We start from the raw sequence: 58,638 nt of genomic DNA, 5'->3' as shown, positions 1-58,638 counted from the left end.
GTGAGTTCAGTAAAGATAGTTTCAGTCGTTAAGTGTCTACTTCATTTCTATTTGACTTTCATAATTGCTAATGAGCTGCCGTAAAGTGTCAGTCTAGCCAGCGTGTCTGTATACAAGTCCCAGAGGAAAACGTTTTTGCACATGCGCAACAGGAAGTACTACATTCGGACGGTCTCTTGTGTTATCTGATATGACTATAGTGTGACCTATTTAAGTGCACATGTCCGTGAAGTAGATTGTTCTCGCATACGAAAGACGGTAATGAGAATTAAAAATGTATTGAAAAGATAAGGTTTCATCCTTGGTGAGTGGAAAAACAAATACAAGTTAGTTGGATTTTGTAATACTTTTAATATAAGTTCTAGACTTGTTTATCGTACATCCAGACGAATTGTCCTATTTTGACGGGTACCCGGGTACACATTTTTTTTGAACCCGGTTACATCCCCAAGCCGACCCGTAACCGGGTACTCGTAACAACCCTAATCAAAACAAACGTTTTTATTTGTGATACTTTTAATTAGATGTTTGTTTACAAGTCAATCAGATTCTGTCCGTGTCCGACAGTGCAATGTTTTTGTTTCCTTTCCAACTAACACTATGATGGGTTACGGCTGACGACAATATCGTAGATGTAAGTTTTTTTTACGATATCGTCGTCTCTTCTCTACAATCGTGATATATCGCGATGCCGATATATGATAACAGCTCTACATATATGTAGTTGTCGTAAATTATCTGTATGAAGAAACTGAAGCCATGTATTGTTTTAGAAAATGACTATGTCATATAATGACCGGCATCGACCGATCATTGACCATATAATTTGATTCTTGACGTAACCGGAAGAGATCAGCCGTATGTAGGTTAGTGCAGACGAGAACATCCCCAAGAACATTCACGCTACTAACTAACACTAACTTAACTACGTTTATAAGCGGTAACAATGTCAAGATTGTTGTAATCCATTCCTTTTAAACGTATGATTCTTTCTTTTGTGATAACATTCACATTAACAATCAATATTGGTCGGTTTTAACGAATACTAGGCATATATACGGAGGTTCCACTGTATATAACGAAACATAAAAATATACATATAACTTCAATGTGTTTACATTCATTTTCAGGCAAGTGGTTAGAAGAATTAAAATTTGTATTGATGTGAACATTATTAGAAGATATATATAGTGCATAAGACAAAAACAAACATTTTGTATATAAATGTATTACTAACAAATTCCTGGAAATTAATTGTTAATAAAAGATATAACCTAATGAGGGAAATGATGTGTAGACAATGACCACAACTTTTTCAGAGCACACCAGTCATTCTGAACACATGTACAGTCCTACTATCCAGCACATCCCCGACTCGGCTTCGGGCTCTAAGTTGACGAATGAGCGAAAAGGTAGGGCCCTTCATCAAATCAAAATGCGGAAAAGGGCAGGTTTTGAGAAGTGCGAATTGGAAATCAGATTATTTTTTACATATGTTTTTATCAAAAGGAAACTCTGCATTACCGTTGAGTAGATAATTTTCAAATTCATTGTGATTTCTTTCAGAGGAAGAAAAAACAGATAATTTAAAAAAAGGGAGATAACTGCATGATCAGATTCAAGTTGAAAATGGGAGAGAATGTTGCATGTTTAAATGAGGATGCCATTTGTTTAAAAAACAAAACTTTGTCAACATCAGCAAGTTGATTATTTTTCTTTTAAACTTTTTTTGATATCAAACAAATTTAAGAAATGAAATTAATTAATTGAATAAAACATTCAACGTCACAGAGTCTGTGCACATATAACAAAGGAAGTTTTTCTCATAGAAAAAATGTAATAAATGATGAGAAACAAATAAGATTCAGATTCCTGGTAACAATGCCTGATTTAGAGAGAAACAACCATACATAAAAGATAAACTGAAATATTGCTTTTTAAAGTGTTTGCAGATATACATATATACTTTGCATGGTACAGTAAATTGGAAGCATATTTTATGATAGCAAATAAATTTTAAACAAGTTTCTCTATTTTTTTTTGTTTAATTTTCTTTTCCCTTTAATATATATTAATCTAACATTATATATTATATCTAGAATCTTTTAATCTTTTGCTTGTAATGCCATTTTGCACTTTTTCTTTGCATTTAAATATAATTCATTTTTAAAATCCAGAGTATTATCATGACTGAAGAATTTTTTTTTAATTTCTGAAATTTTCTTGTTTATCATTAGTGATAGTATCATTTAAGGTCCCAGTTAATGTTTATGTTGAAACAATGTATAATTTATATATGTTTGTCTGGTATCTAGAGGCTACCTATAAGATTTGTGAAATTTTACTTAAATTATTGTGTTATTACCTCCCTTAGTTTTTGTGGATGTAAAAGTGTTGTGGGCTTTGAAGTAATGTATCTTATTATGTTGAAAAACTCAGAATTTAAAAAATCTTTCATTTTGGTTTCCCAATTTGCTTACTGCTCTCAAACCTTGTCCTTTATGTTGCATTGAAACATGTCTAATTAGCACGCTGTTTAATTTTCTATAAATGTTTCAGTTCCCGTACATGATGGTAAACAAGAAAATTTCTAATTATAGATATCATTTTGTCATTTTGTTTTATTAACATTGGCACTGAATGTTAGATAAACAGCTGCACTTATACTTATCTTTGATGCATAAATTGTTTCATTTTAATGCTTGAATATATTTGGATATATATGAATACACATGGAATATTTCTCTTTAAAGGAATTATGCTGTTCAACTTAAATTGAATATTTTGAAATATCAACTGCAAATGTAAACTTCTGGAAAATCAACAGAAACATTTTACTATTTGGTATATAATAAAAGAGATCGAAGGTAAACAATATTAATACTTAAAAGATTGTTCGATTGATTTAAAAAAAAACAAACAAACAAAAAAAAACCAAAAATATGCATAGATTTTCCATTTGGAGGTTCAGGACTCTCAGGAAAAAAATGGTAAAAAAACATGAATACTATTTGGATTTCTTATAAAATATGTATTTTGAAAATATATATGCCCACTGATAGTATACGTAGTGGATAGATAAAGCATGTTCCTGTTGTAAGCCGCAGCATACATAAATTACATATACATATCTGTATGTTGTAATGTATATATACATGTATATATGTACATTGGATTCCCATATTAAGTTAGATTATACTCTGTTGATGTTGTACAAAACCTTTGCTTTCTTTTCTCGCCCCATAAAGGTGTGGATCAAAAAGACTATGATCTCTAATACAGACAATTTGAGACTAGGGTCGATATATATAGCCGACTGAAGTTAATGACTAAATTATCTACCCTCAAGGATGAATTATCTACCTTTGAATGGATTATCTGCCCTTGATTATATTTTATATATTGTTTTTCTATACAGCCCAGATCGAGGTGATCCCTTGTAAGGTCTGTGGTGACAAGTCGTCAGGAGTTCACTATGGTGTTATCACCTGTGAAGGTTGTAAGGTAAGTTAATGGAGAAAACCAGTTTAAATTGTAATTTAATTAATGATTTGTAAATTACAATACAAAAGACTGTATATAGCTTGTGAATTTATTACCATAATAAATCTTATTAAAATTAGACTTGTAATTCCACTCCACTATGATGCACTACGATATGCTCCAATACAAGATCTAACAACTCCACGCCCAGGGTCACCTCGTGCAGCATGACCCCTATGGTTACTTGGTTAGCGAAATCAGTTTGTCGCCTACGAAATCTTCAATGTGATTGATTGATTTTGTATAAATGGCTAAGATATTTCCTGAATCATTGAGCATGGCTGTGGAGCAGAATTACAAGTCTAATTTCAATTAGATGGCATAATGATCAATTCTTGAATGTACAGTATAACTTGTCAGAACCACTCCTTGTCTAATCTGCATCCCTTACATCTATTCTGACATAATATGGGGGTTTGAAATCCCAAAATGATGGAAGTTAAGTACAATTTACCATCGATTATTTCCATCTTCTGGTGATTACGACTTTACATAAACCATGTCAAGAGATCAATTCACAATCACATGACTAATTGGTGTATTTAACCCTCGTGTACCACATCGTTTTGGATCTCGAAACCAACGTATTGTATGGAATTTTCATTTTTCTTGATAGTAATTCAGACCAGTATATAGATCAGACTTTACATGATCATGAGTCCATGAGCAAATCTGCTGGTCCCAGTGACTTCCAGGAGACAAGTTACACCATAAAATATCTCTAGGTTAGAGAGAGAAATAATTTATAACCTAGGTCCTAATAAGTAATTGACCCAGCTAAACTGCTGTTGAAACAGGACATTGCACAAACGAAATTCACTGGGAGACTTAGCTTATCTTTAGTAACCATGGAATTATAGGTAAGATCTTATCTTTAGTAACCATGGAATTATAGGTAAGATCAAATGTTTGGTTTTCAGGGATTTTTCAGACGAAGTCAAGCTGGTCCAGTGAATTACCAGTGTCCTCGTAACAAAAACTGTGTGATAGACCGAGTGAATAGGAACAGATGCCAGTACTGTCGTCTACAGAAATGTATCGCCCTAGGCATGTCTAGAGATGGTAAGTCGACTCTGCTTCCTAGCTGAAAAGATTTCCGATCAAGGGGAAATACTCTGTCACAGTTTATATTCAACGGAATCTAACATATGTACTACAACTGGTATATGTAGAATATACTATGTATATATACAGTGTTAAAAACAATTTCAGATTTTAATAGCAACTATCATGTTAGTTTCACTATTTTAGTTTTTAAACACAAGTAAAGATTGCTCGCTATCAGTATAACCTGATGGGTGTGCATCAGTATAGCCCCAGTATCTCACCCGTCCTACATCTATAGGAAGTCTATCTGCTTGTCTCGATGTATTGTAATAAATTTTAGATTTACATATATGGTTAAAACAACTTAAAGCTTGTGATTGCATGTATAAAACATTACTGGTACTTTTCCTAAGAATATGGTCTATACAATGTATATAGTTACCCTACTTGATGGTAGGATTTGGATCGACAGATACAGAATTCAACCGCAACACGAAAATACTGCAACCTCCCAAAATGTATCGATAAACATTCATAAATACAACACATTGCAAGCACAAGGGATCAACTGAGGTCGACCTGAAGTGACCTTAGCTGTTAAAGATGTCATAATCCATCCCTATACAATGTAGCTAGATACGTGAACCATTTTGTTTAAAGTAAATGTCAACGACCTTGTAGTATTTATCTCAATTTAATGACAACAACTGTATGCTTGTATCTTTATTGACTGAATTGGGTAATTCTGATAAAGAGAATGTAGGCCATGTTTACATAAAATGATAAAATACAAGTAATGTATGTGCTGTATAACCAGTATTTATCTGATCTCTCATTGTGTTGATGCCCTATCTAGACCTGTTATAGTTCTTATCACTCAATCACTCCGCAACTTTTTATCACACCTTTTTCTCTTGTGAATATTTATAACTCATCCAAGAAGACAATAAAAAATTAAATCTGTCATCTCCCACATATAAGTGTGTGGTATCAACTAAAGTTGTAACTGGCCAACTCCTTTGGGACCTGGACAGTGGGGTCATAAGGGGGACAGTTTTACTTAATTGCTACTGTATATGATGCAATAAGCTCCCCCCCCCCATTTGAGGCTCATTTTCATTAGCCACAAGTTAAATTGCAGACTTAAAAAATATATCAATTGAGTTAGTTTCCTTATTTCTTTCTTTTTCTAATTGATTTATTGAACTATGGTTCTATTACCCTTTAAGTGACTCTTTTTTCAATTTTTAAGCACCTTGGGCGCTTATTTGGTCAACTATAGTGTTAATGACTTATCTGAAATTTGTTAAAAGGTATACATTTACAGTATGTTTAAAGCTTTCTCAGTTAGGGTGTTTAAAATCAGAATGGCATTTGGGTTTAACAGACAGTAATCAAATTGAAATACATTTACTCTATTGAACAGATTATAAAATAGGGACATTTCTGTTACCATATTCGACCCAATAAGCACGCCCCATGTCCCTCTAAGCACCCCTCCCTCTTTTTGATGCCTCAACTTCAATTGCCCAGCCATATTCAAAGACCGAAACTACACAAAACTGTATGGATTGGTAATGATATCGTCTTATTAGCACCTTTTCATTTTTTCAACTTTTTAAATACCCTCAGCGCTTATGTGGCAGAATACAGTATATATGTGCAGGAACTTTCATCATATTTATTGACTTACCATTCAGCTACCTCCAGACTCTCTAGGCTTCTTGTTAAACATGTCTGCAAAGTTAGAATAAAGAGTTCAAGTACTGTATACAACATGTACCAGGTTCATGTACTGTATACAACATGTACCAGGTTCATGTACTGTATACAACATGTACCAGGTTCAGTGTTCATGTACTGTATACAACATGTACCAGGTTCATGTACTGTATACAACATGTACCAGGTTCATGTACTGTATACAACATGTACCAGGTTCATGTACTGTATACAACATGTACTAGGTTCATGTACTGTATACAACATGTACCAGGTTCATGTACTGTATACAACATGTACCAGGTTCATGTACTGTATACAACATGTACTAGGTTTCATGTACTGTATACAACATGTACCAGGTTCATGTACTGTATACAACATGTACCAGGTTCATGTACTGTATACAACATGTACCAGGTTCATGTACTGTATACAACATGTACCAGGTTCATGTACTGTATACAACATGTACCAGGTTCATGTACTGTATACAACATGTACCAGGTTCATGTACTGTATACAACATGTACTAGGTTCATGTACTGTATACAACATGTACCAGGTTCATGTACTGTATACAACATGTACCAGGTTCATGTGGTGACCGTTCATGTACTGTATACAACATGTACCAGGTTCATGTACTGTATACAACATGTACCAGGTTCATGTACTGTATACAACATGTACCAGGTTCATGTACTGTATACAACATGTACCAGGTTCATGTACTGTATACAACATGTACCAGGTTCATGTACTGTATACAACATGTACCAGGTTCATGTACTGTATACAACATGTACCAGGTTCATGTACTGTATACAACATGTACCAGGTTCATGTACTGTATACAACATGTACCAGGTTCATGTACTGTATACAACATGTACCAGGTTCATGTACTGTATACAACATGTACTAGGTTCATGTACTGTATACAACATGTACCAGGTTCATGTACTGTATACAACATGTACCAGGTTCATGTACTGTATACAACATGTACCAGGTTCATGTGGTGACCGTTCATGTACTGTATACAACATGTACCAGGTTCATGTACTGTATACAACATGTACCAGGTTCATGTTACTGTATACAAACATTTACCAGGTTCATGTACTGTATACAACATGTACTAGGTTCATGTACTGTATACAACATGTACCAGGTTCATGTACTGTATACAACATGTACCAGGTTCATGTACTGTATACAACATGTACAGGTTCATGTATGTATACAACATGTACCAGGTTCATGTACTGTATACAACATGTACCAGGTTCATGTACTGTATACAACATGTACCAGGTTCATGTGGTGACCGTATACATGTACTGGTTACATGTACCAGGTTCATGTACTGTATACAACATGTACCAGGTTCATGTACTGTATACAACATGTACCAGGTTCATGTACTGTATACAACATGTACCAGGTTCATGTACTGTATACAACATGTACCAGGTTCATGTACTGTATACAACATGTACCAGTTCTTGTACTGTATACAACATGTACCAGGTTCATGTACTGTATACAACATGTACTAGGTTCATGTACTGTATACAACATGTACCAGGTTCATGTGGTTCCATTCATGTACTGTATACAACATGTACCAGGTTCATGTACTGTATACAACATGTACCAGGTTCATGTACTGTATACAACATGTATCAGGTTCATGTACTGTATTATACAACATGTACCAGGTTTCATGTACTGTATACAACATGTACCAGGTTCATGTACTGTATACAACATGTACCAGGTTCATGTACTGTATACAACATGTACCAGGTTCATGTACTGTATACATGTACCAGGTTCATTGTACTGTACATACAACATGTACCAGGTTCATGTACTGTATACACATGTACCAGGTTCATGTACTGTATACAACATGTACCAGGTTCATGTACTGTATACAACATTGTACCAGGTTCATGTACTGTATACAACATGTACCAGGTTCATGTACTGTATACAACATGTACCAGGTTCATGTACTGTATACAACATGTACCAGGTTCATGTACTGTATACAACATGTACCAGGTTCATGTGGTGACCGTTCATGTACTGTATACAACATGTACCAGGTTCATGTACTGTATACAACATGTACCAGGTTCATGTACTGTATACAACATGTACCAGGTTCATGTACTGTATACAACATGTACTAGGTTCATGTACTGTATACAACATGTACCAGGTTCATGTACTGTATACAACATGTACCAGGTTCATGTACTGTATACAACATGTACCAGGTTCATGTACTGTATACAACATGTACCAGGTTCATGTACTGTATACAACATGTACCAGGTTCATGTACTGTATACAACATGTACCAGGTTCATGTACTGTATACAACATGTACTAGGTTCATGTACTGTATACAACATGTACCAGGTTCATGTACTGTATACAACATGTACTAGGTTCATGTACTGTATACAACATGTACCAGGTTCATGTACTGTATACAACATGTACCAGGTTCATGTACTGTATACAACATGTACCAGGTTCATGTACTGTATACAACATGTACTAGGTTCATGTACTGTATACAACATGTACCAGGTTCATGTACTGTATACAACATGTACCAGGTTCATGTACTGTATACAACATGTACCAGGTTCATGTACTGTATACAACATGTACCAGGTTCATGTACAACATGTACCAGGTTCATGTACCAGGTTCATGTGGTGACCGTTCATGTACTGTATACAACATGTACCAGGTTCATGTACTGTATACAACATGTACCAGGTTCATGTACTGTATACAACATGTACCAGGTTCATGTACTGTATACAACATGTACCAGGTTCATGTACTGTATACAACATGTACTAGGTTCATGTACTGTATACAACATGTACCAGGTTCATGTACTGTATACAACATGTACCAGGTTCATGTACTGTATACAACATGTACCAGGTTCATGTACTGTATACAACATGTACCAGTTTCATGTACTGTATACAACATGTACCAGGTTCATGGTACTGTATACAACATGTACCAGGTTATTGTACTGTATACAACATGTACCAGGTTCATGTACTGTATACAACATGTACCAGGTTCATGTACTGTATACAACATGTTAACTACCAGTTACATGTACTGTATACAACATGTACCAGGTTCATGTGGTGACCATTCATGTACTGTATACAACATGTAACCAGGTTCATGTACTGTATACAAACATGTAGAAACATCAGGTTCATGTAATGATACAATCATGTAACTAGGTTTTCATGTACTGTATACAACATGTACCAGGTTCATGTACTGTATACACCAATGAAAACATTTTTGATTTTTGAGAAAAGTATATACAACATGTCAAAGGTTCAAATGTAGATGTTTATCAAAACGGAAGACATTGATACATACATTAATTTAAAGGTTAATGTAGGTATGATTTTAATGTGTTCATGATATAAAATGCAATAGATACTAGCATTCTTGAAGATATTATTTAAAAAATCAAAAAAGGGATCTATAGCAAAGCATGATCACTTCAGGTTCTTAGTTATAAAAAATGTGATCGAGACATAATCGTTGACTTTCATATCTTAGTTTATAAAAAATTGTGATCCGAGACATAATCGTTGACTTTCATATCTTAGTTATAAAAAATAGTGATCGAGACATAATCGTTTGACTTTCATATCTTAGTTATAAAAATTGTGATCGAGACATAATCGTTGACTTTTCATATGTCTTAGTTATAAAAAATTGTGATCGAGACATAATCGTTGTACTTTCATATCTTAGTAATAAAAAATTGTGATCGAGACATAATCGTTGACTTTCATATCTTAGTTATAAAAAATGTGATCGAGACATAAACCAAGTTGACTTTCATATCGATTAGTTATTAAAAAATTGTGATCTTGTCTTGCTGATAACAGACTACAATATCTCGATCAAGTGCATTGATTATAAGTTGGTATAATATATCTACCCAAAAAAGGTAAATAATGTATACAAAAAAGATAGATGATATCTACAAAAAAAACCTGTAAATATTAAATAATATCCACAAAAAAACTGATATCTGTTTTTCAATAATTAGTGTGTAATCTTGTGTATATTTAGGTATAATTAACACAAAAAATAACAGAAAATAGATTTTTTTTTTTACTTTTAATGCATGACCAATCAGTCCTTCATTCACTATAGGATATAGTGCCACGAAATTTTTTCGGGATGCAATTAAATACTTTTTATATTTTTATCGTGAGGCAAAATTAGAAACTCAAACTTTTCAGTGGTGGTAATGGTGTAAAGTAAGTAACTTTTAGAACTGAAGAAAAATACTTAATCGTCTGCTTCTGTTTTTGACAGTGAAAAAATATCATTAGTCAGCGGTGGAGCGTCTTTAGCTTGTTCCCACTGACTTCAAGTTAACAATATAGTGTAATCTATGTACATGATGAATATCAAAGTTGCTTTGTTATACAATTTAATCTTTTTATTCTACATTTCAGCTGTCAAGTTTGGTCGAATGTCTAAAAAGCAAAGAGAAAAAGTAGAAGATGAGGCCAACTTTGTAAAACAGAACAGAATAAACGGCTATGGCCCTGCTTCTCCAACACAGCTCATACCCTCGCCAAATAATAACAATCAATTTACTGGGTACGTACATAGTACAGTCAAGTTCGACACCCTCGCCAAATAATAACAATCAATGTACTGAGTACATACATAATACAGTCAAGTTCTCATACCCTCGCCAAATAATAACAATCAATTTACTGGGTACATACATAATAAGCCAAGTTCTCATACCCTCGCCAAATAATAACAATCAATTTACTGGGTATATACGTAATACAGTCAAGTTCTTAAGAAAATTGAATTCAGGGATCTCTGTCTTGATAAATTGAATTCAGGGATCTCTGTCTTGATAAATTGAATTCATAGATCTCTCTTGATAGATTCAGTCCACGGAGCTGTGTTTTGATAAATTCAATTACCTGGTAGATATTTCGGAATTTTACAAAAAGATTAATTTAGAATAAAACTCATCACTTTCAAATTGTGTTTATTGAAATATTGAAACTGTTGTCTAAATGTTGGGACTTGTGCTTTGCAGATACACAGATCCAAATTTTATGTATACAAGTAACGGGTACACATATGCTCTGCCATCACCAACGGAAACGCCACAGCCGGAGACCCCAGTGACCTCTGACCCCCCCTCCTATACGGTGGCAACCACATCTCCCACGACAACACAAGCTGCTCCCCATCCGGTTACACTAATCAGGGCTATTGATCTCATGGATTCTGGTAAGTTATTCACACTGCCGTCCAAATGATGTAAACCAGCTTTCTTTTCCTGTGCGACATACTTTCGCAAATGTGATTCATGCAAATTCATGTAAGTTTATTTGCATAAATAAGCATTCACATAATTTAAATTGATTTCCATGCAAATTTTAAATTTGGGAATGTTAGACTTTGCAAATTTGTTTTGATATTCAAATCCAAGACTTTAGTAGCTGCAAAAGTTTACTGTATGGGAAAGTGTACAATCTCATTAAAGTCCTTATTCTCACTCCATTTTATAGTCAGAAGTAGTAATGTCGGGCTCACTCCATTTTATAGTCAGAAGTATTAGTGATGTCAGGCTCACTCCATTTTATAGTCAGAAGTATTAGTGATGTCGGGATCTCTCCATTTTATAGTCAGAAGTATTAGTGATGTCGGGCTCAATCCATTTCATAGTCAGAAGTAGTGATGTCAGGCTCACTCCATTTTATAGTCAGAAGTAGTGATGTCGGGCTCACTCCATTTCATAGTCAGAAGTAGTGATGTCGGGCTCACTCCATTTTATAGTCAGAAGTAGTGATGTCGGGCTCACTCCATTTCATTGTCAGAAGTATTAGTGATGTCGGGCTCACTCCATTTCATAGTCAGAAGTATTAGTGATGTCGGGCTCACTCCATTTTATAGTCAGAAGTATTAGTGATGTCGGGCTCACTCCATTTCATAGTCAGAAGTAGTGATGTCGGGCTCACTCCATTTTATAGTCAGAAGTAGTGATGTCGGGCTCACTCCATTTCATTGTCAGAAGTATTAGTGATGTCGGGCTCAATCCATTTTATAGTCAGAAGTAGTGATGTCGGGCACACTCCATTTCATAGTCAGAAGTATTAGTGATGTCGGGCTCACTCATTTCATAGTCAGAAGTATTAGTGATGTCGGGCTCACTCCATTTTATAGTCAGAAGTATTAGTGATGTCGGGCTCACTCCATTTCATAGTCAGAAGTATTAGTGATGTCGGGCTCAATCCATTTCATAGTCAGAAGTAGTGATGTCGGGCTCACTCCATTTCATAGTCAGAAGTATTAGTGATGTCGGGCTCACTCCATTTCATAGTCAGAAGTATTAGTGATGTCGGGCTCACTCCATTTTATAGTCAGAAGTATTAGTGATGTCGGGCTCACTCCATTTCATAGTCAGAAGTATTAGTGATGTAGGGCTCACTCCATTTTATAGTCAGAAGTATTAGTGATGTCGGGCTCACTCCATTTCATAGTCAGAAGTATAAGTGATGTCGGGCTCACTCCATTTCATAGTCAGAAGTATAGGTGATGTCGGGATCACTCCATTTCATAGTCAGAAGTATTAGTGATGTCGGGATCACTCCATTTCATAGTCAGAAGTATTAGTGATGTCGGGCTCACCTCCATTTCATAGTCAGAAGTATTAGTGATGTCGGGCTCACTCCATTTCATAGTCAGAAGTATTAGTGATGTCGGGCTCACTCCATTTTATAGTCAGATAGTCAGAAGTATTAGTGATGTCGGGCTCACTCCATTTCATAGTCAGAAGTATTAGTGATGTCGGGCTCACTCCATTTCATAGTCAGAAGTATTAGTGATGTCGGGATCACTCCATTTTATAGTCAGAAGTATTAGTGATGTCGGGATCACTCCATTTTATAGTCAGAAGTATTAGTGATGTCGGGCTCACTCCATTTCATAGTCAGAAGTATTAGTGATGTCGGGATCTCTCCATTTTATAGTCAGAAGTATTAGTGATGTCGGGCTCACTCCATTTCATAGTCAGAAGTATTAGTGATGTCGGGCTCACTCCATTTTATAGTCAGATAGTCAGAAGTATTAGTGATGTCGGGCTCACTCCATTTCATAGTCAGAAGTATTAGTGATGTTGGGCTCACTCCATTTCATAGTCAGAAGTATTAGTGATGTCGGGATCACTCCATTTCATAGTCAGAAGTATTAGTGATGTCGGGCTCAATCCATTTTATAGTCAGAAGTAGTGATGTCGGGCACACTCCATTTCATAGTCAGAAGTATTAGTGATGTCGGGCTCACTCCATTTCATAGTCAGAAGTATTAGTGATGTCGGGCTCACTCCATTTCATAGTCAGAAGTATTAGTGATGTCGGGCTCACTCCATTTCATAGTCAGAAGTATTAGTGATGTCGGGCTCAATCCATTTCATAGTCAGAAGTAGTGATGTCGGGCTCACTCCATTTCATAGTCAGAAGTATTAGTGATGTCGGACTCACTCCATTTCATAGTCAGAAGTATTAGTGATGTCGGGCTCACTCCATTTTATAGTCAGAAGTATTAGTGATGTCGGGCTCACTCCATTTCATAGTCAGAAGTATTAGTGATGTAGGGCTCACTCCATTTTATAGTCAGAAGTATTAGTGATGTCGGGCTCACTCCATTTCATAGTCAGAAGTATAAGTGATGTCGGGCTCACTCCATTTCATAGTCAGAAGTATTAGTGATGTCGGGATCACTCCATTTCATAGTCAGAAGTATTAGTGATGTCGGGATCACTCCATTTCATAGTCAGAAGTATTAGTGATGTCGGGATCACTCCATTTCATAGTCAGAAGTATTAGTGATGTCGGGATCACTCCATTTCATAGTCAGAAGTATTAGTGATGTCGGGCTCACTCCATTTCATAGTCAGAAGTATTAGTGATGTCGGGCTCACTCCATTTCATAGTCAGAAGTATTAGTGATGTCGGGCTCACTCCATTTTATAGTCAGATAGTCAGAAGTATTAGTGATGTCGGGCTCACTCCATTTCATAGTCAGAAGTATTAGTGATGTCGGGCTCACTCCATTTCATAGTCAGAAGTATTAGTGATGTCGGGATCACTCCATTTTATAGTCAGAAGTATTAGTGATGTCGGGATCACTCCATTTTATAGTCAGAAGTATTAGTGATGTCGGGCTCACTCCATTTCATAGTCAGAAGTATTAGTGATGTCGGGATCTCTCCATTTTATAGTCAGAAGTATTAGTGATGTCGGGCTCACTCCATTTCATAGTCAGAGGTATTAGTGATGTCGGGCTCACTCCATTTTATAGTCAGATAGTCAGAAGTATTAGTGATGTCGGGCTCACTCCATTTCATAGTCAGAAGTATTAGTGATGTTGGGCTCACTCCATTTCATAGTCAGAAGTATTAGTGATGTCGGGATCACTCCATTTCATAGTCAGAAGTATTAGTGATGTCGGGCTCAATCCATTTTATAGTCAGAAGTAGTGATGTCGGGCACACTCCATTTCATAGTCAGAAGTATTAGTGATGTCGGGCTCACTCCATTTCATAGTCAGAAGTATTAGTGATGTCGGGCTCACTCCATTTCATAGTCAGAAGTATTAGTGATGTCGGGCTCACTCCATTTCATAGTCAGAAGTATTAGTGATGTCGGGCTCAATCCATTTCATAGTCAGAAGTAGTGATGTCGGGCTCACTCCATTTCATAGTCAGAAGTATTAGTGATGTCGGACTCACTCCATTTCATAGTCAGAAGTATTAGTGATGTCGGGCTCACTCCATTTTATAGTCAGAAGTATTAGTGATGTCGGGCTCACTCCATTTCATAGTCAGAAGTATTAGTGATGTAGGGCTCACTCCATTTTATAGTCAGAAGTATTAGTGATGTCGGGCTCACTCCATTTCATAGTCAGAAGTATAAGTGATGTCGGGCTCACTCCATTTCATAGTCAGAAGTATTAGTGATGTCGGGATCACTCCATTTCATAGTCAGAAGTATTAGTGATGTCGGGATCACTCCATTTCATAGTCAGAAGTATTAGTGATGTCGGGCTCACTCCATTTTATAGTCAGAAGTATTAGTGATGTCGGGCTCACTCCATTTCATAGTCAGAAGTATTAGTGATGTCGGGATCACTCCATTTCATAGTCAGAAGTATTAGTGATGTCGGGCTCACTCCATTTCATAGTCAGAAGTATTAGTGATGTCGGGATCACTCCATTTTATAGTCAGAAGTATTAGTGATGTCGGGATCACTCCATTTCATAGTCAGAAGTATTAGTGATGTCGGGATCACTCCATTTTATAGTCAGAAGTAGTGATGTCGGGCTCACTCCATTTTATAGTCAGAAGTAGTGATGTCGGGCTCACTCCATTTTATAGTCAGAAGTATTAGTGATGTCGGGCTCACTCCATTTCATAGTCAGAAGTATTAGTGATGTCGGGCTCACTCCATTTCATAGTCAGAAGTATTAGTGATGTCGGGCTCACTCCATTTTATAGTCAGAAGTATTAGTGATGTCGGGCTCACTCCATTTCATAGTCAGAAGTATTAGTGATGTCGGGCTCACTCCATTTCATAGTCAGAAGTATTAGTGATGTCGGGCTCACTCCATTTTATAGTCAGAAGTAGTGATGTCGGGCTCACTCCATTTTATAGTCAGAAGTATTAGTGATGTCAGGCTCACCCCATTTCATAGTCAGAAGTATTAGTGATGTCGGGCTCACTCCATTTCATAGTCAGAAGTATTAGTGATGTCGGGCTCACTCCATTTTATAGTCAGAAGTATTAGTGATGTCGGGCTCACTCCATTTCATAGTCAGAAGTATTAGTGATGTCGGGCTCACTCCATTTTATAGTCAGAAGTATTAGTGATGTCGGGCTCACTCCATTTTATAGTCAGAAGTATTAGTGATGTCGGGATCATCTATTTGTAACTGATGATCAGTTAGTATCCCTACCGATTTAAGACAATCAGTTGTAACATTTCATAGTTCAATCAAACTGATTAACATACAGATCCTTATTATCACTACGTTGGACAAGAGGATCTGAGAAAATCCCATTAGGGGTCATGCCCAGGTGACCTTTGGAAATGGTCGATCAAATTGCTGCTAGCAAAATTTTGACAGTGAATTTCAAGGGATGAAATAGTTTAAATCTGTCAGAATTATTTCCATGTACGTAGTCATCTCAACCAAAGAGCACAACAGAGCTAATCTTATGTGTATGTTTGGGCGAAATGACTTTGTCAATTGATATAGCAACGTGCAGAAAATGCATTTGATCTGAACTACACATTAATAAATGTTATAAACCATTTTGTAATTACAGTTGCTTTTGGTAAAGCCATTATTTTGTAATTACAATAATATATGGTAAAGCCTCTATTTTGTAATTAACAGTTACATTTGGTAAAGCCTCTATTTTGTAATTACAGTTACATTTGGTAAAACCGCTATTTTGTAAATATAGTTGCAACTGGTAAAGCCATTATTTCATAATTACAGTTATGTTTAGTAAAGCTACTATTTTGTAATTACAGTTCCATTTGGTAAAATCATTTTGTAATTACTGTTACATTTGGTTTAAAAGCCATTATTTTGTAATAACAGTTACATTTGGTAAAATCATTTTGTAATTACAGTTATTTGGTTAAGCCATTATTTTGTAATAACAGTTACATTTGGTAAAATCATTTTGTAATTACAGTTATTTGGTTAAGCCATTATTTTGTAATAACAGTTACATTTGGTAAAATCATTTTGTAATTACAGTTATTTGGTTAAGCCATTATTTTGTAATAACAGTTCCATTTGGTAAAATCATTTTGTAATTACAGTTATTTGGTTAAGCCGTTATTTTGTAATAACAGTTACATTTGGTAAAATCATTTTGTAATTACAGTTATTTGGTTAAGCCGTTATTTTGTAATAACAGTTACATTTGGTAAAGTCAATATTTTGTAATTACAGTTATTTGGTAAAGCCAATATTTTGTAATAACAGTTACATTTGGTAAAGTCAATATTTTGTAATTACAGTTATTTGGTAAAGCCAATATTTTGTAATAACAGTTACATTTGGTAAAGCCAATATTTTGTAATTACAGTCACATTTGGTAAAATCATTTTGTAATTACAGTTACATTTGATAGTCATAATTTTGTAATTACAGTTACATTTGGTAAAGCCATTATTTTGTAATTACAGTCACATTTGGTAAAGCCATTATCGATGCACATGTACGGACATGCTTGTATAGTAAAGAACAGATTGATCTGGTGAAATCCAACCTCCCAACAATGGAAATACTAGAGGCCTTTAAGAATATGGTAAGTTCAATTTGAAGGTATGTTTTAAGAATATGGTAAGTTTGACATGAATATATGGTAAGCTCCTTCTTGTATGAATATCTGTTAAAGGATAAGACTATTTCATGTACCACATTATACCTGATAATATTTGTGTGGGACGTTTATCTACAGTGGTGCTAGAACGTATCTCTTTCTAATCTTCCCTCTGAATTATAGGATATAATTTTTAACATCATTCCATCAGCAACACAACCGATAGTCCTGCACAAATGTTATAGGTATCACATGGTCATGAATTAGTCTCATTACTATTGATCTATTGGAATTTTTAAATTGATGTAGCCAAAGGAACATGATTTTGCAAAAATTGAAGATTATTGTAAATTTAGAAGAAAACATAATATGATTACCTGAAAGTTTTAGTGGAAACAATACTACATAGCTTAATGTTTCTGTAATCTTCCATTTCAGACACACAAGCAATTGTGGGCAGAAGTGGCTGAAAAAATCACGATAGCTGTACAGCAAATCATAGAGTTTGCAAAGATGGTGCCTGGTTTCATGGATTTGTCACAAGACGACCAGATCATGTTATTAAAAGCAGGTACATGGAATGCGAAAATTGTACTAAATGTATTATCTGCAGTAATAATAGTTCTGTGAATGATGAACTTTCATATATATATATTTATATTTTGTAGCAGAGGCATTAATAGTATTAAAAAACATTGCAAGTTTTCTTATTTTCATTTCATTTCAATAAATTACTACATAAGGATTTGGCATCAGACGAAAACTCTTTATGCCATCTCCTAACAAAACCAATATGGAACAATGCATTTATATGACTTAACAATAATTTAAATAGTATATCTCCTTAACCAATCATACACTGTAGTAGAGCTTATATGAATCAGTTGTGAATCTGATGTGAATCTGTTTGGAATATTTGTTCCGATACACATTATCTTGAATAGGTATCAGGGTTTATGCTGGGTTGTACATGATTTTTGGTAATGTTTCTGTTTCTACAGGGAGTTTTGAGCTCGGATTAATACGTTGTTGTCGAGTATTTGACATCGCCCGGAATAGTGTTGTATTTGGAAACACACTACTACCATTAGAGGCCTTTGATGGATTTAGTAAGTTCTCAACTCTTCATGGAAGTGTGGCCTTGAATTCATTTACTTTTTCAAATATTCAGTCTTTCCGAGCTTTAAATACTGCCCTTTCGGGTAATTATTGATGTTGATGTATCTGTTTCTGAGCCTAACATACGTTTTAGACCAAACCACACAAATTTTGATGTCAGACGAAATAATGTCGTCAATTGATACTTTTTAGACCAAACCACACAAATTTTGATGTCAGAGAAATAATGTCATCAATTGAGGGACGTCATATGCATTGGCAAAATATAAACTAGGTCCAATTATCGTTTTGAATAGAAAACAAAAACCATTCAGAAAAATTTCATTCTAATTACTAAAGACAACTGCAGAAATAAATAAAGGAAGTTATAGATACAAATAATAAAGTTTTATTTTTTTCTCTGCATTCAGTTGACATTAATCAATTTAATAAAAAATACTGTCACTGAAATTAATCTGCTTTTCCTTTTCAGATGAGGAAGAAACACATTTAAGAGACAATATTTTTGAGTTTGTGAAATCGCTAATATCGTTAAATTTAACAGAGACAGAGTTAGCTCTGTTTAGTGCTGTCATGTTGATACGGCCGGGTGAGTTACCTCCCTTCATACAATAAAAACAATATCTGTATAGCAGCAAATGCAAAATGGTATATCATCTAATTAAAGATATTTACACCAAAGTTTAACAGTTTTTGAGGGATTAAATTATATGGATAATTAGAAATTATAAAAATGCATTGTTGTAAAAATGTTCAAACATATATATGCACTGTCTTCAAAATGTCGTGTTGCACATGAATAAGTATGTATATCTTGTTATTATAGATCAGTATATATTATTTATCAACTTATTTACCTTCTCTAACTTATTAATTGCATTTTCAAGAGTTGTCTGCAATTGCCAAATTTTAACATGTGTTGTTTTTGTCCCCAGATCGGCCAGGACTTAAGGAATTACCCGACATTCAAAAACTTTATGAGAAGGCACTGGCAGCACTGAAGATGGAGATCGGCAAGAGTCACACAGAGGATAGTGAACTTCTCAATAAATTGTTGATTCACGCGTACTCGCTTCAAAATCTAAGTGCCCAACACATCGTGTTGTTGAATAAATTCAAACAGTCAGCTCCGGAGGTGGAGTTCCCTGCCCTCCATAAGGAACTATTCAGTGTGGAGGGGCTAGACAACTCGTGAATTGTGCTAGTACGCCACCATTTTGTTCTGTTTAAACAACACTGCAGGGAGAATGTGAAAGATTTTTTTTAGCATTGTTCGGAACTTAGAGGAACGGGGACAATGTTTTATCATTGCGGTCGAAGTTCTTATTATCAATTGTTGTGGAACAGATAACGGGGAAAAACAACATGGAGTATATAGTTGTTTGCTGACATGTGTATTACGGAGGCCTCATTCATGTATTAACTATATGTTTCTGTTAATTGTTGATGTGTACAATCTTACGTTTTATTGGTATAAACTGTTGGATCGCATTCACCCATACACCTTACCTGCTATATAGGAGAGGAATTCTGATTTAATGACTGTAAGCCGACATGTTTTATTAATTTTTGAAGCAAACATTTCTAGCATTGATATCATAATTGTATACCATTCTTTAGGGATGCCTCATGTTTCAATGGGAAATCTCAAATTGGATTCAATATCTCAATCTGCTGCTGGTTTTGTAAATCAGAAATATGTTTCAATGTAAAATTCCCCTATATTTGTAACATGCAACATTTATATGAAAACGCATGATGACTGAAATGTCAAAAACCATTGCAATTTGACTTAGTTGAGAATTGGAGTTCAGAATTTGAATATATCTGAAGTCTTGACATTACTGCAGTATGCCTGCTTTTAGTCTCTTCACATTTGTACATTTGTATCTGTGAAGTGGGCCTAATAATGAAATAGAAACATATTTCTAAAATCAGCGCAAAAGCATTCTACTTAAGATATGGAAAGACTAACAGTTTTAAAAAAAATTATAATATAGATAGATGAAATCATTTATATAAGGGGGATTTTCTTCCGTTTTGGTTTTCTTTCCATCTTTAGGTTGGGAAGTATGGCTTATGTAATGAATAATGATATTGTAACACAACATAGTGGAAAATTTCTGTGTGACATCTTGGTGACTGCACATCGTACTAGGTGATCAGATCTTGTTTTAGTGTAGATATACCTCTATAAGAAATATTGAAAGTATAGTCTCTGTTATCTCTACTAGTGATATCATGTCATCATGCTGACGTAACTATTATTAGTGTTATCATTGTCGTAACATACTTATACATATAACTACCTTGTTCTCTATATGTCTTAGTATAAACAAACGTACCCATCACTACCAGTATTTTCTGTTTGTGTCGCCCGTTGCATAATCATATATATCAAAGTTAAACAACAGCACACATGTATACATTGTACAATTTTCTATTGATGAAAAGGTTTACATTATATGTGGCGTCGTAGGCTGGAAAATTTTAATAATGTTGTCATTTTTAACAGTTGTACATTTTGGAAACTTAAAAATTCACTTAGCCTAAGTAAAATTATAATGTAATAAATATTGATCTAAGTGTGACCTTAGCTCTATGAAATCACAAATAGTTAAATACATCCAAAAGAATCATATAATAACAGAAATATAAAAATGTTCTCCGGAAATTTTTACGAAAAAACATATCCCAATATCAAAATGAATTGATAATGTCAGATATTGATACATTATGATGTGACTTTTGAAATGATTTCCGAGATCTTAAGCATTTAGTACAATGTAATTATGTTGACCTATTTAATTGTCCAAAGTCATATGCATAGGCCAGTACAAGATCGTGTCTTTTGTTGCACACTGAATTGTTCACAAAGGAAAAACAATTTTTATCTGAAGTCCCTGGAATGATAGTATACCCAAGAACTTACCCTGAGAAAGAGACAGAAGAATGAACTGATGTTTTGTTACGTTTTGTTTTATTGTTTTCTTCTTCTTCACTTACCGCTACTATGTAAGATACCTCCTAAATACTTCTGGAGCCAAATGAGTTATCGCATCGAAAGCCATATTGAATAATGTCTAACTGCAATTTTTAGGTGCACTTGTTCAAAAGTATCAAATTAAATATTGATAATTTATATGATAACTTGCAATACACTATTCTCTGCGAGTTTATTTATTTTCTTTTCACTCTAAACATACAACCCGAAATTAATTACATGTAATCAAAGGGAGGTAACTAAAAAAATTACACATGCAATATAAACAAGGGAGATAAGCGGTGATTTATTACATTTTCACACGATGGGACGATTGTTTTACTATCTCAAAAAGAATGTGATTCATGAATGATTGTGAGTTGTTGACAGGAATAGGCCAACAAGGTGTCACTATTGTCTGTGTATATATATATACCCATATTGTTACATTAAGCATGTAACAGATTGCTGAAATCAGTGATCTCTGTTTTGTATATAATAAATATATATGTATATGAGAAAGTCGCACAATATTTTAAATGTACAGGTAATAATCAGTGACTAATCATATCTTTGTTGATACCTATAAATAATCTATATATTAAACATTTTTTTTGAAAATTACAAAATCTTTCTACACAAGTAGCGTGAACTTGTTGAGGTACACTTATTTAAATCCGCAATTTAAGCAATTTTTTTTCTAAGAAAATTTGAAACAAAGACTTGACCAATTTTTTTTTTTTCATTTTAATTTCATAAGATATTTTTGATTGTGTTTATTTGCATTTTTCAGAATGGTCTTTTTTAGTCCTTTGTACATGTGTGTAGATGTCGATCTCTAAGTCATGTTTATTCAAAATGTAAAAGCAGCCATAATTTTGATAGGGATAGTGTATGAAATTGTACTTCAAATGTCAAATTAGAACCTAAAATTATGAAGAGGAATTCTTAAATGAATGAGATCAGAAGAAAAATCTCGACATTATGTGCAGTATTTCAGGACAATTAATTTTTAGATTCACATACAAAATCTACTGTAATGTATTTAAATATATTAGATAATTTTATTATCATTGAAGTAAGTGTTATCTCCTATCGTTTCATGTAAAGATTTGAAGATCTGTTTTTCATTTGGAATTTCATGATAACTTGTCCCTGCATGTCAATCTGTTGTTGCAATCTGATTTCAAAATACTGAAATGGTATAGATTGCCACTGAGGGCTTGTTAGAATTAGTAACAATTAGATCTCAAATTCTAATCCCATTATATAGTTCATACCTTAAGAACTAGTAAAAACATTTTTGTTGAGACAAAATCTTGACTGAAATACAGCAATTAATATGGACACATATTGTAGCATATTTCTTCAAACACAACATAATTGAATCAAATTAGCTATACTTTCAGAATGAAATTAAAGAATCACTGCTTTAGTTGTTGCATATGGGTATTCAGCAATTTTAGTGCTAGTTTGTTTTATATTTGTGTTGATATTTTTATGATAAAACTGAAAAGTTAATTCTTTTAGATATCAGATCCCCTTAGGAGAATTTCTCTCCTTGTTATGTACATAAACTTGTAAATGTCTATATAAAGTTGCTGGTATCTGGATTGTTTAGGGAGAAACACTACATACAGTAATCAAAAAGTGAAAATCTTGTTATCTAGTCATAGGATGCTGGAGACATGAAAACAATGGATATATTTAGTATAACTCCAGATTCTTGTAATGGTGTAAATGTATTATATTGGGGTAGGACAATATCATTCATACTATATAACATTCTCTAAAATGGGTTAATTTAGGAAAATATCATTGATGTAAATTTATTCATTTATTCTCTAAATTCTACATCAATATTCACAAATTAGTGCAAATTTTTAGCTCACCCCAGTGATATTTCAGCATCTAAATTTTTAACATTTTTTTTAAATGAAATGAAAAATCAAACCTTACCACAGGTTTTGCCTTCAAGCTAATTACCTCCCTTTAAGTGTTCCACAGTGTTGTTATCCACGGAGCTAAAACTTCAGGTATTCAGGAATGATACAATTTTTATGCTGCAGATATAATAGCTCATAATAGTTTAGAGCAGAATTATTTCACAATAAGTATGTAGAATCACAAATTGCCATATAAATGTGTATAAATATGTAAACGATGTATATACAGATATATATATATATAAAACGACCTGTTCACACGATCATACATGTACCATTCTTTGTTGATTTTTACGCCTGTATATAGTTTCTCACTCTGTTATTGGGCAATGGTCACGATTTGCTGGTCTGTATTGATGAAATGTAGGTTTTAATCAGTTATGAAAGTAGAATCCTTGAAGATATTAATAACATCAATAATTGCTTTGATATACCCGGTAGAAGAATATTCATAAGAGACACTTTTATATTAAAATTATTCTTAAAGTTCTTTAAACTGAAAAATCATTTAATTCAATTGGAAATTATAATCCTACAATCGAATTTGATAATGCTTGATTATAATGCCTTTTTAGAAGCCAGGTTGATTTTTGGACATGCCAGGTTAGCAGTATCGACGAATCTCCTCTATGGTATAATAGAAGATGGGTACTTTGGTCTTGATTTGGAGGTTTCAGCATTTGTGGGGAGAAATGTGCTTGGTAAGTCAACAATGATTTGGAGGTTTCAGCATTTGTGGGGAGAAATGTGCTTGGTTAGTCAACAATGAAAACTGTACACACTACTTTCAGTGTTCTCCCTTAAAAAAATTTCCTGCTAGTCATAAGGACCGGCTGACCCTAAAAGTTACTGGTCCTGACTGAAAGTTACTGGTCCTGACTGAAAGTTACTAGCCCTTACAAAGTTACAATTCATCTATATAGCTTACATATTTACTAGCAAAGTAATAGTTTCACTAAAAAAATATATCTGCATACCCGGATTAGTATCGTAGGCTCTCAACAAAATTGGCTGAAAACCAAAATAAACCAAAATTAGTTTTGTTAAGTTTGATCTTCGACCTTTCTTCAATTCTACTGCCATTTATGTTTTCTATATCTTCTATCTGGACCAAAAGTTGCCGGTCAAAGGACTAGCTACATTGTACAAATTGTCTGCCTGACTACAAAATTGCCGGACACGGGCAGACAGACAGGCGTTAATTTTGAACGCTGCTTTCTATGTATAGCAGAATTCGTTTTCATATTGATGGTTTAAAAGAAGCTGTTGAAACAATCAAGTTTCATGTGATAAAGGATATTGGGTTTAAAATTCAAAGTACAGAGGTGGAGGACTAGTGGAAAAAATTTCTAGTAGTTTGTAACCATTATGACATTTTTTCATAAGATTTATTAGGAAAATTAATGGATGCAGGCTGGGAGCCTATATGTTAATTAATATAGATAACAATAAATAAATGATTGAAAACCAGTGTATTGAGTTATTCCAGTGTTGTTCGGGTATAAAGCTTGGGTCGGTGGTTCTTCTCAGGGTTCTCTGGCTTTGCTCCTACTCCTAAACCTGGCACATGGTATCCTGGCTGTTAATAGGACGTTAAATCCAAACGTTGATGTATATAGATAAGATCCTAATTAGATATTAATTGTAGACCGGCCATTGTGACCAGACTCTGTATATAGGATATGTACAGTACCATTTCTTACCAAAGATAACACACATATATATATAGTGTATAGAAGTGATAAATGTCAAACAAGGTGAAAGTTTTTTTTTGTTGTCATTTTTATTTCGGAAGTATACAATTTTATGTTCTTTTTCAGTTACCATATTATATAGATATTTAGTTTCATAATTGAGCATTTGGTGATGATTAGCCTAGCGTTTGATATGATGAAAGTTTCAAGTCCTGCATCCGTTTTGGAATTTCCTAATTTTTTGTGTAAAAATTACTTTATTTTTCTCACAAACGATTAAATTGCTTTTAACCTTTAAATTATGGAAAGAAATAATAGTACAATCATTAATATCATACATTATTTGTTACAGGTAACATATTCACCCTTGAAGACATTTTTAGACTCTTCTAAATCAAAGATTAGACCAGTCTTTTATAAAATTTCAGGGGTGAATGAGTTCAAGTCGTATTTGATTTCTTTTTAAACTGATGTTGGGCATTAGTGTTTCTCTAGAAGTGACGCCGGTTATATCTGATTTGTTCATGGTAAAATCAACTGATTATACCGTCAGTACTTACTGTAAATGTTCTGAGCATGTCTTTTTTTTTCCTATTTTTAAAGACTGCGTATGCAGGACTGAAATCTGTAGAATTAAACTGGATGGAGGTGTTAACGACAATTAATTCATTAATACTTTTGTTAAATGTTATATTTTTGTCATTTTGCATGAAGCATAGTATGTTGTTATTCATTTAAAATGAATTGTTTCTTTTTTTATGTCACATGTTGTATTTTATTGTGCTATCAGTCGCATTTAGTATTTGTTACAGTTCAGTTTGATGACCCATGAAGGACTAAAACTATAGACATAGTGTGTAATCCAAATATTCCAGAACTATTCTTCTCATATGCATTTCCTTTAGGCTTCATAGTTCATGTCTTGTTTGGATATGCCAGAAAAAAAATATTTCTGGAATGGTTATCCATAATGGGAAAGATAATAATAATAAAAACAAGTACATTTCACGTTCATGAATGTTTATTTTCTTGCTCAATTACAAAGTATTTTGAAGAAGCTAATTTTATCTGGCATCAGGGTCTTACACTAGACTGCTGATAAACAGATTTAAGTAAATTAAACTTTTGTAGAAATAAACATTATCTGTCATCAGCTAGAAGAATATCTAATTTGAAACAATTTCTATATGAAAGAAGACTTAAGAATTTACAATTGACACAATGTTAAAAAATTTAAATTCCATGTCTAGCTCTTGTGATTACTTTGTAATTAAAACAAATGTAGTAAAGCAGTCTTTTCGAAGGATTTTGCAAATATAGTTAAGAGGAAATAATATATGGGGGCATTTCCAGATTCATCTTCACGAAGAGTTACATTTGTCATGATTAGATACAGGAGCATCTAGCTTATGTCAGAAACAAGTGTCTTTGTTGTTGAGAAACGGGTAGAGAGCACAAAAATAAAGAGTTCATTCTACCTCATGTGTCTCACTACCCTTAATTATATATGGTTGATGAAGCAATACATTTATCATACCACTGTCCAAAATAGCACTTTTGTGAATAGGATAAAACATGGGTTGTCTGCCTTGGACGAGATGTAAGAGGCAGTTATCTCCCTTCGGGAGTGTGCAGCATTATACATAGCTATGTAATGATCTTAGTGATTTTGTCATTTTAATGTTAATTTACTTCAATCTGTATGCTTATTTTAAATGTTTCATGTAAGAAATTTCGAGAAATAATACATTGTTAAAATTTGTATGCTTATTATTTCCTATGATTTGTTGGAGAAATTCATGGCGACTTGTTAAGTCGTTGTTCACAATAGATTGATTTTCAAGGCAAAGGAGAAAGAGGAGTTTTATAAGTAAAGATTCTATAATAAATGTATCGTAGAAAATCAATCATCACTAAATCTGATGTCATTTACCTAATCTACGAATAACGCCTTTATTTTATCATTGTACTTATTTTACTGTTGTCTTATAGAACCCTCTCACCTCCTGTACCGACCCACTTCATTGTACTGGTTCTGTATATGATGAGTAGGGGAAATTTTGATTATTTTAGCCGTTTTCTAGATTTGGTAACTCTGAGCTTTTATTGGCCGACACCAGTCCGTAAACAGTTCTAAAGAAGTCGTTTTTAATACAGCGTTGATATATTTTATTGAAGGCGTCAAAGTTAATGAAGGTAATTATAACAATTGACAGATGAAATGGTATTAAGGGGCAGGTAACTCTTGATGTTGTAAACACTAAATATAATGTAGTTAGAAATACAAAGGTGATTTTTCAATCAAAACAAAGCCATCAGAAACGTTACTAAATAGAACTCTACTCATATGTTACTGAATATTATATTTTATGCCAGTGATCGCCTTTCCAAAGGGAGGTAACTTGTTTATGGGGGTCGTACCCAGTATGGGGCCGGGGCCCGGAGTATGAAGGTTGTTAAGAGAGGAGCTGTACTATTGTCGGTGTTACACCTGGCCAACACTTTGTAAAGGTGTATATGGCAGTCATTATCAAATACACTATTTTTATATACACAACTCTTGAGTTTTCTTTTGTCTTTTCTGCATGCGAGAGTAACAGACATGTGTTATCATTCAAACTAATTCAAATACATATCCATATTCTGACTTCCTTTCTCAAAGGATCTGAAAACATACTGCCTCGGAAAACAGTTCACATGGTTGGTACTAGTATTCAAGGGAAAATGACTGTTGGATGATCAGGCACGACACAGCTGTAAACTCCAACCCCATTCCTGTGCAATAGCCAGGCGTATTGTCCAGCTCCGACTTTATGCTGAACCTGTTTAAAAAGAAGAGTATGCTGTAATATGAGACTGAGTTATGTTCTTGTTATGTCTACATGTACTAGTGGAACTCATGCCCAATTTTTAGGGCTGTACCACAGAAACATACTTCCAACTTACCGAATAACACAATCTACACGCACATAGCATTATCTCATTAAAACATTCCGTCAAACAGGTGCGGCAACTATCGGGAATTTGGTATGCCTCCTCCAAGATATGACATCCAAAGATTTCCATACAAATGCAAAACGCTCAAATTCAGACAAAAATCTGAGGCAGTAAAAATTGCGACATTCAGAAGGGAAATATCTTCTTTTTTTTCCCTCGGACACCACTGTAACTTCACTACGCAGATTACCTCGGATACCACTGTAACTTCACTACGCAGATTACATCGGATATCACTGTAACTTCACTACGCAGATTACATCGGATACCACTGTAACTTAACTACGCAGATTACGTGTTAAAGTGGTAGTTAACCGACGATGAAGACATTCAAGAAGAAAAAAGGCATGACTCCGAATTTAGGCACCTTTTTGTGACCTTGCAATTGTGGCAGTTCTTGTATCTGTTGCCGAAAACCCAGAAACACATGGTCCAATTTTGATCGTACTTTTCTGGCTTTAGTTTGAGTGTCATTTGTTGCACAGCAAATCAAAATAGGTGACAACGTTTAGCTGAGACATATGGGATTGTTTGCGTAAATTTTCGATAAATATTCAAAATTCTGGGACAAGGAGTAACTAATCGCAATTTCGTAGCAAGTTTTAGCCTTAAAATACCTAAAGTGTCTGGACAGAGTGGTTTGGGAGTTGGTGATGACTGTTTCATGTTCTATCAATGACGTCATAAATACGAAGTTTGAATGACATCAGTCTTAATTTCGATCAGTTCATGCGTTATCGAAGACATCATTACTTTGCGCAGTTCAGTGACGTACGTCATACAGTTCATGCGTCATTGTCGTTTAGTTGTCAAATTTTGTCTATTGTCACAAATAATGATTTTGTATGATTTATTTACAATCTCCTTCCCCCGGAAACGTCTCTATAACTTTGCAATTTTGAAATAGTTTAGCAACGCCTTGCGCGCCAAACAATATGACAGTGCTGACATGTATATATTTTATGTATTGCTACGAGTCCTAAAGTCATATGAAGGCGGCCCAACTCTATATACATTTATACTTGTATATGTATATACGTAAGCGTGGGTCGGGATAGATAACTATATATAGTTTGTGTTTGTCTCAATTTCACAGTTTACAAAGTATGAATTACTATGGTTGGTTAATTTTTTTAGTACAAAGCGAATATGTAAATTGTGATCTAAGTTATTTTAAATAGGGAATACCGTAAAAGTTCGTATTTTAGCTAGCGTTGCCATATTTAAGCGAATTACTGAATTTAGCGCAGTGATAAATTTGCACATTAGAAATAATTATATTCATCCTCTCTTTACAATAAAAAAAGAAACAAACATAAGAAATGCCCTAACCATATTCAGCGCCATTGTTTTTACGCTAATGAAAAACAAAACCGAACCAGGCATACCAGATGAGTAAGCTTTCTCTGCTTGGACTCCCACAAAAACTGTAGGCCAAATGGAATTAAGCATGCTATGGCTATATAGATAATGTTGAAAAAATAACACAAATAGTTGTATATTAATCGTACCATAGAACCAACATTTCCTACCGATTAAGCTTAATATATGATATTATTGGTCTGTGTAAACAAGGGATACTGACAAAATCGTGATGTCTTAAAATCAATGGAAATCAACCATAACGAAAGGCAACATCGTAATCGATGGTTCATTACAAAGGTTCCCAAAGAAAGTGCTTTTAAAATGATATCATTATGTCTATTTTCTCTCAAAAAGTCCTATACACTATCATACTTATATCTACTTTTGAAAGGCCCACTAACATCGGAAACAAAAAAAAAGGGTTTCTTAAAAATAATGATAACATAAAAAATATATAAAAGTTGCTTAAAATGAGGTTTCAATACCAATGATATGTTAACAGTGACGATTCAGGAAGCTAAGCTAAGGAAGCGGGCTTTTAAGTTTGACAATACCCGAATAGTCACTTTATTTTCGCAAGCTACACATTTTCGCTAAAGTTTAAGGGATTATACACGAATGTAAATATTTTGCGAGAATTTTAGAATATAAATATACTAAACAACCCAAGATCACAAATAAATCGAATCCCAAATATGTTGAAAAGAAGACGCGAAATATTTTATCATTGAACCAATAAAGGGGTGTCCAGTATTTACTGCCCCACACGGTTGTCATGTTGGGTAGAAAAGGCGGAGAAAGTGGGATGATAATAAAACATAATTATTGAAGCAAACCTAATACATTTTCCTTTTCGTTTGGGAGACTTTGTTCAAATTAATAAAACAATTAAACGTCGAATTATATTTCAAATCACTTTAGAAAGTAAGGAAAAAAGTTATTTTCTCATTCGGAAAACGCAATACGAACAAAATACAAATGTTTGAAAAAAACACGACAAAAAATGTTATAATTGCTAAATGCAGTTAGGTAATGAGCAAAATATAGTATATATCAAAATGAACTGACGTTGATAACAAACCAAGGTCAACAAGTGTACGGGCCGATGTTTTTAGTGTTATATTACAGAGACAAACACACCACAGAGTGGATGTCACGGATGTCAGAGACAGTGATCTGGAGGACAGTGTAATTACTCTACACACTGATGATACAAGATAATCACAATTATACCATGTCACGAATGCAACACAGGACCGCAACCTTTCGAACCGAAGGGTTATAGCGGTTACATACAACATGCTTCCCCGCAACATTGTCCCGCTTCACGCAACAGCGATACGTCTCGCGCAATATGTAGCGCATATGGATGTAACTCGTTGCATTTAGAGGTGTAAGGTTTGAGAAGAGAGCGATAAAAATGTCGACGATGAAAGTAGATTATACACGTATATTGGAGCCTATGCAAGTGTAACAAAACTCATATATATTGTTGCGAACATCACGAGTAATAAACCTGCAAATAGCCGGAGGGTTTCCAAGCCTCCACCGTCCTTGTGTCAATACACTAAGATTAGCACCTCACAAAAGCCCCAGGGAACTTCCAGTCAGAAGGTGTTTGGTCTAATACACTAACATTAGTAGGTTATAAACAGACCCACGCTGTCCACCACTGGTCACTCGCTGGCCAGAGTAGCATTGGTCGCACAACGGACTTGACCGGCTTGTCTTTTGGACTTTGTTGTTCTACCTTTCGGATGCAAAATGAAGTCTGTCATGGTGAACGTGACGTGCGGTGTGGTACTGTTGGTGACCATGCTTTATCTCTGTGAGGCCCAAAACAACCGCTTTCGTTCAGTGTCATCCTCAAGAAGAGTCCCAAGTAGTCGGGTAAGTTATATGAACTTTCAAAATTTATATACAGTGTATTATATTTATTATAATAGTAACATTATAACATATTTGATTACTTAAAGATTAATATTACAATGCCACTATTTGTGAAAGGTTTACATGATCCGAGTTTAAAGAATAATTCAATCCAAATGATATTTATGAAACAACAGACGAAAGAAAAAATGAAATAGAAAGCACATATATTTCTATCAGCTTAAAGATTCAACGGTAAGCGTAACTTCATAGTTGCAATAAAATAATAGAAACATATGATAATTTGGGATTTTTATTCACAAATATAACGTTATATATTCGTATCTATTCAAGAGGGAAAATACATAATTTAATCAATATGGATAACTCTTCTTTTTTAAACTGTCGACCACCCGGCAATCCTCAGGCACATAGAATAAAAACCCAGCTAGGTTAATTTCGCATTGAATTCCCAATAGCCAAAGATGCCATGATTGAAGATGGATTTTACTTACCTGACTTTTGATTCCTTGTTCCTGAGGGTTCTTCAAAAGAAGAGACATCCATGTGGATTAATATACCAATTGCCTTATTATTTGAATTTCTTGAACCTGTCTAACAGCCACAAGAACCAAAAACGCGTCCATTATATCAAAGTGTTTTTTTTTAAGTTATTACAGTTATCCTAAATTGATTAAGAAAATAAATAAATAAATATAAATTAATTAATAAAAAATGTTGTGATTATTGCTTCAATCCAGCACAAATTATCGCATGTGTGAAAGGATAATGAAGTTTGCATTAAATCTAACAGCATATTTACATTAGGACACACAATATCGTAATTAATGTACTTAAATATTAAGAGTGACGAGTTTCTTTTCTTATCTTGATTGGACGTAAAACATTTCGTCACTACATTACGTCATGGTTTTTATTATGTATTAGTTCATCTATGTGTTAGATGCCATCAATACCTCACAGCACATTTGATGTAACGGAGTTACGTAAAACAAACCTATATACTGTATAATTGCTAATATTTGCGGGTGTTTTAATTTCGCTAAATTCGCGGATCCATCCAAACATCCGAAATTTAACACCTCGCCAAATTTATCAAATTCATGGTAAAATATGTTATGCCCTGTCATATGAATGATGCTTTCAAATGGTACAAAGATAATTCTCGAAAATAAGCCCCTGCGAATATGATACAAACAGTAGATCGTGAAATTTTATACCTGTAAAATTTAATAACTATACAGTATCACGTTTATGTCTTTAGACAATAAAAACTAGGATATTATCTCAATTTTCCCATAGGAAGGCTATTGTTAGAGTCCTGATTATGTAACAATAGAACCACCGACAATCGATTTCAAGGTCATTCAATAACAATTGCTGGAAAATAAGACTTTCGTTAGACATTGCCACAAAATGATACTTTTTTTGTATTACATCCATTATATACATGATTGTTAACATAACACGTCACGCTTATTTTACATTTATTAGTGAATTAATTTTTGAATCTCAAAGAGTAGAATTTGTCATAAATATTTTTTTGTTCAAAATGCATTATTGACAACACTTTAGCAGTGTGTTTTTGTTAGGTGATATACACTGCACTATTGCCAGCATGTTTATTTAATGGTTGTCGGCCAGAAAAGTGATTTATAGTATTTGTCATCATAAAACTTATTGTATTCGTGATATATGCGAGTACCAATATAGTTGTTTGTAAGAAAAGATTGAGGATACCATCGACAGACGCGAAATATCGTAGTATCTCATCAATGAACATATAAATATTTTCTATTCTTAAATTAGGTATAGAGATAAAATTAACCTTTTTTTTAATAAAGCACTGTGTCTCTTTCCGCGGTGGCCGAATGGTTAAGCTGTCCCGACAAATAACAATAAACCCTACACCTCTAAGTCGTTATTCAGAATCCCATGCGGGGCAGTTGCCAGGTAGTTGTTTTTCTCAGGTTACGCCAGATTTCCTTCAATAACAAACCTGGTACGTCCGAAAATGACACTGACTGTTAATAGGACGTTAAACTAATAAAACCAAACTCTTTAAATTCACGAATGACTACCACGTTTTATACCGATTAAGGAAGCACTGCCGGACAATGATTAAGGTCAATGAATGCTCTGTCTGAGCACTAGACCGCTTTGCTCAATTAGTAATTACATCAACCCTGACCGCGCTTCTTCCACGCTCGGATAAGAAAATGGCGATCTTTTTATTCCCTTGTTTTTTTTGCATATACTACATTTACACAAACATGATTCATAACAGCATAAGACATATCCATTGAATACATGTATAGAATACAACACATACTTACACACAACAAAACATATCATATATAGCTAATTTAAAAGAGAAAAAACATAAACATTTTCCTGTTATGCTATCATATCATATGGATGAAAATAAAGTATATTTATATTTTATCTCGGTTGTTGTATAATTTGTGTGCTTTGTGGTGATGCCAGATGGTCGATTTACTTTATATCCTTCGTTAGAATTTTATCTAAGCATTGCTATTACTAATTTGGATTTCACAGCAACACGATGAAATAACACTGTGACATCAATGCTTATGATAAACCGTTCAGACGTTTCAAGGGTTCTGTTTGCAATTCAATAGGCAACGTCGATATGTCTATTGTGACGTCATGATAACGTTGGTGTTTCGGATTTGTTCTTCATTACGGTAAGGGGAAATTTGGCCAGCCAGAAAGTTATATTTGGTATTAAAACAAAGATATGAAATTTTCTGGTAAATGCATATTTATTATGACATTGAAGTAATTCCAATATATTCATCTGTTGACATTTCATACCTAGAGTTTCATTTAAGCCTTGATGTCATTATTTTTTTTTAATTTAATAGGGTTATGAAAAAAATGTTTGCAAAAATGTTGTTAATCTGCGTATAAAATAAAAAAAAGTGACATAAATGCTTATAATGAATTTGATTACCTATTTGATAAAATAGAGTGTGTTTAAATGTATACCATTCTAGTGATTTTTCAAAGATTTTTTTTCCCGAACCAATACTCAACGTCAATGTTACTATTGTGACGTCACGATGACATCGAAGTATCGTGCCATTCTCAGATTTTTTGTTCAAAGTGGTATGAAAAAATTATTGGCCAATCACAAAGCCAGATTTGGTATGAAAAAAGGAAAGACACATTAATTACGTTACCGTAAATCGTATCATTTATAAAGTTTTTGGAAAGGAATGTGTTTGTGGAAAATGATATCTCCGAGCAAATATACACACATCAAAAACCTTTTGAGAACTGGTACTCGTTTTTAACAACAGTTGTCATTTAATCCAGGAATATATATAGCGCCATAATCGATTCAGTATAAACTTATTACACTTTAATATAAAGCAAAATCATATGCATGTTTTAGGTAAAATTTAGAAAAAAAAACCACTACAAAATACCAATGCATTATGATCTTACATTCTGACTATTTTGATTAATAATTTAACTTAGATATGGCATTAGTTAATTAATGCTTGATTTAGTGCACTTACGATGTAATTCATTTCCAATTTCTTATCATTGAATAATAGATAAAAAAAAACCCAGAAGATATTGGACCTTACCCACTGAGTCGCCCAATACCCAGATCTTTCCCACTAATGTGTCTTGTGTAAAACTATTGTCTTGTTCACTTTATAAGAAAATGACGCGAGGAAAAATCTTCTAGTTGTTTAAGCATGTACCTTGGACAACCAAATATTCGTATAAGAATAGCTCACCATATATCTAGATACAGTTGCTTTGACTTTTAATTTGGGATAGTTGAGCGTTTTCAGCTAGCGTTTGTTTGTTTACTTTGTCTTCCCCACATTGGCTTTTTATCTATTTTTTTATGTTTTAAATTCATTTTTTATGTTATTTTTTAAGTAATTCTGCATCATTAATTACATTATTTTACCAGAATTATTTTTCTATGTATGTAATGAAACATTTCAGGCAAATACGAACAAAGGCCATTACATACAAAGACCAAGAAAAGTATTGTTCAAATAATTGATTTAGGACCACCTAAAATCATCACTGTGATTGACAGGGCAGCATAACGATGGGGGTAATATAATTATATGGACAGGCAAGCACTCTATCATCCGCCGGACTATTACCTAGTGTAATCACATTAGTACCTCGGCTGTCATAGTAGGCCATTCCTATGTCACAGTTAGACCGTTTATTATCTCAGCTGTAGTGAGGTCAGGAGATGGTATAGCGCGAGGCCACGGAGACATCAAAGATGTATACTGGCAATTAATCGCGCATATACCTAATCTATCTCAGCATTTTACGGATTAATCTGTCCCTTGTAGAAGGGCAGATAACTGAGAACAAAAAAATACTGAATTATTCGTCTAACCAGCATTCGACCCACAAATAAATACGTTAAAATGAAAAAAAGACTTTATCTACAAGGAAGGGTATATGTATTTGAGTGTCATTAATCACATAATCTGCCTTATATCCAGTGACTTCATGTTATATTTTTGCATATGTCACTAGTGTAATGCGACCTGGAGCGATTTTCATTGGTTGAAAATTCATTGCGACGTCCGACAGAAACAATAAAATATGACGTCAGGAGAAATGACGTGACGTCAGGATTAGGAGGACGGCGGGACAAAACGGCGGCCTCTGCTGGTATTTCGGAATATGTTTTGACGTGAAACATTCCTTGTTAGTTGGAATTTGTAGATTACGTGATAAAAAGTATAGATTTGTGTACATTTTATATAAAAATTTATGAAACTTGTCTTGAAGTTTTAATTTTTGCTCGCCAAGGCTCGCGAAAAATAAAAAACTTCATAGCCTCGTTTCTTAAAATCTAATATGAATATGAACACTCATATAAGATCCTTTATATATCACTAATATTTTGCGAATACTTCACAACTATACCATTTAATAAATGCTTCTTCCTTATGTGAGTAATAAATGATAAATCTAATATTGTTATCTTACATTAAGGAAATATAAGATGGGAGTGGGTTGGTTTTTTTCTTGTTGCGACAAAGCCAAAGTATTTACTGGGAATATTTAAACAAATACTACTCTCTCTCATTGGAAAAGGCCAGCATACAATAGTTCCCTGTGTCGACGTCTATCACATTCTTTTCTTTAACGCACGGATATAATTGGTAACTATGTAAACTGTATGATAAAAAAGCAGGAACTGAAATCCACAGAATTACGATTCTAAAATTAATTGCGGTGATACTGAACGATTGTGACACCAGGAAGTTTGTTTTTGGACTGGTGCCAAAATATCAGGACTGTGAAAATGATAAATATATTATTGTCATTCCAAGTTCATTCGGACAGTATCCTAGGTCATAATATCAATTACGATTTCGGGAATTTAACTCTGGGAAAATGTCAATCTTAATGCTGGAAATAGGTTACTCAAGGGCGAAAACCTTTCATAAAACTTGTCGGAGTCATTCACACTTTACAGGCTTCTGTTGATCAAAGCAGAACATAAATAACAACCCTGAACACATGTCACTAACATAAGACGTGTTAGGTAGTAATGATCTATTTGATTGGTTAAGCTCATATTCACATGACTGCGGTTAACATGTGTGTAAACTTTCCATTCCACAAAACCAGACAATTTTGAATGAATACGAGTTTTTTCCCCTGTATATTTGAAAATGCTACACCGCTGACGAATAGTATTTTTTTCTTCAATAAATGAACAGATGAATTAGCAATTTTCATCAGCTGCAAAAATTATTTATTTTACACCACTACCAACATTACAAAGTTTGAACTTATTTACTTCAAGCTCTGTTTATCAATTTTTTCTATGATCTTTTGTGTTAATTAGACGTATATTTACATGGGTAACGCCAGTTATTATTTAGATGATGAGAGTCGTTTAGGATCTGTCGGCGGTGGAGCATTTTTAAAATATATCAAAAATACTTCCGGTCAAACTTATTAAAACACATATCCTTGTTATCACTACGTTAGATAAGAGGATCTAACAACGTCCCATTAGAGGTCACGTTCTGGTGACCTTTGGAAAATGGCCAATCAAATTGCTGCTGCCAGAATCTCGACTGGGGACGAAATAATTAAAAAAAAACTATTAGAATTATTTTCGTGTTTATAGTCATCTCGCCCAAAGAGCACAACAAATCTAAATATATATGCATACTGGGACGAGATGGAGTTATCAATTGACGTAACAATATGTAGAGAATGCATTTTATCTGACATGCACGTGGTACAAAAAAGGCCACCGAATATGACCCTTGATGGGATGTTGTCAGATCCTCTATTGAACGTAGTGATTATAATTAAGAATCTGTATTGTAATCAGATTGAATTCCGGTAGTCATTCTGATACGTATTTACCTTTTAGATATGCTTGATTCAGTGGTAATACGGTATTTTATAGTAGCCTTTCTGAACTGATTGACCTACCTCTAAATATTGAAAATATCAAAATATCTTGGCAGATTTAAAGCTTCATCAAAAATTATCATGACTTACTTATTTTAATGTCTTGCAGATAAAAAGTACAAAAAAGCTGCTTTCTAAAAAGGACATAAGACTAGCGTCATAGCGCATGGTGTCCTATTGCAGTGCATGTATTAATTGTTGTTTCAGTTTTTCTCGTTTAAACATCAAAATCCTTAACAACAATGAAATGTAAAAACTTAAAGGCCAAATAGCATAAGTTCACACTCAAACGCTTCTTATCTTCACCTGTCAACATTCAACAGGTTTAAAGTATAAATGAACATCACAGAGCTAAACCTGTTGACGCACGGATGTTTGAAGTGCATGTACAAAGAATAATACAATCAATACAAGTCTCATGTTTGACACATTTTCAGATTGCAACTTGCTAAAAAGAGACATTTATTGTATTGAAAGTCACAAAAAATGTTTGATATAGGTTTAAAAATGTCTTCAACGAGACCAAAACCTTACCAGAGAAGATCCTTATTATAGTATTAATTTTGATTATGTTAAATAATTGAAGTTAATGATATGCAATTGCGAGAACGCTAAGACATGAGTGCATTAATCTACATCATTTTGCTTTACAAAAATTGACAACTAAGTATAGCAATTATATTAACTTTAGTAATGATATAGTTAGGATATGAAATCTACTACACTAAGTATATAAATTATAGTAACTGTATTAATGATGTAGTTAGGGTAAGAAATCTATACCATAGTTAGGGTGTGAAATTAACACCCAGATGGTATCAGAGTATTTTTATCACAGTGTACAGTACTCCTGCGTGTATTACACATCACACGCCGACAATGGTTGACGTCCTTGAGGTCGGACAATATAAAAAGGTACTGACTTAGGTGTGAAAAGGACAACATAATTAATGGTAAATATGTATTTATATACCAGATAAGTAAGTTAGTGGTAATTCGGATATGTTATCGATATCTTATGTTAACATAGAGCATATTTTTGAAGCTCTAATATAATCAACTTTTGAATGTGTCTTACTAATAATGTTATCTACTACACGGTAGTCGAGAAGTTCAAATACTATTTGGTAAATCACTCTCAACTAAAAACTTTGAATGATTTGTTAAAGTGTCTGATTTAGAATTATGGAATATTAAGATACTCCACCGCTGACGAATTATATTTTTTCTCTATCGAAAATAAGAGCAGACAAATAACTATTTTTCTTCAGTTGCAAAAATTACTTACTTTACATAAAAGCCCACATTGAAAAGTTTGAGCTTTTTATTTTATGAAAATAATTAACTGCGTTCCGAAAAATTCTATAGCACTATGCTTTATTCAAAATTAAGTACTAATTGTCTATTCACCAAAAACAAAATTTATTATTTTATATGCGTTTTTATGTTAGTTAAAAACATACACACACGATTATACATCAGTTGTTGTTTTAACACCAAGGTTATCTTGGCTTTTGTTAAAAAAAACCAAACAAACAAACAAACAAACAAACGAACAAACAAACAAACGGCTACGTCAATTAGGAATGGGGAGATTTCTAAATGAAGTAGGTCTAGAACAAAAACCGAAATGAATGAACTAGAATCTAAATACTGTGAACTTGGTTTTGCGCGTAATTTAAGAAGAAATCGCGAAAATCAATCCCCGCGAAAAAACGAAAACAAATAACATTTACAATTGTGCGTTGTATTACTTCCTATGGAATGCTTGGTGTACAACACTAATGGAGATTAGTTGACCATTTATTGTTGTTTTTTATATACCGTTCTAGCTGACGCATTAGGTTTTCCTGTACCGTCATCACATTGACAGCAGTGACCACGACGTCACTTCTGAAGATTTTATCGCCAGATCATACAGTCATATAACGTCTACATAGAACACCTACCGCACTCACATATATTAGTTAAATAAATCAGGTGAATATTGATACCTTATAGCTAGTGATGTTGGTGGTGTAGATTTCGGCGATTTTTTACGATGAGCGAAATGATCAGTAATTGATAATCATAAACACTCTAATAACTAGAATGCAGAATTTTAATTTTTCAAAAATGTGTGGTTCTCGTTTTGCCTTATAACCAAGAAATATTTAGATTTGTGAAAACAACCAGCTACACAAATGTTTGGGGTAAACATGATCATATAGGGCTTTCAGAACCTGTGTAGGCACACATTTATTGCATTATATTTCCCCTTCACAAATACATATAAAAATTGATAACCTATATGTATACAAATAAATAAGACAACAAATCATTAATTAAAGAAAAAGTAATAAAAAAAACAAAAAAATAAAACAAAACTAAAATAAAAAATGATAAATGAAATAAACAAATAAAGAAAAAAATGAGATATCAAAATATTGAAAATATGTTATGTTTTAGTTTGCTTTTGCAACCTCTATTTATATGAAAAACAGCTTTTCACATCGTATTGATGGGATATACACGTACCTAAAATATCAAATAGGTTGACTGATTGTAATCGAAGTAATGAATTATAATCTGTCAAGATATGTAACAAATAGGTCATACTTTATAGGGCGCCATTGACCTGCATGGTGTGATTGATAGAACAATCGACCTGCAATGACAATATTTGTTCATCTGACAACATGGCCAGTAACTATGCGGAACGCCATTTTTTCGCTTATCTAGCATAAATAGGTTTATATGTCACCTTCATACATCGACAAACATTTAATTGAAACTGTCTATATTTTATGTTTTATTTCTTTATATTGTCTGCTTAAAGTTATATGTGCCGTATATTTCATACTCACGAATCAAGATAAGCTTTATATATGTTATTGATCATCAAAAGTTACTAACATTATAGTACTTTCAATACACTGGTTTTAATTTTACAAATTTAAATAAGAGCAAAGAATGACTTTTTGCAGTACTGGCAAAAAACATTATATGAACATCTATGGTGAAGCGAAATGAGTACCTACGGTCAGACCATGAAGCCAAATTGTGGTCTACAATTTCATTTCACATTTTTACAGTATAAGCAGTAATTGTAAAGTGATTCCTGCAGAAAAATTTCAATCTAAACATATATATGGCATAAAAACATACAATTTTATAGTACATAATGTCTGTGTTGTAACTAATGTTTATAAGGTACCTGAAGCCATTTGACTGATTTGCACAGCTGAATTCATCAAACCTTATGGTTTTCAATTAAGCATTGAAGTCACTATTTTTTAATTTCATCGTGGTATAAAAGAAATTATGTTTGCAAACTTTGTGGATCCGCGTAGCGGATTCTCACAAAAGTTTGCAAACAAAATTTATTTCATAACCCGATGAAATTAATGTACGATTCCATTGATTTTTTCCAAGGGATTATTTCTTCCAAATCGATACGCAACGTCAATATTTCTATTGTGACGTCACGATAACGTCGGGTTTCCGCGCCATTCTCGGATTTTTTTTTGTCATCGTGGTATGAAAAAATGAATAGGCCAATCAGAAAGCCAGAAACAAAGAGAAAATTAATTATTAGATTAATGAAGAAAAATTAACATAACAAAGTTTTGGCCAAATTTCGGTACATATAACTTTGATATAACATTGTCAATACGTGGATATGGTCTACATATTCAGATCAAACCTCAAAAAATTAATAATATTCAGAATTTACTGACTCCCATCCTTCTTCTTATTTTTGTTTTTATAATTTTTTACAATTCTTCAGAAATAAATGAAATTGAAAGCAGGATACATTTTCAACAAAAGCAACTAAAGCAACAAACATCAAGCGAATTTCGTCATGACACATGTCTGTGTATGTTGTCTTTGTGGAAAATGTCTAGGTACTTTTTTATTTAGTACCTTTATTTATTAAGATCTTTCCTGTTATCGACATATACTGATAGCTGTTTCGTTCTATTGCAGTTTTCCAGAACGTTTAGTGACCGGCGTCAGTCGTCCTCAAGATTCCAGCCAGTCAGGAGCCGGAACTGGTCATCCCGATCATCTCCGACACGAACAGTATCCAGGCCGAACTCCTTCCGGCAGCAGAACAGCCGTTTCCAGCGTCAGCAAAGTGTCCCTGAACAGGGCCGACAGATAAGCAGCATAGATAATCTAAGTAACGCCATTCTGTTGTCCGCGTTATTGGGTATGGATATGCCAAGGGATCAAAGATTATCCAACCAAAGACTTGTTTTATCACATCTACTCGGGGGAGGCAGATCTTCACAGCTTCAGTTACCATTATCAGGGTTTTCAGATAGAGGAAGCTCTTCCTCTGTGCGAGGGTCTAGTTCTCACAACAGTGGAGCCCCCGGTAGTTTTATTAGTTCACTTCCAGGACACAACCTCATCGTGCAGTCACAGAACCAACCCCAGCAACAGCCTTTAGTCATTGAGGCTGGGGGGCAGATACAGGTCCAGGAGATAAAAAAACCAGACGGACAGACACAAGTGGTTATAAATGCTGGACAAAGCAACCCATCAACCAATAGAGCTACTACTAATACAGTCAGTACTGTACAGTCCTTCTCGACGGTAAATCCTTACATCCTCTCAGGGGAAGATCCACCCGAAAAAGAGCCATCACCGCTTCAGGATGTACAGGAATTGGCAAAATTACTAAAAGCAATGGGAGTTAACCCAGCTAAAGCCACCGCTACGGTAGGGAGATAATGTTGGAAACCGTTAAACAGACTCGTTATGGTAAAGTACGGATAATTAACAGCTGATTCTATTTACAGCATTTAGATCCTCATATCCATTTTTCGCGATTTCGAATGTCTTCTATATGCGGAAGTTAATTATTTTTTACAATGGTATTCTATGTTCGAATACAAATGGCATTATGAAAGACATTGGAATGGTGAGTGTCGTGTTTCGAATATTTATCGGGGACATTTCACCTCGGATTATTTTGGGACCTTTTACATATAATTCATATTTTTTTCTCGATTTAATCTGTCAAATGTTCTACCTACACGTGTACGCATTCCACGCGCTATTTAAAAGTGTATCAACTTTATATACGTTAACATAGTCTGTTCAATTGAAACGAAACTAATATTCAACATGATTTAACTCGTTGCAGAGTCCTGTGAATGTGAGAGGTGCAGAGAGTAAATGAGCAGTGGAGTGTGATGTTTGAATCCTGTTTGATTTTGTTTGAAAAGGAAGGAGGCAGGTTAATCAAGGAAATAGATAATAGAAAGTTAGGGAATTCATTCTGGGGAGGGAATGGGGTGGATAGTGGGGCGGGGGTTGGTGGGATAACATACTTAATATGTACGTTACTAGGGGATCCGCTATATCTGTAACTACAGTCGAGACTGTCTTATGTGACTTTCTAAGGGACCATCACAAAAAAGTCACATAAGACAGGGAGTCACTTAAGGCAGTCCAAGTTCATCCGCAACATCACTGTACAAAAATCTGTCTTTAATTGTCTGTGAATTCATTCTTCATTATAAATGTATCAATTACCTGATTTTGAAAAAAAAATAATAATAAAAAAATAAAAGAAAAATGAAAAATTATTTATTTTTTTTAATTAAAAATCATTTAGATCTAGTTATAAATTACAAGCTGACATACATTGATGTTTGGTTTTAAACTTTGTTCAAGAAAAAAAATTCTATCTGGAGGGGGGTGTAATTTTGGGTTAAAAATCTCTTTTTATTGCAATTAATTAAAAAAAATATTTGTGTGTCATAGTTTTCCAGGCTTAAACAAATATACAGAAATCACATTTGTCCGAAAACAACCCTTGCAAAACAATTGCAGATGTTGTGTAAATTAAAAAAAAATTATTACTGTACAGTAGCGGTAACATTTTAAAACCTGCGCTTTATTTTGCTGAATTTTACAAATCTACTGAACACTGCTACCAAATGGCGGCCATTAAAGAAGCCCAAGGCGTATTCATTTGTTTTTACAAGACTTTTTGGTGTTATGAGAAATGTTTGAAGAAAATATAGGGTTCCTGACTTTGGGATGGCAGTTATAATGACTGTTTACTCAAATCAAAGAACGAAATTATGTTTGGTCGTAAATGCCAGGTACAAAACAAGAAGAGAGTCACCCACGCCAAGCCATAGGATGATACGGTAGGCAAAATAAAACATGTCGATTTATTTAACGTGTTCCGTTATTAATTGCCAATGTTTACCATTGTTTAGTATTGAGAAATATCTGAATGATATCTAGCCTCATTATATAGCAAAATACGTTGGGGGGTCTCAAGTAAGGTCACATAAGACAGGGAGTCGCTACATACAGGGGGTCGCTCAGACAGTCTCGACTGTATGTATTACCAGTATATGGTAGCAAATGAGGTGTAATGTATTAAATTGATAACTTTTTGTGGCAGTTATGATTTCATGGGTGAACATGTTTAATGGTATTGTCTTATTAATGAGGATGATGCTGTAAAATCAATAGGATTCACGATTATCAAGGGATTCTATGTACAAGTGTGGAGGAGTTTAGGAACAGTAGTGGTGCAACGTAGGTGGTTTGTACGAGACAGAGTGGTTGGGGTCAAGTTGTACACGCGCAATAATTGCATGCCGTTCTGATTCATTTGCGATTATTTCGGATTTGGAAAATGGAGGGGACAACGATAGAATACTATTTTCAGAACGATGATAGGTTGGCGGGATGAAATGAAATGAAAAAAAAAGAATAGTGTGGTTGCTGTAAAACGAGAATAAAGAGGAGGCTGAGTTCAGAAATAAAGATAGAAAAGAGAGTAAGGATGAGAATTATAAATGTCATTAGAGAGGATAATGCATGTGTGATAGATTGTTATAATGCCTATTCAATGTCTTTTAAAAGAGAGAATATTTTAGTATTATTTATTGTTATTACGTTTTCAACAATGAAATCGATTTTAACATGATTTGATTGTTACACTGTGTGTACCACGTTCTTATTTTGTTATCATGTTGTAGATTTGGATACATTGTATTAAATGTAATCTGATCGTCATATCATTTTGTAATATCTACGATTACCAATCATCACACATTGTTGTTTTGTGTCAAATGTTTAATTGTTTCAGATGTGATTTACTCTACACTGTACTGTAGATTTTTCTGTTTTCAAATGTTCAATGAACGTGCAGAGATATATGTCCGTGCGTTGACATTTATTGTTTATAATTTTCAAATATCTATTAAATCAATTAAATGTGAATTCTTTGTATATTGTTATTTCAATAACGTGTTCACATTGGAAGTAATACTTTAAAATGAACATTTACGTGGATTGAAATTAAAATATATTCTTCTTGCAGTTAATGAATATAGTGTAATAACAATATAACACGCATTTTGTATTTCAGAAATAGTTTTAATATCATATAAGCAGAAATTCCTTATTTCGTCAGGAACTGTAAAGTCACAGAATAAAAGTTAACGGACAAAATAAAAAAAAGAAATAAATGATACTAAATAAGTAAGAAATAGCGTTTCCTAAATGAACATGGTCAGTATTATAGAAATTCCTTGATTTTTAGAAATTTTCAAACTTAAAGACTTACATTTCGCCATAGGGACGCATTACAGAAGTAAAGGAAAGTTCATTAAAGTGACAATTCAGTTATTGAGTACATTAAAGTTTGCACATATTTCGGAAACAAACCAGTTCTAAGAGAAAAAAAAATTAGTTGGTATTACTGTTATATGCCAGAAAAGCCCACTAGTGAAATGTGTGTGAAATGTTCAAACTCGCTTACTGTCCGCCGCCATTACACATATTGGTCGGATTTTTGTATGCTGAACCCTGGCCCTTGTCAGTGTTGTAAAGAAGTTGTTACCTAGAGCTACTCAAATCGCTATTACAGTAGTGCGTTTGCCTTATTAGAGGCATGTTCTTGTCTATAGAGTGGTTATGTTTCGCATTTGTTTTACGTGCGTGACTTTGGCTCGGGTATGTGTACAGCGTACAAGTTATACTTGCTTAATCGTATTGATCAACGATTGAGAATTTCAACAGTATCAAACAAAATACTTAACAATGTTGTGAAATTTGTCGATACTTTTTTGTTATATGTGTCATAAGGAATATAGAACAATATGTGATATTTTTATTCGTGATTATGTAATAGAATTAGCCTTTTTGAATTGTACCTTTAACGTTATATTTGTAATGTTTTTGTATGCAGAACTTAAAGTTCAGGAATTCCATAACGCTAAAGAACTTGTTAAATACCATAATGGTATCCTATATGTACACTGCATGACTCGTCCTTTATCGGACACCAAGTTAATGTCTCTTTCAAAGGAACAATGTAGCGCTGACGTAATATGGTCTCTGGAGGTGTTTAAACATAGAGCGCAGTGGGATAAAGATGATATTGTATGCATTGTATCATGCGGAGAAGTGTACGTAAGTGTATAATGCTGGAATGGATGTATGTCAGTGCGAAATTGCGCTAACATCCTGCGTTGTTAGTACAGAAATACCTACGACTAATGGTTATTGTTGACAGGAGCGACAAGAACGTATTTATAACTTGTCGCTCATGCAAATAAAAATGATATCCGAAGTCGGCAAGTGGCAGCGTTTGTCTATCTTCTGGCTATTTAGATGTGACAAGAACAGTATTAAGGTCACCATAGAATCCCCGGTCAGGCTATGGTCAAGCAGTGGTCAGTAATGTCCGGCCACCATTTGTTTATACGTGGCCTCACGACAATAATATAAATCATCACTTATATTGGTCAGGCCTGCCATATCTGACGTGAAGGATTCATTCAAATTGCTCTAAGCCGTGTGAAACTTATCACTGGTCTTGATGATGGAACATTAAATATATGGAATAAAAATTTATGAAAAGTTGTATATTTTCAAAAAAAAAAAAAAAAAACAAAAAAAAAAAAAAAAAAAAATAAATAAAATAAAAACGAAAATAATAGCGTTAACTATAATATATAATATGTATATGTACTTTATCGATATCAAAGCAGTTGTATTGCAATGCTTAGCGTTGTTTAGCGACAATATGCCCACCATACTGTATACATGTTTCATACCAATCTACATAAAACCAATTGTCAAGGAGATAATATATTTTCTAAATATATGGCTATAAAAATTAATTGATGGAATGTAATTCTCAATATAGACATATCACTGAGCTTGCCAAAATTTTTCTTAAGATAATATAATAATTCATAATCACGATCACGATAATTGATTTCGACAAGTTTAATAATTTAAATGAAATTCAAGGCAACTTAATTAAGTTTTCAGCGGATTTATGTCACCATGAAAATAGAGAAATTTTTCAGTTTTGATACATATACGAAAACGAATTCTCGGTAATTAAATTTTCAACTCGTCGGTTACCTTTTAAAAAGAACAAAGCAGCAAAGACTTTATTAATTAATGAATTACTCAAAAAAAAAAAAAAAAAAAAAATGGCAATACAACAGGTAAAACTATTGCTTAGCTTATATGTGTATTTTATTGAATCTTCATATATATTGATTAATATTGATTGAGAACAATTGTGTATAATTTCTTTTTACCAATGTGTTATATGAAATTAATTATTTTTTTAAGTGATGTGGCGCATAAACATCAGTTTCAGATTGGTTGTCAAAGTAGAACTCAATTAACCAACAGTTCCTGCTAGGTACATATGTAGAGTATCTTACATGAGTGGCTATGAGATATGAAATTTATCAAACGAGTTAATAATTTGATATGCCATGAGCCTTTAGGCGAATGGCATATCGAATTATTTAATAAAATCATTTTTCACATAATTTTTTTATAGAAATATAAGCAAAGCTTTAGATTTCGTCTCTATATAAAACAGTAGAAATCCGGCTCGGATATGACGTTTCCGTCTACTGAAACAATCATGTGACATCATATATATATATTTGTGACGTCAAAACTACATGTGACGTCATAATAGTGTTATGTGATAAAAATGCTTTGCTATATTTGGTTTATCCAACAGAACACTAAAGATATATGTCCATTGTTACAGCAAGGGAATTCCTGAAGGAAATGCCTGTGGTATGGTAGGTAGTAAAGACGTATTTACATCAGCTTCTCACTAAGACTGCACTTTATAAAGGAACATACAGACGACACAGTGCTAGCCATTCTCCATTAGATATTCTTCCCGTATTGATCACAGTAGAGCCCAATAATGATATATATAACTGCCTAGTTGTGAATAGGTAAATATACTAATACAAATTTGTAATCGCTTCCTAAGTTTATATCATTAAAATGCCTTTTAATTGTTTGTGAATCGCCTTTTGCGGGATGTGAATCTTCACTCAGCTTTAGAAGGCAACTTGTGGTTTATGCACGTCTGATAAAGGATATAATATTAATGTATTTAAAATAAAATGTCATGCAAATATACACAGAACGAAATGCCTGCTAAAATACTATGTGGTTGACCTAGATTTTAGCGGGTAGGCAAGGTTACAGTGAGGAAATCCAGCTACAGTTTCCGCGGTAAAAGACAAATAGAGGTAAGTGAATACAGTCTTTCTTATTCGAAAGTGTGCTTGTCACATAGAAAAGTTAATTGAAAATATACTGGTAATAAATATGTACAATTTTAACGAAATTTGGTGGACTACGATTGACTTTTTTAGAGGCTTGCGTGCTTCATGCAGACTTTCCGTTTGTTGCCTTGTTCGTTATATAGAACTAGTGTATACACAATATTGTAATGTTGGCGGTAGATCTATTGTCCTAGTTATCGTCCAAAAAAAAAAAAAAAAAAAAAAAAAACAACAACAACCTAGTTTTTAACAACAGAGAAGGAATTGACCCAGTTCTCCTCCTTGGGGGTCTTTGCTTGAAGGCGCTGGTTTCATTATTATCTTTCGGCATGAAAACATTACCAAAATACATTGTATTAATTGTTCAATATAATATTAAAGATATGTATGTATTGATTGCAAAATAATTTAATTTGGCTTCGCGCTTCAGTCGAATATGTACTTGTGGCTTATTTACGATAAGCTACATGTATGACTGTTTGACTGATTCTCGTATAATATAAAGATCTATCTTTAAGTTTATCCCGAACATATAATTCATTCTTCATAGATACTGGGATCAGATTATAGAAATACACCTGAGAGGCTGTTAGTAAACAAACAATCAATCTATTTATTACAATTGATCTTTAAAAAATACAAACAAACAAAAAACCCACATATAGCTGTATTGTGTAGCGGTATTACTTTTAAACTGTAAATAAAAATGAACCATGAATTAAGCGATTGCTCTGACGCGTCTGTTATCTGTTTCCACACGTGGGTCTCGAATTAAGCAATATTTGACCTCGACTGATTCTACTGATGTTTTTATATCTATACACACCAGTGACATGTAGGATTACATCAGATAAGGTTTAAAGGTGAGGTCACTACTGGCAATCTAATTTTCACGTAAGTCAGAACTCCACAATATGGCGTCGACAGCTCTGCTAATTGTTTTTGCACTCTTTGCTTTTACTGATGCGGTTTCTATCGTAGACGTAGAGAAAATAGTGCAAACACATCTTGCACAAGTTAAAACCGAATTTAATCTTTATGTTCAACAGTTAAAGAACGAGAATATCGTTTTAAACTCAGAACTCGTCGCCTTGAAATCTGAAGTCTCTTTCTTGAAGTCAAAGTTTCAGTCGCTGACTCAAACGATTCCCGGAGAAGACACAGACGTCATCAACATTAAAAAAGCAACTACCAATGGCGTCAAATCGATGGACACGCCAAATAGCGTCGACAACACTGACCTCAGGACTTCTGTCGACCAACCATCGGGAAATTCGTCTATCGCCGACCATATTTCTGACGATGTTAAACCGCTATCTAATGCCAATGCCGAGTCGGTTCCATTTTCACAGATCGATGGCATCACCAGGACAAACGTACAACCAAGTGATAATGTCAATGCTGACGACAACAAATCCAACCTAAGACATAGCAGAGTTTCGCCAATTCGTAAGTCATTACGAGTTTTAATCTTTGATTATAATTACTTCTGGTTTCGGGTAAAAAGAAATGTCTGAAACAAACGTTAAAATATACTACATACGTATTACCATATAATAACAGATGCAATATAATTACGTCGTTTATATCAAACATGTTTGATTATTGATTGTAGAAATACACTAACATAGATAATATGATATTGGTAATACATTTTAAAAAATAGTTGGACCGCTATGCATGGACTCTACAATGGCTGCTAACTCTCTGATTTATCTATAAATAAATAAGTGCTTTGGATTTGCTTGATGGGCCTGTGATATGTATATATAATTGCATGGATTTTATATGGTCTATGTAACGCTTGAGATTGTGTTTATAGCTCCATGAATCTTGCGATATGACCTTTAATACCTTCATGTTTCGTTTTGACAGATGGTTTGAACCAAGTAGCGTTCCAGGCTATGTTGAATCATCAGATCGGTAGCCTTGGTGATGACGAGACAATCAGATTCGACAGAATGCAGGTTAATCTTGGCGGCGGCTACAACCCTACGAGCGGTGTATTTACGTGCTCTGTTCCTGGTCTCTATGTATTCCATGTTACTGCAGTGAACTACAGTGGGAAATCGTTCGAGTTGCATTTTATGAAAAATGGGCAGGAATTCGGACGACTATATCTAGGTGATGAGGACAACACGCGCAGTGACAGCGCTAGCTCAACATTTATCGTAGAACTGCAAGTATCTGATTCTGTGAGGATTGCAAGCAACACCAATCATGATTCCGGACAGGTTATCCTTCCGGCCTACTCTTTCTTTAATGCGTTTTTACTTTACCCAAATTCATTATAGAGTACTACAAATTGATTGGCATTGTAATACCAATGTAACTGCAATACAACTTATAAACATTTCCGTAATTATTTCATAACTAATTTGATGATTTGTTTATCTCGGCGTCTTTACGATGGAAATATATTAAAATGATTGAACATTTATCTTGGTTGAGTCATCCCTCACACTTTTCTTTTTGTATATGTTTAATTTTCCATACAGTTTGCAAAACCACATACAATCAAGTATTGATTTTCACAAAAAATTCTTATCACATATCAAATTTGTTTTCATGGGAAAGTAACATTTTATTTATCTCAAGGAAAAAAGGCATTGAGCCAATACATTACTTATAATTCAATCGATTAGTTGTATATTTGTATAATTATTAAATTGATCTACAGTTGTCCGATCGTCAGTCCTTAAGTCCGCCCCTTGTCCGCCGTGCTTAGTTACACTTGACGTGTGTGTCAACTGCGTATACATCACCAATTTAGCAGGTAACAGTTGCACGCAAAATGGAACTCTGCGATCGCTGGATCACAAGCCGTATTCACATCTGCAGCGTGGAGAAGTTAAACGGAATCGGGTTGCGCAGGAGGTGCGTACCTTTGACCTAGGGGGCGCTTAGGCGGTATTTGGGGGAGCTCGAAGCGAGAAATTGGCCCACGGTAGTTGTTTACATTTTTTAAATGTGATCATAGACACAGATATTGGGAGAAAAATAAAAAACAACATCTTTTCAACGATGATCTGTTTACCTTATCAATAACAACATCACTTCAATGACGCTGTGAACAAATTATTTGAGAGAATTACACTACAATGTTACCTTGCGTAGTTAGTGATAACATTGGTTGATATGTCGTACATATGTATCTTGGCAGACGTAGCAACATGCACCCCGATATCAGTAGCGAGGAGAATGTTACTGATTTTCTGATTGGTAAACGTTAAGTGGATGGCTTATGTCCGGTTTTGAGAGTTCCGTTGGCATTCATTGCTATAGCTTGACACCATATACCAAAATATTCAGTAGGTCATCCTCCTTCGAAAAAAAGAATGGTGTTTGTCGTTCGGTCAATTATACATCATTTGATTCCGTTTCCTCCCAAACCCTATGATACCTGATAACGCTATCAAAATACAACATCCATTTGTACGGCGTCTTGCAAGATATATGTAAGCAAACCCAATATATGACAAATCAGAAAAATAAAACATTTGTATGGATATGAAATGTATTAATCTTTTCATATGTAATATAATATGAATTATGAATAAATTGTGATCTTGAATGGAAGATACAGAGGAATTACTTCGAAAAAGAGAAAGTCTACAACGGGAAAATAGTTAATGCAGTCAGAAAAATGTCTAAGACACTTTGACGACACTTATGCGATCATAAGTTACAGTGTATGACTCTCAGTGAATATTCCTTCCGATTTAAGCTTGCTCTTTGTATCCAACATACCCTATGCAAATATGGGTCACGATATACATAAAGTAATTTTATATTTTTAATTACTTGAGCAGTGTATTTTTTGCATTCATCGTTTGCTGTAGAACCCGTGATTATAACTTCTGTGACCCTGGAATCTGCACTGTGAAAAGCATGAAGTATTCACGAATCTTGCAAAACAATGATAAAGTTTGTATAATGGAAATCTAATTCATCTTCAATAGAAAACTGACGTTTATTTTGATTAGTCTACTCGCCATTTGAACATATGTGCCCTGGCATACTGTTTATCTACAGAGTCACCGCGGCAAATCTCAGTGATTGTCATATGTCAATTATGTTGTAGTAAGCATTACGGTGTCTCCCTTAGATAACAACAATAGAATCTTCCAATACCGTTGTCTTACCTGTCTCCCTTAGATAACAACAATAGAATCTTCCAATACCGTTGTCTTACTTGAACTGATTATCCTAGTGACTGTTTGTTACACGTGTTCTTTGGTACATGTGTGTACCAGCACGACATTCTAACAATGTTATCATCGGAAAACAAACTCTATAATCGAGAGTACCAAAGTGTTCAACAGTGCCCTTACGATGATAACCACAGTTTAGACGAAAATAGATAAATAAATATCCATAGGATCTGTGCTTTAAATGTTTACTTGAAAACCCCGAAAACTAGCGATTCCACGGAATTACAGAAAAAATGTCTTTATTTAAAAATGACTATATCTAATTTTGCTGCATCCGTCAAAACAGGTGACGCTTAAATAACGAATAACTGTCCAGCTGTACATTGTTCATAATAAAAGAATATTCTATTTCTTACTTTTTTATCGCTTTCATTTACAGAAGATCATCATTTCTAGTTCAGCCAAAGGTTATTCCGCCATTGTATTTTGCAGATTTATTTTGTCTTGCGATTGTTATGTCGTATTTTTATTAGCAAAACGTGACTTTGTTTTTGCACACACACTGATGAGGTAACAATGATATTTTCACTTTCAATGCTGCATTCCGATTGGTCAAAAGCGAGTAAAGATATTAAAATCTATGTTTTCACAAAAATGAATAGTATATCGCTTTTGTGTTCACCGTAAAGTCTTACATTTAAGTGCGAAAACTGATTATGACTTGGGAGTGTTGTTTGTTTTAGTAGTAGGTTTGTCGCATGTGCCAAAATTATACAGTAAATTCCTCTCGGGAAGTCCCATTGAAGCTAAGAGATGCAAAATTATTATTTTTTGTTCTCATTGCTGCTTAGACATAATACATTTGCTGTTCTTATTTGAAATGCAAATACAACTTAATTGATGCAGTAAATAATTTGTTTTATACGTACACAAGAAACAAATATTAATTCCTCTCGGTGGCAAGAAAGCCCTAGGAAACTATTGTACTCTCCAGGATCTTCTTTCTACTTCTAGTGAAAATGTAGTTGTTCTCTTGGTATCAATGGAACGATTGTATGATATTTTCTGGTGATGATGTGATTTCAACCACAAATATTTTATAGGATAAGATCAATACAAATGCATTATATTTTGCAATTAAATCTTAAATTTATATCATATGTATCAAACGTTATTTATAATATAACCAAATACAATAACAATATATGTTGTCTATGAAAATGTTGCTGAATTGACTGTTCGCATTTGTATGCTTTTTACATTTAGTTTTATGTTTTATTTGAAATTGTCTTAAAAGCCCACTACCGTTTCGAAACAAAATTAAAGATTTCTTAAAATACATATCGATGGCCTTAGATGAGGTACTAACACCAAGATTTCCTGTATAATATCATGCTAACTGTGGAGGTTCCATTGCTGTTTTGCGGCCTGGCGCCGTGCTTTTCAACTACCGCACGCCGGAAAACATAATGATATGACCAGCGTTATGAAAATAAACATTTTATTTACTTTTATTATTTTTTTTCAGACGATGATGAGTGAATCATTAACGGTTAGTTAATAACTTTTATGACTCTACAAAATTATCGATCTCGTTTTACATTCAATTTTAAAAATCAAAAACAGTTTCGGAAAGGTAGTGGGTCTTTAATTATATGTTTAAATGAACATGACATTTCAAGTAGTTAGTTCATGCGTTAGTTCGTGCGTTCGTTCGTTCGTTCATTCGCCTTTCGGTCATTAGTTCGTTGTTAGTTAGTTAGTTATCGCCCATATGACATCACCTATTACAAGGCTTACTCATGGACAAATGTCAGTTGCAAGTAGTTAAAATATAGGCAAATAGATAAGGAAATTTTGAAGTACCACTTTGAATACGATTTGGATATATTATTCGTGTCAAGACAATGGGAAGATTTCACTATACTATATCGATATAGTCTCATTTAAATAAATGGCCTCGGGCTTTTATACCTGAATTATTGACAGGTAGACACGGGGCGTAGTACAATTCAATTCAAATGATCCCTCACCTGTTCAGATCATATTTCCTTGAATAGCAATATTGCGTATGTAACAGTAGTTCATATTATAATTTCAATATTAGGTGCGTTTATACATATATTGTCCAATATTGTTTTGTTTGTAATTTCTCTGTGACAGCGTAACGTCACGAGAAAATATTTGTCTTTATTTTCATACTAAACCCTTTCTGCTTGACAGATTCTTTTTCTTCATACCTCGAAAATCCGACGCAACCATAACGTCAAAATAGAGACGTCGATGTTGCGTTTTGATTAAAAAATAATCCATTGGAAAATCAATGGAATTGTACCTTTAAACAAATTTTATTTGATCGAGTATCCTGAAAAAAAATATTCTATAAGCAATAATGTCACTAATTTATAACTTCACCGGATCGGACAGTTTGAAACAAAATTTCTTTCATATCCTGATGAAGTTTAAAAATACTGACATCAATGCTTAAATGAATAGATATCTTACTTAAAGGTTAAATAAGTTCGTTAATAGCATTTAAATAACAATATATATACGCCTTTAAAACCAAGAACTGGCTCTGTTCAATTTAATCAACATGAATGGGATTTTATTATATATTGCATTTATAATTATAAATAGATTATATGACATTTTTACAATTATGTACTAAAAGTTAAGATACATTTACCCGTCACTAAATCCAATCAATGGAATCATTCAATTTTCTGTTACTTTTAGTATCCTGTTAGACACTGCACACGGTAGGGTGAATCTGTGATGCAGAAAAACAGCATGAACTGGAATATCGTCGTTTGGTGAACCTGTTAAATGTATCTCATCCTCCGAAAAAACAAGAACATCGGTCGAGTGTGAAAAATAGAAAATGAATGTCTGCTTACGAGGCCTATGTCGTTACCCGTGGCTAACATTGTGTTAATATCATCCCAATGATTATCGTGATGTCATGATCATCACTATATGTTAACACAGACATTCTGACTACACTTATAAAAGTGTTTAATAAATATGCGTCCTTTATTGGACAAGAAGACTCATTCCTATATATATTAAGTCGACTACTAAATGTCATATTACATAGCTATATGTCTGATATTCTCTATACAGGGTATGTTATGTAAACAATATTATGTGTCGGATCCAAAATTAATATAAATTAAAACCCAGTCTAATAGACAATTACATTGTGATTTGTTGCTCTTTAGTATTATTGATAATATGTTTTTAAATAACAATGTGATATAAACATGTATTTTTTGCATTTAAGATTTGTCTGAAACTTAGCGATTTATCTGTGATATGCTTTGTTCCCTAAAACTGAGTTGGATGTAATTATATGCACAATCACGCACTATGATAAGTTGTCGTATGTACTAATAGTAATTGTTCGTCAATTGTTTAATGTAAAGTAATTTCGGCGGTCATCCATTCTCGAGGAAAAGAAGATATCATTCAGTATGTCATTTTCAAAATCACCAATGTCATTTACTATGACAGATTCCAACTGATGTAAAAGATAAGAAGTTAAAAGTGACATCGTTGATTATCATATAGATTTATCGTGGGCGTCCTTGTCAACGTATCAGCTAATATATATTCTTTCATTTCAGGTTGATCTTAAATCATTTCCACATTATTTAATGTAACCGTAAATACATCAATACTTGCTGACATTACTCAGTTTAAAGATGCTCCGCCGCTTACAAATGATAGTTCTTCACTATCAAAAACAGGAGCAGACGATTTAGTATTTTTCTTCAGTTACAAAAGTTATTTATTTTACACCATTACCACCAATGTAAAGTTTGAGCTTCTAATTTTACTTCAAGATAAAACAATATGTGTCCCGAACAAAATCTGTGGCACAATGTCCTATGTGGAATTATGTACTGTTTTCGCATACAGCGAAAGCAAAATAAATTATTTTATGCTTTTTTTGTGTTAATTAGAGAGATATATGTATACGATTAAAACCAATCATTGTTCAAACGATGATTATCGTTTATGCTCTGTCGGCGGTGGAGCATCTCTAACCAGTTGAAGGATCATGCAACCGAATTAAGATACTAATCACATTAAACAAGTAACTTTAAATTTATGACCCAGGTGTTTCGACTTTTGTGTCGATGTTATTGGCCGTTACGAGGAAGGGGTTAAAGTGTTCTGACATTCAAACTATGGATTTCCAATTCTGAGATGCAACTTAAAGTCTACGCAGGGCAGTTCTCAGGTACTGATCATAGTTTGAAGGATTTTTCTTTTCACTTTGTTAAATCCCCGTACGTCTTTAAATGTCAGTCTATGGTACCGTGACGGTGTACTGAACTAATACATGTACCATGGTCATTGTAGCAGAACGAGTTCATTACCATTGGCAGTTAGTCTAAGGGTTGATTTGGTGTAACGTACAATCAAACGTCGTCAAAATAAATAATAAAAATACAATTTTATTTTTTGTATGTAACAATATTTTTTTTTTACATTACAACATTGTATTGTACAACATTGGATATATATTATATTACTTACTTATATAATTCTTGTATGTACAACATATTCATATCTACAAAATAGTATAAACATAAAATATATACAATATAAAGTACAAAATAATAGTTTATCAACAATAAAGATTGTTTCGTATCAATGAAAACAATTTGTCAAAGTACAATTTTACAAATCTACAGATATCGACGTAGTTCTAAATGATCCTGTCAAACCGTCATAGCCGTCGAAATTAAAGCGAAAATGATTAAGCATAACGCAGTCAGAGCAATTTTTAAATATGATATAATAAAAAAATCGTCATTTTAAAGTGAGTTTACATTTCAAAATATGTTTATACACTTTTGATCTATATATGTATGTTTTATGACTAAAGGATCATGGGAGTTGGGAAAACGAAACTAAAGCATTACTATGACAAGAGCGTTCAATTCTGTCTACTATGGGCAAGGTATAGTATATGGTATACTGTACTTGTTAAATCATTGGCGACAGGTGATGCTTGTTTATTGCACATTCGTTAAACATTCACGATTATATATCCACCCATCAACATATTAAATAATTATCATCATATAGCCTACATTATCGAGGACACTTTGGAAGGTAACTTAGCGACAATACGAATATGCGAAGTTATTTACAAGCTAAATTATTCCCAATTACAGCACGTGGTTTAATCCATTACATGTCTTGAATTAAATATTAGAAAATGGGACATATTTCAAAATTTATGAATGAAGACTTTTAGATACAATTCCACTACAGTCTGAATTGGCGCGATTTTATCCTGAACAGACGTAAAATTTCATCTGGGTTTAACCCAGCATCTAACAATCTCTTAATTCTTGCTTGCAATCTTGCCTTGTTCACACTAGACTGGTTGGATTGTCCAGTTAAACCTGCGACATTAAAATTACTGCTAGATGTCTGAGAAGTTTGAGCGAGTATGTCGGGCTGGACAGACTGGCCTTGCTCCTGCCTTTGTAGTGTAGACAGAACCTCTGTTATAGTTCCTGAACCCGCGCCGACCATGTGACCCGCTGATTCACTAGAGGGCACATGTTGACCATTAGTACGCAGATCCAATATAAAATTACGATGTGGATTATTTACTATTTGTTGGTTGTTTATGTGCGCATT

At 33.8% G+C, this 58,638-nt stretch overlaps 3 protein-coding genes across 3 annotated transcripts; all 3 read left to right on the top strand.

Moving 5' to 3' along the window:
- Positions 1 to 1,319: 1,319 nt before the first annotated feature.
- LOC138306282 (probable nuclear hormone receptor HR3) lies at positions 1,320 to 28,077 on the top strand (the record flags this gene model as incomplete). Its single annotated transcript, XM_069246694.1, is given in 11 exon segments — positions 1,320 to 1,412; positions 3,419 to 3,504; positions 4,464 to 4,605; positions 10,860 to 11,007; positions 11,468 to 11,664; positions 17,642 to 17,763; positions 18,217 to 18,349; positions 18,780 to 18,887; positions 19,370 to 19,486; positions 19,833 to 24,496; positions 24,550 to 28,077. Coding segments are annotated over 10 exon segments (1,406 nt in total), but the record flags the coding sequence as incomplete, so codon positions are not given.
- Positions 28,078 to 31,555: 3,478 nt separating this feature from the next.
- Positions 31,556 to 45,473, top strand: LOC138306318 (uncharacterized). Its single transcript, XM_069246753.1, has 2 exons — positions 31,556 to 31,772; positions 42,201 to 45,473. The coding sequence occupies exons 1-2, from the start codon at positions 31,647 to 31,649 to the stop codon at positions 42,951 to 42,953; spliced, it is 879 nt and encodes a 292-aa protein (XP_069102854.1). The 5' UTR covers positions 31,556 to 31,646; the 3' UTR covers positions 42,954 to 45,473.
- Positions 45,474 to 49,741: 4,268 nt separating this feature from the next.
- LOC138306590 (complement C1q-like protein 4) lies at positions 49,742 to 51,255 on the top strand. The gene is made up of 2 exons (XM_069247029.1): positions 49,742 to 50,266; positions 50,693 to 51,255. Exons 1-2 carry the CDS (start codon positions 50,026 to 50,028, stop codon positions 51,109 to 51,111), a joined length of 660 nt encoding a protein of 219 aa, XP_069103130.1. The 5' UTR covers positions 49,742 to 50,025; the 3' UTR covers positions 51,112 to 51,255.
- The last annotated feature ends 7,383 nt before the right edge of the window (positions 51,256 to 58,638 follow it).

This window comes from Argopecten irradians, chromosome 13 (assembly GCF_041381155.1).
Source record: "Argopecten irradians isolate NY chromosome 13, Ai_NY, whole genome shotgun sequence".
Classification (NCBI taxonomy): domain Eukaryota; kingdom Metazoa; phylum Mollusca; class Bivalvia; order Pectinida; family Pectinidae; genus Argopecten; species Argopecten irradians.
The sequence above is the reverse complement of the archived record's forward strand: the minus strand, read 5'-3'. Positions and strand labels throughout refer to the sequence as shown.

Coding starts and splice junctions, on each gene's coding strand:
- LOC138306318 (XM_069246753.1), top strand. CDS start 31,647: ATGAAGTCTGTCATGGTGAACGTGACGTGCGGTGTGGTACTGTTGGTG. Junction 31,773..42,200: donor GAAGAGTCCCAAGTAGTCGG/GTAAGTTATATG, acceptor GTTCTATTGCAG/TTTTCCAGAACGTTTAGTGA.
- LOC138306590 (XM_069247029.1), top strand. CDS start 50,026: ATGGACACGCCAAATAGCGTCGACAACACTGACCTCAGGACTTCTGTC. Junction 50,267..50,692: donor TAGCAGAGTTTCGCCAATTC/GTAAGTCATTAC, acceptor TCGTTTTGACAG/ATGGTTTGAACCAAGTAGCG.